Source organism: Carex rostrata, chromosome 27 (assembly GCF_964058835.1).
Source record: "Carex rostrata chromosome 27, lpCarRost1.2, whole genome shotgun sequence".
Classification (NCBI taxonomy): domain Eukaryota; kingdom Viridiplantae; phylum Streptophyta; class Magnoliopsida; order Poales; family Cyperaceae; genus Carex; species Carex rostrata.
In genome coordinates, this window is record NC_135944.1 from 1,514,574 (window position 1) to 1,586,662 (window position 72,089).

At 32.3% G+C, this 72,089-nt stretch overlaps 3 protein-coding genes across 3 annotated transcripts; all 3 read left to right on the plus strand.

Moving 5' to 3' along the window:
• Positions 1 to 23,909: 23,909 nt before the first annotated feature.
• LOC144544808 (senescence-induced receptor-like serine/threonine-protein kinase) lies at positions 23,910 to 26,740 on the plus strand. The gene is made up of 7 exons (XM_078293358.1): positions 23,910 to 23,959; positions 24,732 to 25,183; positions 25,293 to 25,431; positions 25,542 to 25,613; positions 25,879 to 25,950; positions 26,040 to 26,123; positions 26,563 to 26,740. The coding sequence occupies exons 1-7, from the start codon at positions 23,910 to 23,912 to the stop codon at positions 26,738 to 26,740; spliced, it is 1,047 nt and encodes a 348-aa protein (XP_078149484.1).
• Positions 26,741 to 27,205: 465 nt separating this feature from the next.
• LOC144545311 (putative LRR receptor-like serine/threonine-protein kinase At1g51880) lies at positions 27,206 to 29,253 on the plus strand. The gene is made up of 5 exons (XM_078293902.1): positions 27,206 to 27,470; positions 27,637 to 27,763; positions 27,850 to 27,912; positions 28,260 to 28,449; positions 28,714 to 29,253. The coding sequence occupies exons 1-5, from the start codon at positions 27,423 to 27,425 to the stop codon at positions 29,150 to 29,152; spliced, it is 867 nt and encodes a 288-aa protein (XP_078150028.1). The 5' UTR covers positions 27,206 to 27,422; the 3' UTR covers positions 29,153 to 29,253.
• Positions 29,254 to 54,708: 25,455 nt separating this feature from the next.
• LOC144544809 (uncharacterized) lies at positions 54,709 to 59,094 on the plus strand. The gene is made up of 3 exons (XM_078293359.1): positions 54,709 to 55,071; positions 57,478 to 58,558; positions 58,880 to 59,094. The coding sequence occupies exons 1-3, from the start codon at positions 54,709 to 54,711 to the stop codon at positions 59,092 to 59,094; spliced, it is 1,659 nt and encodes a 552-aa protein (XP_078149485.1).
• Positions 59,095 to 72,089: the final 12,995 nt, after the last annotated feature.

Below are 72,089 nucleotides of genomic sequence, written 5' to 3' on the forward strand. Positions count from 1 at the left end.
TTGAAACTGTTAGAAGTTTTCCAACTGGAAATCGAAACTGCTACACGTTTAGATCCTTGACAGTAGGCTCTAAGTATATTATAAGGGCAACATTCGTTTATTCAAATTATGATAGCTTAAATAGACCCCCTACTTTTGATATTTATTTGGGAGTCAACTTTTGGGATACAGTAAATGCAAATGCTCCTTTTTATCCTGAGATTATTGTCAATACTACTGCTGATTACTTGGAAGTTTGTTTGGTTCATAAGAATCTTGGCAATCCTTTTATCTCTTCGTTACACTTGAGGCAACTGAATTCAAGGCTTTATCAATTGGCGAATGCAACACACTCTTTGATATGGGTGCAGAGGGCAAATATAGGAGGAGGCAATATTTTTCCATATTTAAGGTCCGTTTACAGAGATCTATTTCTTTCTTGAAACTTTTTTATTTGTACAATTAATATATAACATTTTAACTACAAGAACTTGTCACTATCCACGAGGGTAAAAGTTTTTTTTTGTTGTCAATATCTTGGCAGATACTCTTGTCGGTAATACTGTTATGCTCAGAAATAACACTTTTGTGTCAACATACCCTCGGCAATAGTTTTTATTTACCCTCGCAAATACTGTTTCAATCTTGTCAAAGTCCATTTCTGTCGGTGTATCCTCGGCAATAGTCACTTTTTACCCTTGCGGATACTGGTAATGTACTTGGTCACTTACTAACCATTTGATAAATAGAATGCAAATTCCAATTGGATATATTTTTAAATTAAGAATTTGGAATATATATAATATTGCTACAAATTAAATTATTGCCAGGTAGATCAATGGGATGCATAATATTATTTTGCAGAAACATACATTATTGATCTGATCCCTAATTAGAAGTCAAAAGGGAATAAAACTAGAAATTAAGCTATAAATTTAAATAGTACTATAATTGAGTGATTAATACTATTTATCCTTCACTGTTTGATTTGCACTAAAATAGGTACCCTTCAGATAAGTATGACAGGTTGTGGTTCCCCGAACCCTTGAAGAAAACAATAGAGATCGCAACAAACTCCAGCGTACAAACCGACGACGACTTTGAGATCCCCTCTATTGTGAAGCAGACTGCTGCCACCACTTCAAGTACCAAAGAACCCCTTAACCTCCAACGGACTGTCAATGACAAGTCCTCTACATATTATTGGATTTTTCATTTCTATGAGATCCAGAACACATCGACTGATCTAAGGGAGTTTGATATACTTATCAACGGAGTTAAGGCATTCAATAAAATTATCTTTCAGACTTGGTACTGGACCAGTATTCAGTTGTCAGGTTTTACTAATTATAATCTCTCGTTCGTGGCTACATCAAATTCGACTCTTCCGCCTATACTGAACGGATACGAACTGTATAAAATTGCACCCAAGAGTGTCCCTACTTACGATGCAGATGGTAATTTTCAGGAGCAAATTTAGTCTTATTAAACCTCAAAGATAAGATTTTTTAAGATAGCTGTGCTTTTTTTACTTGCAGTCGCTGCTATTAATAGTATCAAGAAGGATTATCTGATAAAAAACGGGTGGAGTGGCGATCCTTGTCTTCCAAAAGAGGTCATATGGTCTGGTCTCAGCTGCACCTCCAACTCCAACATTACCAGGATCACAAGCTTGTCAGTTCATTTCTCCTTTCTTTCTTTTTTGCCTATTTACATCATACAAGACTTAATTGTGAAGATGTAAGATTTAGTTTAATTACTGAACTATTTCAATCTGTTTTTTTTTCAGAAACTTATCATCTAGTGGATTGGTAGGCCCATTGAGTTATTACTTTGGAAGTCTAAGTGCCCTTGTGTCATTGTAAGTTCTGTCAAACTAAGATTAAGTACTATGTTTTTTGAATAAACACATTTTTATAATAAGAAATAATTAGAAAATATTAGAAGATAATACTAGATGACAATAATGTTCTAACAAAACGTGTTGATAAAATTGTTAGATATTACCATTATTGCAAATATAAGAATATTATTAAAGAACATCTGAACATTTATACTATTTTTCTATTACTTAAAATTATAATGGCCGAAAGAAGAAACTTGAAGATACAAACGATAAGAGCTAATGTTACAAAAGTCATATCTGCCTCATTTTGTGGGTGAAAATCAACTTGGGAATAATACAACTTGGAATGAACTTTAACTAGTGAATAGTCTGTCCTCTGGTCGATTATTGTCTAACATGGCATATCTATTGAGTTGGGCATGGTCCAAGCTTTTCGACCATTCTTTCGTACATTATGAAACTTAATACAAAGTACACATCTGTACTTAATTTATGTTGTATGAAATGTTTATTTTGACAACATTTGACGTACATACTTATCAACATGTCAATTTAACGGTTTTAATGTATCTCTTCACTAACCATTGCATGCTTTTTCAGGGATTTATCAAGCAACAATTTATCTGGATCTCTTCCCAGTTCTCTGGACCAACTTACAGCTCTTACAAACCTGTAAGCAATTCCAAAGTGATCTTAAAATTTATCCGATTTCTGTTATGAGTTATGACTAAAAAGATTTCATAATTATTTTGTTGATTTTTCAGTGATGTAAGAGGAAATAACATGATTTCGACCACCCTTCCTTTTGGGCTTCAGAAAAGACAACAAAATGGGAGTCTAACGTATAGGTAACACATTTATTTATTTATTTCCTTTTTCATATGTTGTTGAATGATTCATTGATGACTGTCTAATTTGTATGTCATTTTGATATATCTATAAACACAAGTTGATATATATTTACATATGCGTACATATTATTAAGTACACAAAATAAATTTAAGGGTTTGTACGTACAACTTGCATGACTTAACACTATTTATTTGACAAGAAATTAAGGAAACGGAAAACATATATATATATAACGAACCAGTTTTTGCGATTTCAAAGTCCGAACAATTGATCCGAACTGTTCAACATGATCTCCATATTAAAATGTGCCTGGAGACCAAATTTTAATTTTTTTAGAATTTTTTTACTATTTTTTTAGATAGGTACAAAAACACTGTTTTGGATGGTCCATAATTATCTGAAAACAGTGATTTTGTACCGATCTACAAAAATAGTAAACATATAAAAAAAAATATATAAAATTTGGTCTCCAAGCACATTTTAATATAGAGATCATGTTGAACAGTTTGGATGATTGTTCGGGCTTTGAAATTGCAAAAACTAGCTCGTTATAATTTAGGTTGAAATTATAACATTATGACATTAGCCGGACTCTCTCTCTCTCTCTTTCTCTCTCCCTATATATATATATATATATATAGATAGATAGGCTAATGTGCTTTCGGTAGTATATGGGCCGAAATACACACGGTCCAAATTTGAAATTTTAAAATTCAAAAAGTCGATCTGAACCGTTCATCTTGTTCTCCATATTAATATGTGCTTGGAGACCAAATTTTACATTTTTCTTAATTTTTTTACTATTTATTAAGCCACTTTGAAAATCACTAATCCAACGGTTTTACTGTTTTGTTAAGCCACCGTTGGATCAGCAATTTTCCAAATGGCTTAATAAATAGTAAAAAAATTCAAAAAAATGTAAAATTTGGTCTCCAAGCACATATTAATATGGAGAACAAGATGAACGGTTCAGATCGACTTTTTGAATTTTGAAATTTCAAATTTGGACCGTGTGTATTTCAACCCATATGCTACCGAAAGCACATTAGCCTATATATATATATATATATATATATATATATATATATATATATATATCCCAAGAATTGAGAAAGTGGAGCCAGTAACTAAGCGTACATGCATTGCTGGTTCAGAGTGAGATGTAAAATGAAGGATTGCACAATTATTCAGCAATTCCATCATTCCAAGTTAGGAGTTCCTACAAGAAAAGAAAGTTTCTTTCATGGCTACAGTAAACATGTTGCTTATAAATTAATGCCTTTTAAACCATGTCGGCATTATAATCAGTAATGTTTTGTGTTTTAGGTTTGGAGATATAATTGTTATTCCATCTCCTTCTCCATCTACTCCTAAGAAGAATATTATAGTATCAGTAGCAGTGGTAGTCCCGTTGTTGGTTATTGCAGTTGTTGTTGCAATTGTCCTTTGGTTGAGGAAACGTAAGTACTGTTTGGCTACATCCTTTTCTCTCTTCTTAATTAACAAACTAAGGGCTCTCACTTTTTTATAATTACTGATGATATGTGAGATTAATCTGCGGTATTAAGCCAGTGATTTAGTACAACCATTTTTATTTTTGATGATGAAAATTTAAAAATTAAATCCTGAAATATGTAATTTTGGTTACCCACCATACCTAGAAGATGAATGGTAAGTCTTCAAAATCAGCAAAGTCCTTATATCTGTGTTACATTGATTTTCTTAAGTTTAATGCATTTCTTCTCACTTTGCTAAAAGACAGATGCAATTATTTACAAATTACCAGGAGTTCAAAACATAATGCTCATTTCTTTATTAGTGTAAAATGGCCTAACTGCTTACATTGAAAAATTGTTTGAAAATACATCCTTTCAAATCAATGAAAATGTGCATCTCCATATTTTATATACAGATAACCAACCAATCACCTTAAAGCAAGCAAACAGTTCTGAATCAAGCACTCTGATGAAAGATCAAGACAGCAAAAATAAAAAACTCTCAGAAGAAGCCAGCATTCCATGTCAACCGAAAGCAGAAGGACCAAATTTTCATATCATTGATAATCGTCAATTCAGTTACAATGATGTCAAGGGAATCACAAATGATTTTAAGAATATTATTGGCAAAGGTGGATTTGGAGACGTTTATTTCGGCCTCCTAGAAAATGGAGATGAAGTTGCAGTTAAGATGCGCTCTCATTCGTCCTCCCAGGGGGTTAAGGAGTTTTTGGCTGAGGTAATCATCACTATGCACACATAACCCACTTAAACACTTGTCAAAGTACCGGTGGTATAGTGGCTATACAGAAAGCTAAGAAGTCGTAATATAAATATATCTATTTATTAATCAAATTTTTATAGGCAAATCACTTGGCCAGAGTTCATCACAAGAACTTGGTCACATTAATAGGCTATTGCATTGATGAAAATTGCATGGCACTTGTGTACGAATACATGCCTGAAGGGAATCTTCAAGAAAAGCTAAAAGGTAAATTGATTACACTTGATCTTGATCTTGCTTCCTTGAAGAATCAATGTTAAGCTAACATTTTTAAATAGCAGATGATGTGAGGCCTCTTACATGGAAGCAGCGAATTAGAATTGCATATCAATCTGCACTAGGTACGGTACAAAGTCACCTACCTTATATGCTACAATAAAATCTAGTAAATTGTTGACGTAGTTTTTCTACATTCGTTTTGAATAAAATATATGAGAGACAAGAGTTCAATATAGTGTGTCAAATAACAATTGAAAAATAAATAGCAGGTGCCTTGATTGTATTGAGGAACAAATAAATTACAAATCCTAGGCACTGAGAACAGTTTTAGTTCATAAAAAGATATTGTACAACAAACTAATATATACATATTTAATATAATTCAATGAAGGATTGGAGTATTTGCATAAAGCTTGTAATCCACCACTTATCCATAGAGACGTCAAGGCAAGCAACATTCTGTTGAATGCAAATCTCGAGGCAAAGATTGCAGATTTTGGTCTCTCGAGGGTTTTTGAAAGTACTGGAATCTCTCATGTTTCAACTAGAATAGTAGGCACTCCTGGTTATCTAGATCCCGAGTAAGATCTTTGTTTTGATGTCGAATTTTATTTTATTTTTCCTTACATTACAACTACAATGCAAAATCATATTATGATCAACCTTATATAAATGTAAAATTTGTGCATAAACATCTCCAGGTACTTTTCGTTTAATCAACTAAGTGCAAAAAGTGATGTGTATAGCTTTGGAGTTGTTTTATTGGAGATCGTCACAGGTCAGTCCCCTACTAATGCGGGCTCAGAAGGAGCTAACTTGGTACAATGGGTGCGTGACAAACTATCTGAAGGAAATATTCAAAGCATAGTGGATGCTAAAATGGAAGAGGAGTATGACATAAACTCAACCTGGAAAGTTACGGATCTAGCATGTAGGTGTACTGAACTCACTTCATCTAAGAGGCCGACGATGGATGCAGTTGTTTCTGAGCTAAAGGAAAGCATGTATTTGGAGTTTTCAACAGAGAGAATTCATAATGAAAACAGTACAGACGTAACTGATGTTAGCCAGGATAGCGCTTCCACAAATAACATGCCAGAGCCAGGCCCCAGAGTCAGATAATTCTTTCCGCAACTGAATTTCATTTGTTAATAGTTTGACTCATCATACATGGCTGCCATTTCTTGGAACTTTGAAATATTTGGCTTTTTGTTAAAAGCATATTGCCTATTAATTTTATGACAATTTAGAATGGAAGCATCTACGTGGGTTGTCTTTCTTTCTTTTTCTTCTCTTTTTTTTAATTTTTTTCTTTCGTGTGGTTATCACGAATTTAGCTGTGCTTGGTTTTTTTTTCATTTGATGATGTACTGCGTGGTATACCTTTTTTTTTTTTTTCTTTTCATTGTGTTTTATTCTACATATTTTATGTTATGTTTTAATCCAAATTACTATTTGAGTTCGTTCGGCTTTATATCTTTTTTTTTTTTTGAAAAATAGTGGTAGTACCACCGATTTAAAAAAAAATCAAGCATACCTGATATGGTACCTAAAATAGGTACCAAAATCAAATATGAAAAGTCATATATCAAGTCACCACCAACAAACATAACAGCATACAAGTAGAGATAGTACCACATCAAAATCTAAAATGGAAACAAAATGATAACTAAGCAAAGTAAAAGTCTCAAAAAAGCGCTCATATCCTAGGAGACTAGTAATCCAATAAATCCTCATCCGACATCTCGTCTCCAGACATATGATTTGGGGGGTTACCGGCTCCAAGAGCTTGGGTGGACTCCTCTTCCTCTCCCAAGATCTGATCTAGAAGGTCCTTAATATCACATGGAAGCATTAGACTTAATTTTAAGTATGAATTGTCAATGCTAGACTTACACCAAAAAGTAGCTAAAGATATTATCTTAAACCCTAATGATTTAGCAGAAATGGGAGTAATATTATCATTAAAAATAACTCTATTTCTTTCTAACCATACATTCCATAAGATAGCTCCCCGTAACAATTCTACAAGGAGTCTATCCTTTAAGGGGATAGAAGCATCAAGTAACCATAAATCATCTAAAGAATTACATGTAAAAGGAAATGAATTATATGTTGCAATCCAATCCCATATTAAGCGTACATATGAACAATGTATAAATAAATGGTCAGTACTCTCATGTTGGTCACAAAATGCACAAGTCAGATGTCCTGGCCAACCCTTTTTTGCTAAGTTAACCTTAGTGAGAATTTTATTACGTCGGACGAGCCAAAGAAAAATTTTGATTTTTAAAGGGATGTGAGATTTCCAAATAGTATCATAGTCCGAATTTGGAATACCACCATATTCTAACCATTTATAAAAAGAATGAACAGTGAAATGATCATCTTGTGACCTGCGCCATATCAATCTATCTTCCAAATGAGAAGACAAAGTAAAATGTTAAAACTTGTGGTGCAAGGTAAGCAATTCATCCTTATAAATACCAGTAATTTGCCTTTGAAAAGACAAACTTAAATGAGAAGTAGAGAATGCCTCAGCTACAAAAATAAACCTATCAGTAACAATAAAGTAAAGGTTTGGAAATTGATAAAGGTATGTTCGCTACGCCATCTATCTAACCAAAAAGATGTTGTTTTACCATTACCTATTTCTTTATTTAGTCATAAATTGATAACTACATGATCTTTAAGGATTGATCGCCAAAATGGTGAACAAGTAGAAAGAGTAGTTCTAGTTCCATATTTACTAAGCAAAATATTTTTCCATCGACCAGAAACAGAATTATCTAGAAACCGATACCACCATTTAGCCAGAAGGGCCTGATTCATAAGCTTAAGGTCTAAAACCCCTAAGCCTCCCTGATCTTTACTTTTACATACAATTTTCCATGAGACTAAAGAATATTTTCTTCTAGTAGAGTTACCACCATGCCATAAGAATTTACGTCTAATTTTATCTATTTTATGTCGAATTTTAACAGGTAATCTATATATGGATAACCAATATAATGGAATAGCAGAAATGACAGAATTTAAAAGAGTTACTCTACCACCTAAAGATAGTAAAGAGCCTTTCCACCCATGCAGTCTTTTTTCAATCTTATCAATTAGCATTTGCCAATCAATATCATTTAGAGATTTGTTATTAATAGGAACACCTAAGTAAGTAAGAGGTAAAGTGGAAATCTTACACCTCAGAATTGAAGCGAGTTCATCAGTTTCGATATCGGATAACTTAAGAGGATACATTTCATTGGGCTTTATATCTTTAATATGTAGACTCTTGTTTTGAGAGAGAACTAAGTCCAATACAATTCACTTTGAGTTGTCTCTTGTTCTAGATCTTTCTTTTCTCAAATCCTAGAAATTCTAACAAATTGATATCAGAGTCATCTCGCCATCGGCAGTTCGTTCGGTGGTTTTAGATTTCAGATCTATTCTGCTGCCGTTAGGGTTTTCAATTTCGCTTCTCCAGTTAGATCCGTTCGTTACGAGTTGCATCAGCCGTTTTTGTTGAAATCGTGAACTCAGCGCAGTTTGGACGACTTCATTTTCTGAGCAGCGACTTCTTTTTCGGTAGACCGCGATTTGTTCTTGGTGAACCGTGTTAGGATTTTGTGCACCGCGCTAGTAGACCAGACCCTTCTCTCCATTTTTCTGTACACCGCGACAACACCAAGTCGATTTGGTTGTTTTGTACACCACGCATAATTGAAGCTGGTCAAACTTTGATTTTCTCCAAAACCAAACTTTATATCAAACTTTGGTATTTTAGTCATTTGGTGGATTTGATAATTCTAATTTCATCCTTTGAATTAGAATTTTTCATTCTCTGGTTTTGTGGTGCATTTGGTGTTGGGAAAATTAGTAAATTTGGGAGATTTGTAAATTGGGGTTTGAAAAATTGAATAGATATGTTGGCGAAATATGATATTGAGAAGTATGATGGGAATACGAGTTTTGCATTATGGCAAGTGCGTATGGTGGCAATTTTGTCGAATCAAGGCGTTAAGGATACCATTTTTTGTCGAGATAATTTAATTGATGCGTTAACGGATAGTAAGTGGAGAAATATGGATGATAAGGCTCTCTCCATTATCCAATTGTGTTTGTGCAATTCGACATTGCAAGAGGTCCTATCAGAGAAAATAGCCAACGGTTTGTGAGAGAAATAGGAGAACATTTACATGAAAAAGGCTCTCACCAATCGATTGCGGTTGAAGTTGCACCTCTACACCCTTCGCATTGTTGAATATATACATCAATTTCCCATCATATTTTGGAGTTTGCATCTATTTTGAATGATTTGGGTAAGATTGATGTTAAGGTGGAGGATGAGGACCAAACGCTTTTGTTATTGTGCTCTTTATTCGCATCATACAAGGCCTTTAGAGACATGTTGATTTATAGTAGAGACAAGATTTCCCTTGAGGATGTTAAGAGCAATTTGCAAGCCAAGTTGTACATTGATAGTGAAATGACCAATAATGAGAAAGGGAATCAAGGTGTTGGTTTAGTTGTTGATCAAGAAAGGTCATGGGACCGAAACTCGAAAGATACAAGGAAGCATTCGAAGTCTAAGCACAAGAATTTGGCATATACCTATTGTAAGAAGAAGGGACACATTAAGGCCGATTGTTTCAAACTTAAAAATAAATAAAAGGCGGATACTAAAGGTACTTCTTCTGAGGAGGCCAATGTGGCCGAGTGTGACACGGTTGATACTCTTTGTGTAGTAGACACCAATGTTGATAACAAGCATTCTTGGGTGATGGATACAGGTGCTTCACAACACATGACGCTGAATAGAGATTGGTTTGAGACTTATGATCCTACGCATGGTAAGATTCTCATGGGGAACAACAATATGTGCAAGGTTACCGGAATTGGTTCGGTGATAATTAAGTTTCATGATGGAAAGGTCCAAAGGTTGGCGGGTGTGAGGCATATACCCGATTTATCAAAAAATTTGATTTCTTTAGAGTCTCTTAAGGAAAAGGGGTGCAAGTTCCAAGGTAAAGGTGGAGTCCTTATATTTTCTAAAGGGGCTCTCACAATCATGAATGCAAAGAGGATTGAAACTCTTTATTTCCTACAAGGTTTCACTATCACGTGCTCGGCCGCCATTGCTCGTTTGGGTACTATTTCGGATGCGGATGCTATAAAGTTGTGGCATATGAGATTGGGACATATGAGCGAGCGAGGAATGACCATTTTGAGCAACAGATGCTTGTTGTGAGGCCAATGCACGAGCAACTTGGGGTTTTGTGAGCATTGTGTATTTGGTAAGCACAAGAGGTTGAACTTCTCCATGGCCATTCATTCGACCAAGGGGACATTGGACTACATCCATTCAGATCTTTGGAGACCTTCTCGTGAGCCTTCTAAAGGTAAAGGTTCTCATTACATGCTTACTTTCATTGATGATTTCTCAAGGAAGGTTTGGGTTATTTCTTGAAAGAGAAAAGCGATGTGTTTCGCACCTTCAAAAAATGGAAATTACTTTTGGAGAACCAAACGGGAAGGAAAGTCAAGATGTTGAGAACCGATAATGGTTTCGGCACAAGACGGTGGTTCACACTCATCAACAAAATGATGTTGCAGAAATGATGAATATGACACTACTTGAGAGGTCTAGAAGCATGCTTTCAAATACGGGTTTGGGTAAGCAATTGAGTTGAAGACACCCGAAGAAGTGTGGTCAGGTAAGCCAGCCGATTATTCGAATTTGAGAGTATTTGGTTGTCTCGCTTATGCACATATGAATGAAATAAAGTTGGAGCCTAGATAAAAGAAGTGTATTTTTGTTGGGTATCCCGAAAATGTGAAGGGGTACAAGTTCCTTATCTCGAGAGATGTCATTTTCAATGAGTCGGCAATGTTAAAGGCAAATGATGTTGCATCCGAGTGGACTATTAAGGAGAATGAGACGATTGAGAAGAAGGTGGAGTTTGAGGAGCTGGTCCAAGAAGATGCTGATGTGATCTCACATAATGATACCAATTTGGAGGAAGGCCAAGAAGAGGCACAACCATATGCATTGGCAAGGTACCAAGCTAGAAGAGAAATCTGATCACCTACAAGGTAAGGATACTCCGACTTTGCTTATTGTTTGGCAATTGGAGAAGATGTGATGTATTGTGAGCCATCTTCCTACAAGTAAGCCATTTCTTCTAAGGATGCGGCCAATTGGGTTGCTGGTATGAATGAAGAGTTACAATCCTTGTAACAAAATGAGACTTGGTTTCTTGTGAAGCTTTCTAGTGGTAAGAGGATTGCGGGTTGCAAGTGGGTGTTTAAAAAGAAGATTGATGGCTCAAATTCTACGGATTTTTGATGCAAGGCAAGACTAGTGGCTAAAGAGTATAGTCAAGTCCAAGGTATGGACTTCAATGATGTATTTTCTCCTGTGGTTAAGCATACCTCCATTCGAGTTTTGCTCTCTTTGGTGGCATTGAAGGATTTGTAGTTGGAACAAATGGATGTGAAAACTGCTTTCTTGCATGGTGATTTGGAAAAACAAATTGGAGGGTTTTGAGGTTGCAAGAAAGGAGGACCGTTTGTGTCATTTGAAGAAGTCCCTTTATGGCCTTAAGCAATCATCGCGACAATGGTATAAGAAGTTTGACTCATTCATGGTTAGTATTAATTTCCATCATTCCAATTATGATAGTTGTATCTATTTCAAGAAATTGGATGGTGGGGATTTCGTTTACTTGTTGCTCTATGTGGATGACATGTTGATTGTATCCTCAAACTTGAAAGAAGTTAGGAGGTTCAAAGAGCAACTAAGTTCGGCATTTAAGATGAAAGATTTGGAGACCGCCAAAAGAATTTTCGGGATGGAGATCACAAGGGATAGTTCCAAAAGAAAGTTGTTTCTTTCACAAATGAGTTTTGCTGAGAAAGTGCTCTGCCGTTTTGGCATGGAGAAAGCAAAGGTTGTTTCAACACCTCTTGCGGCGCATTTCAAGCTTTCGGTCGCTTTAAGCCCAAAATCTGATGTTGAGAAGAAATATATGGAAAATGTTTTATATTCAAGTGCAGTCGGGAGTCTCATGTACTTGATGGTGTCTACTCGATCTGACATTGCTCAAGCCGTTAGTGTGGTAAGTAGATATCTCTCTTGTCCCGGAAAAGGGCATTGGGAAGCAGTGAAGTTGATATTTTGCTATTTGAGAGGTACTATTGATACTCATTTGGAGTTCGGTAATGGCAAGGCACTAATGGGTTTTGTGGATGCGGATTTTGCAGGTGATTTAGACAAGAGGCATTCTTTGACAGGTTATGTTTTTACCCTTGGAGATTGTGCAATTAGTTGGAAATCTACACTTCAAGCAACCATTGCACTCTCAAGTACCGATGCCGAATACATGACAATTACCGAGGCTATTAAGGAGGCTCTTTGGCTCAAGGCATTTGTAAGTGATATGTCTTCTTTAGAGGGTCCTATTACGGCATTTTGTGACAACCAAAGCTCGATACATTTGACCAAGGACCGCATGTATCATGAGAAGATGAAACACATTGACATTCGGTACCATATTGTTCGAGATGTAATTAGGAAGGCAAGGTTGCCATGAAGAAGATTGGTACCGAATCGAATCCGGCCGATATGCTCACAAGGCCTCTTCCAATTGCAAAGTTCAAGCTTTATTCAAGCTTTGTCTCTAGCATGTTGCTAGTGTATCTTTATGTCTACCTTTGTTTAGGTTATGTTTGCTTTATGTTTTAATTTGTTTTAGATGCAATTTGGTTCAAGGTGAAAATTGTTATGTTTTGATCCAAATTTCTATTCGGGCCCGTTAGGCTTTGTATCTTTAATATGTAGACTCTTGTTATGAGAGAAAACTAAGCCTAATACAATTCACTTTGAGTTGTCTCTTTGTCTCTTGCTCTCTTTCTCTTCTCAAACCCTAGAAATCCTAACATTTTAAATTTGAAAAAGTATAAGATTGATCTAATTCTAAAAACTTGTATATTTGAAAAAGAAAGATGTACTGCTGTTTACTTTGTTTCACCACTCTTATGGGGATCAAATTAATCTCAACATATATAGAGAAGTGACTACCTGCAAGAATATGGTATTACGCAACTAATGAACACCCCGTGTCATATTCCGACTTGTCCATTATTGCACATGAACATGTACATTTGGACAAGATTACCAGATAGGATATGTTGTGGCCAAATAAAAATAAGAAAGTAGTGTTCACTACTAAAGCACAACTTATTAGCATTCTTTTATTGAGCTAATAAAGAGAATGGTCATCTAAGATCAATTGCAACATAAATTACATTAAACCTGTCATCTTAATGAGTATATATACTTGAGGGAACCGGGGTGTCCGATGGGCATTACACAAAATGCGGTATGAAGCTTGATCAGAGCCATTCGATCCGTGTCAAGATTGATGTGGATGATTTATTTAAAAAAAAAATCAATCACTTAAATCTAGACAGGATGCTCAAATCTTGATGCAGATCAAACAGTTCTCACCGGCATCAGTCGGCAGCAAACCAACAAGTACCTAACCGCACAAAATCTTTGTGAAATTTTATTTTAATATGGACCGATTAATAAACCCACAAGTATCAAACCTTGTGATCGAAACTGTACGTAATTAACATAAAAATGTCCTTTACAATATCATGCCTAGTCAAATCCTGCTATGTTCTGCCCGATTTCCACAACTTCAAAATAAAGCTGATTCATGAAAGCCCAATAAAATTTAGGGCCCAAAAAAATTGACCTCCGTTCTAACAATTACAAAAAGATGTCCGGCTTCTTCACATCACATGTATTTGATTTCCCATTGTATTGCATAGTTCAAATATATTTCTATATATTAATCATCACCATTAATTTAAGATCATGTAATTTTGGGAATTATTAATTCAAATTCCATTACGATGGCTATATATTTTCCAATGAATTACCTACACTATAATTGGGAATAACTAAGTCGGGAACAGACATCTTAATTAACCATGGTTTGGAAAAATCAGCTGAGTCCGAATTGGCTCGGCCGAGTTGAAACGGTATTGGCCGAAGGCAATCTGATTTTTCCCGAGTTAACTTGGATATTGGTAAAATCGTTGCTAAATCGACACAATCGGCCACATTTTTACTCATTTTCTTGCCTCTAGAGCATAAATATATGTAATGTTTTGCTGATTCAATTGAGTCAATTTTGTATTTTTGGGAAGGCAGTCGAAAGAATTTGGGAGAGTCGCCATTCAGAAAGGGTTTGGATCCCCTAAAGTAACTCAACTTTTGGATTTTGAATCGGGACTGTCCAATTCGAATCCGTCGCTTGAGATTGTCTCGGAATTTGCATTTGTTACTCAGAATGTGTCACGGATTCAAATCAAACAGTCACAATCTAAAACCCAAAAGTTGGGTTATTTCACTAGATCTGAATTCTTCAGAACGAGAGTAGTTGCGATTCAGAACGAAAAAGAAAGCTTAAATCATTATGAAATATTGAATAGACTTAGTTTATATATGTTATACAGTTTTATTTTAAAAATGAGTTAGGCTAATATGACACTAGTGTTATATCAAACTAAATAACACCACATCTTAAATCCTTAGATCTGCTTTAAGATTCGTACAAAATGAAGTGCTTGAACAGTAAAAGCGGATAGTACGAATCTTAAAGCAGATTTAAGGGTTTAAGATGTGGTGTTATTTAGTTTGATATAACACTAGTGTCATATTAGCCTAACTCTTTAAAAATATAACATGATTCATTGTGGACTATGTTCAGACATGTTATTAAATATGAAGGAGCGGACCAGCTATCAACCTGGATTTATTAAATAGAGACAGTTTGTTTTATTTATTATTTTTACTTGAGTGAAAATAAAATATTAATTGTTTATAAAATAAAATATTTTCTATGATAATAAATTTACGAATATACAAAATAAAATATGAAAATGTAAAAGTTAAAATTAAATATCTTATTTGTCTTTTGTAAATTTATTCAGTTTTTTATTGTTTTATCAAATAGTACGTATATTTAATTTTAAATTAGATATATATTATTTAGGATCGACTAACAGTCCCCCTACTTCAGTCCCCTATCTGTCCCCTGCACTAAAAGACAAAAAAAATAGTTAAAACGTGCTAACTACCACCAAAGAGTAAGATTAATGTTATTTTGTTAATAGTCAAAACGTATAGTATACATACCTACGAATTTATAGTATTCATACTTATTATCAGAACCATTCGTCATATGTAAACACAAGCTGGAGGGGACCAGTAACGACCAGGGGGACCGCTGACGTCTTGTGATAGCCTGGATTGGAGACCGCAATCGTCTAAAAGCGACATTTGCCAAGATTGGAGACCACTACAGCAAATCTATATATTATTCATATCTAAATAAAGAAGTATTCATATCTAAACAAATGAAGTATTAATACTGACAATTACGAAATATTCATACATGTTTGAAATAATTTATACAATTCAAAATTCAAAGTCAGATTCATCTCTCTCAGCCAACCTCTTAATTCCAAGAAGTATTAATACTGACAATTACGAAGTATTCATACATGTTCGAAATAAATTATACAATTCAAAATTCATTGTCAAATTCATCTCTCTCACCCACCTCTTCCAAGAAGTATTCATATCTAACATAAAATATGCATATCTAACAAATGAAGTATTCATATCTAACTAATGAAGTACTCAATATCTAACAAATGAAATATTTATATATATAACTATTCATATCTAACTAATGAAGTATTCACACATAACACTAACAATATTCACATTTGACACTAATAATATTCACACCTGCCCAGATTGGGACCAAGAAATATTCTCAACAGACTAGTATGCATATCTAAAACAATGAAGTATTCATATCTAACTAAAGAATTATTCATACTGACGATTACGAAGTATTCATACATGTTCGAAATAATTTATACAATTCAAAATTCAAAGTCAGATTCATCTCTCTCATCCCACCTCTTCCAAGAAGTATTCATATGTAACATGAAATATACATATCTAACAACTGAAGTATTCATATCTGACTAATAAAATATTCATATGTTGCACTGTGACAACCTTCGCTGGGCTAGCATGGACCCCCTCCAATGGTGCACCACGCTCTCCCCGCCGAATCTTGACGGTGCACCACGCTCTCCTCGCCGGATCTCGACGGTGCACCATGCTCTCCTCGCCGGATCTCGACGGTACACCACGCTCTCCTCGCCGAATCTCGACGGTGCACCACGCTTGCCTCGCCGGATCTTGACCGCCATCACAACTGTCGGCGTGGGTAGATGGTGGCGAGCAGTAGAGGAGAAGAACAGGATGAGTTTTGAGTTATGTTGAATTTGAGAAGATTGAAAAGGATGGGTTTTGACCACGTGAGAGAACAAAAAAAGAAGGTTGTTAGGGGGACAGATTCAAGGGGGACAACATCTTTACTCTATTATTTATTTAAATAATACGCTACAAATTTGATTGTTATCTGTTCAAATTTAATTATTATGAGTGTTGGAATAGATTATTTGATAAATTTATTACAAAACATGCTTTTGTCAAAAAAATCCGAATTTTTGATCCGTTTCACCCGATTCCGATTTCACAGTCAACTATCCGATTCCAATTCCGATTTTGATTTTCAAAACCATGTTCTTTAACTAATGCTGGTCATATAATTTTCATAGTACAAAACTTGTACTACTCGAACAACAGATAGTACGCCAAATAGTACTCACATAGAGAATTGCTTATGGATATTAGTTTAGTTGGGTGGTTTGACCCAACTTTAGTAAAAAACAAATTTCTCTTCTTTTTTTCCGGCACAGACAAGAACATTAGATGTATATTTAGATATTTTTATGTTCCCCAGCTCACTGTCGGTCCATCTCACTAATACAAAAGGGATAAGATCAACCATTCCCCGTTTAATAATCATAAAACACTTCTTTAATTAATAATAGTTAAACAGTCAATTAGCTACCCAATAATTAACTTAGATTGAGAAGTTCCACGAGATGTTGACGTACAACATCGGTTGTTTGGCCTGTTCAATCAAACCTATTAATAAATTCAACCCCAAATTTCATACTAACACAGTATCAAGATGGTTAGGTTGGATATGAATAATAATAATAGACATACAGGCAATAAATCAACAAAATTGAAAATTTCCACAGATATCTTATTCTGTTTAATAATTGATAAAATATCAAACAACCAAATCAAGAGTCAAACATCGAGTTTCACTTCAATCGTTTTTATTTGTTGGTTATTTTTAACACCAGCTAAAAATTTAGAACTACTAAATCATATTATATCCATATATATATCTGCCTTTTTTATGTTGTCAATGTTTCTTATATTTTTAGGATTAATCTATATATAACGAACTAACAATTATCATTCAGACATAAACTCTCGTTAGTTTGCTACAACTTTTCAATAATTGGGATGAACATCAATTTTGAGTTCATAATAATATTTTTCAAACAATTTGTGGGATCTCCACTCTGTTAGATTGATTTGGATTTGTAAATGACTAGTTTGGGAGAAATAGGCTCAATATTCCTCTAAATATATAATTTTAATAAGAGTGATGCTTCTATGGACATAAGAACCTATTTGTAAAATGAACATATTTTTATTTTCAAAGTTCAAACAGTTGATTCGAACCGTTCATCTTGTTCTCCATATTAATATGTGCTTGGAGACCAAATTTTACATTTTTCTGAATTTTTTTACTATTTATTAAGATGGATACAAAATTCAACGGTTCGGATCGACTGTTTGAAAATAAAAATATGTCCATTTTACAAATAAGTCCTTATGTCAATAGAAACCTTTGCCTTTTAATAAATTAATTGTTGGATGTGCTCGTTGTACTTAACATATCATATACAATTAAAAGTGCTTATATTCTTAGATAACATTAAAGTCAATGACAATATCATGGTGCTTAATTGTGCTGTAAATTGTAAGTTAACTTGATTAATTAATTAAGTGAGTTTAACTTGATTAATTATTTAAGTGCGTTAAGATTCAAGTCAAAACTTAAATTGATTAATTAAGTATTTTTCACTTGCACAATTAAAAGTGCTTAATTGTACAAGTTGGATTTCTTATAGATAACACCATGTGAATGCGCTCCTCAATTCATTGACTTCAAGTCAGAAACCATGTGCGTTCAACGGAGATTGAGTTTCCCAAACATTATTTTAAGCAACCACAGGCCACTTAACTTCTACCTCATGTTCGGTCTCTCTGTTAGTGTACTTCGCGAGTGGCAGCACTATAATTACGTTTAATATTTTACCGTGTGCTCCGGATAACAAACCGATGATGTTGATGGACCTCTTCCTGACCCCCTTCTTTGCCATCGATAAAATTTCACGAACAGTTAGTATTGAGTGTCTCTCCAACATCGGTTTGGCTAAAAGACCGATGACACTGAGGGGTTATTTTTATCATCCCTTGTGTACATGATCCGTTAGTGTCAGATTGATCAAAACTGTCTAGTATTCTTACTGAACCGATGTTGTATTTTATATTGTAGAGATCACATCTAACGGTTTGGATCGACGATTTGAACTTTGAAAATGTAGAAAATGCTTGTTGTAACTTGTTGTAACTCAAAAATTGTTGTAACTTGATCCCTCTATATATATATATAGTAAGGCTACGGTGTTATGAGTTGCATAAAGAGTTACGGTGCTACGGCTCAATATTCGAGTTTTCAAAATCCTAATGGTCGATCCGAACCGTTCATCTTGTTCTCCATATTAATATATGTTTGGAGACCAAATTTTACATTTTTTTGAAAAAAAATTACTCTTTTTTTAGATAGATAGAAAATCACTTGATCTAAAAATTTATGTACCATTCATATATTTGATTTTCTACCTATTTAAAACAATAGTAAATTTTTTTCAAATAATGTAAAATTTGGTCTCCAAGCACATTTTAATATATATTGAATATCTAACATTTTGAATTTGTTGTTTAAACATCAAATACTAAAATTTAACCTCATAAGCACTTAGGTCGAAGTGCTACCAGTAACAATTTAACTCTTTATATATATATATATATATATAGGAAGAGGAGGGTTCAAATGCTTCCATGTTTTTGTGCCTCCATCATGCCTCCATCTCTCTCCATCATTTTCAAAGTTCAAACAGTCAATCCGAACCGCTCAACCTAACCTCCATACTAAAATATGTTTGGAGACCAAATTTTATATTTTTAGGAATTTTTTTACTATTTTTTTAGATAGAAGAAGAAGAAGATATTTTAGGGTCTGAAAAGGTCGTCGTTTTGGTGATATTTTGAAAACTGAAATTAGATTGATTGTATCTTCTAAACTAATTATGAAATCTTTGATAAGAATAAAAGTAATTTGTTGAGGGTATCTTGGGAATTGGTACTTGTAATTTGTAAAAACTTTTGATGCTATAGAAGATTTTTTTTATTTGCATAATTAATAATTGTTTTGATATGTATTGTTTTGATGTTGATTACATATATTAGATAGTGCCAATTATTTGCTAGTTTTGGTTTTGATAGAATTATGATATAAGAAGAAAAACAACTTGGTGTTTTGATAAAATTATTGTTCAGAGATTGTCTTCTCCTCCTTCGAATAGGATGGCAATGGCTTCTTCGAAGAGTTGAAGTTCATGCTGATTTAGGATGGTATGTATAAGTGATTTTAGTGATTCATATTGAAATTAGAAATTTGCATTAATATGAGAAATTAATGGATAGTCACGACTTAGTTGTTATTTTTTTTAACTAGATATGAGAAACAGTAAAGTACATATGTATAGTGAATAGTACAGTAAAGTACATATGAGAATGCAGATGTATCGACATACTTCAATTATAGAAATTAGCAATCATTTAGTTAAATTTTGCAAATTTTTGTGTAGGTAATATGAGCACCTCCATTAGTTGTTCCCATGCATAGAAAGTTTGAATGCAGAAATATCGACTTCTCTTTGCAAGAGATGTCAAAGAAATAAAAAAAAAATCATATACCAATCTTGAATCACATACCAATCTTTGCAAGAGCAGTCCAGTTCCAAGAAGAATCATATACCAATCTTGAATTATACTGTAATATTTGAGCACTACAGTAATAAAAAAAAAATGAACTTGTAACCCTCTTGTACCACTCATGTACCAAACTTTTTTTTTATTATTATTTCACAGCCCGTGGACAATATTACACAAGTATCATTACATCACAGCAAACATCCCAGAGATATTGTAAAATTCCCTAATTGCTACGGGTACACAAACCGGTATCAGATCCATTGATTCCATCTCTTGTATGGAGTTGTTCTAGCATTACATTAATTATCCGTCTATCCAAAACAAAAGAAGAGCAATCCTTGAACCACAAAATTAATCAATTCTCTTTAAAAAAGCTAAATCATATTTTTTTAACCCTAATTAAAACTTCATAAATAAGTCTTGCATCCAATCTCTTTAGGTTATAGTTGTGAATGGGATTGGGATATATGTGAAGTAGCATGTTTTATGATGCTATTACTTGCAGCCTTTCTTCTTGACAATTAATTTGAAATATGTGAAGTAGCCATAAATTGTGTATTGTAAAAGTCCTATTGTTACTGATATCTGTGAAGTAGCATGTTTTATGCCATTTTGATAATAGGTATATTGTAAAATATGTGAAGTAGCCATCAATTATGTATTGTAAAAGTCCTATTTGTTACTAACAAGTATTTATATAAAGCTGAGATTCTTCTTCGCAAACTAAATAATACAACTATAATTAATAGAAGTTTCATATTATTAGCTAGGTGGAAGGATATATTAAAAATACAGAAAAGCTGGATAGCACCTTACATGTAAATGCTGGATATTGACCTCGAAAATTAGGATCTACTGTGTTGTCACTAGTCACCTGAAAGCACAGATATGCAACTCTTAAATGCTGATATAAGACCTGCGGCCATGAACAATATTGCCTCTAAGGTCGGGTCTGTCAGAGTCTAGGGTTTGAAATCGCCTCTAAGGTCGGGGCCGTGAGAGATGAAGAAGGCATCCGATAGAGAGAAAGAGAGGAGGGTCGGGGCTGGGGGTCGGAGCTCTCTGCCGTGTGGTCGAGGCTGGGACCATGAGAGAGGAAGAGAGGGTCGGGCTGGGGGTTCCGTCGCGTGAGGAAGAGAGGAAGAGGGGTTGGGGGCTGCGGAAATAGATTCGAAATATATGAATTGGATGTCTCCAGTTCCGAAAAAATCATTTCCAGCGAAAAAATTAGATCTGATCGGATTGAGTTTGCACGATTTTTGATGGAGATCTAAGGGACCAAAACGCAATGCACAAGAGGGCCTATGCATTGCAATGTATGGTAGCTTATCCCTATATATATATATATCACTAGCTATATAAGTTAGCTAGCTTATTAATTACTAGAGAATATTCATGAATGTTTAAATTAAACAGATGCAAGGTCGACGAAGTTAAACCAATGAAGTTCATAATAATTAAGTTTTTGTAACTAATTAGAGTAACAGAACTATACATGCAAGAAAGTTAAATTAAATATATGCATATATTAACTACAAAACATCCAAATTAATTAAACATCAAAAATAATAGATTTCAATTCAACATATGCATATATTACAAAACAATCAAATTAATTAAACATCAGAAATAATAGATCCCAATTCAACATATGCATATATTACAAAACATCAAAATTAATTATACATGCATCCATACACAAAATATGTTGTTCATCCATACATCCATCCAAGTTAATTTAGAAAATAAACAATAAATCACAACACACTAATCAGGGTATATGTGATCAACTGGACATGATGTATTTACTACCAAAAGATAATTAAACCTATCCAAATGTTCATAAGCCACACACACTGGGGGTTGAGGTATATCAATCACTAATAACGAAAAACATCCTCCTCCTTCACAAGTACAACTCAATCGACTTCATAATAAAACAATCATCTGGGCAATAATGGTCAAACATCACGCTTGAAAATAGCCATTCTGTTTAGCTATAATTCGAATCCCCCGCTGTTTTAAAATGTAGACGACATGCGACACAATTGTTCTCACGAAGTATTCTACGAGTGATAACTAAAGCATAGTGCCTAAAGTTTCTCAATTCCCTTTTACCCAACATGAGACACTGAATCGTTCGTCTCACCATGGTATCAAATCTCCAAAACTTAACCTCAACCGTCTGGAGATCTCTTCTGTCAGATGCTTTAACCATCAGCACTGGAACTATAGTTTTTTCCCATTCTTCATAATCATTATCACACAACTGCAACAAATAGTTGATCAATTGATATATAACTAGCTAGCTAGATAATGAATTCACAAACAATGAAGCGATCAAATTCGAAGAAATAAATTACCCACATTCCATTTACAATTTTTTTTTTCAAATTATCCCATCAAATATAACTAATGCGAATTATCATGATTTCATTTATTCAGTAATGACATTTTTACAGTCAGAATTGGTTGGTAGTTTTTAATAATGTGGAGCAAGTTGTCAATTGGTGGGTAGGTTGTCATTAAATTAATAATGTTAGTCAGTCAGGATTGGTTTGTATTATTTAAATTAAATTAGATAAACAAATAATGATATGTTAACAGCCAGGCTGGACCAAGCTGGATTTAATTGTTTTTATTTTAATTTTTGTAGTCAAAGTCAAATTCTTATTTTATAATGCATCTCTGACAAGTCAATTTGTCTTAAATTAATCAGGTTTAGATAATATATAGTTGCGTTATAAAAGCAATCTTTCAGCTCTCACCAAATTTCAAGGGGAGAAGAATGGTTCCGTGGCACTTAATTCTTCTGCTAATATCCTCATTTACAATTGGAGTTTATAGCCAGCTTGATTCTAACGGTAATTATTTCCTGTTATGCAAGTGCTTTGTTGTAATCTACTCTCTCTCTCTCTTCTATATATATATATATATATATATAGATATATAAGTTAGTGTGCATGTTTTGTTGCTTAGGATATGTTCAGGGTAATTAAGCTGAGCATATATATACATGGCTATTTAAAACAAAACAAGTAATCATTTTGAACCAAAATATTATCATTTTAGTAGAGCACGGAAACTAGTTTATGGTACTTAGCTATGATTAAACTTGGGTGTAATTAAATTCAGTTAAAATAACAAGTTTTTCTGTCTTTATTCCTTCTTACAGGTTTTCTGAGCATTGACTGCGGGATTTCCTCAAACTCTAGCTATGTTGACCCCGGGACAAATTTAACTTATGTATCCGATGAGCAATTTATCGACACTGGAGTGAACTTTCAAATCACAACTAGTTTACCTAAAGTATTCCAAACTGTTAGAAGTTTTCCTACTGGAATTCGAAACTGCTACACCATAAGATCCTTGACAACAGACTTTGAGTATCTTGTACGAGCAACATTCGTTTATTCAAATTATGATAGCTTAAATAGACCCCCTATTTTTGATATTTATTTGGGGGTCAACTTTTGGAATACCGTAGATGCAGCTTCTTCTTCCTATCCTGAGATTATTGTCCAGACTACCACAGATTACTTGCAAGTTTGTTTGGTTAATAAAGATCTCGGAAATCCGTTTATCTCTACGTTACATCTGAGACAACTCCATTCAAAACTTTATCAAGAGACAAATGCAAGTCAATCTTTGATTATGGTGCGTAGGGCAGATTTAGGAGGAAGCACATCTCTTGCAGTTTTAAGGTGCATGCACAAAAATTTATTTCTTGAATCTTTTCTATTTCAACAATTAAAATTGTTTTGTCAAAATACTTGTTCTATTTGCTAATCATTCGATCGCTAGAATGCAAATTCCATAAGATATATTTTTGAATTAAAATTTTGTTACATTATGTTATGGTATCACATCTTAACACCATATTTTTATAAGTCCTTTTTACGATTACAAAATCCAAATAGTCGATCTGAACCATTCAATGTGATGTCCATATTAAAATGTACTTGGGGACCAAATTTTACATTTTTTGGAAATTTATTACTATTTATTAAGATTTTTTAAAATTGTTGCTTTTCAATGGTCTAAAATTGCTTGAAAACAACAATTTTGTACACATCTTATTAAATACTAAAAAAATTTCAAAAAATGTAAAATTTGGTCTTCGAGCACAGTTTAATATGGAGATCATGTTGAATGGTTCGGATCATCTGTTTGAATTTTAAAATTGTAAAAATAACTTGTAAAAATATGGTGTCAAGATGTGTCACCATAAAATAGTGTAATTGGATCCCTCCTCATGTTATATTGCTAAAATTAAATTATTGACACCATCTGAAAGACCAATAAGGCATGCATTGAGATATTTTGTACAACTTATACTATTGCAATATTGTGCATAAATTAAATATCAAAAGAGAAGAAAAAACTGAAATTTAGCTAGTTAACTAAAATTGTACTATGATAGAGACATCAATAATCTTTGTTGTTCCTCCATTCCTTAACTTGGACAAATAATAGGTACCCTCAAGATAAGTATGACCGGTGGTGGACCAAAGAGACCTTGAACGGTACAATAGAGATTTCATCAAACTCCACCATAGAAGCTGACCCAGACGAGACACCCGCTATTGTGATGCAAACTGCTGCAACCACTTCAAGTACCCAACAACCACTAAACCTCTATTGGAATGTCGATGACAAGTCCTCCACATATTATTGGATATTTCACTTTTATGAGATCCAGGCATCGCCGACTGGTCAAAGGGAGTTTGATTTACTTATTAACGGAGCTATGGGATCGAAAAAAATTATCTTTCAGACATGGTACAGGATTACTCTCCAGCGGTCAGGTTTTATTAATTATAATGTCTCACTGGTGGCTACTTCAAATTCAACTCTTCCACCTTTGTTGAATGGATATGAACTGTATAAAATTGCTCCTGTGGGGGTCCCTACTTACAGTGAAGATGGTAATTTTTGGGATCAAATCTTCAAAATCTTTTCATAAAATGTAGTCGATCTTATTAAACCTTAAGGATTAAATTGTTTTAAGGTAGTTTAGTTTTTTTTTACTTGCAGTTGCTGCTATTAATACTATCAAGAAGGATCATCAAATAAAAAAAGGGTGGAGTGGTGATCCTTGTCTTCCAAAAGAGTTCATATGGTCGGGTGTCAGCTGCACCTCGAACTCCTCCAACATTTCCTGGATCATAGGCTTGTCAGTCCATTTCTCTATTCTTTTTTTATGCCTATTTTTTTTGGGAATTATGAGTGGATGCAAGAATTAGTCCCAAACTTCTGAACTATTTCTATCTTTTGTTTTTTCAGAAACTTATCATATAGTGGATTGATTGGTCCATTGAGTTATAACTTCGGAAATCTAACTGCCCTTGTGTCTTTGTAAGTTCCTTCAATTTAAGATGAAGTACTACTATGTTTTTTATATAAGTATTAATTTAGGAATGTAAGTTCATCAGGGCAGGAAGTAATGTACATTGGCTGAGCTTCTGAACCATTTTTCATTCGGTATGAAATGACATATATAAAGCAACTCCTATTTAATTTGTATTTTTGGAAAATTTTATTTCCACAACATGTGTTCTACAAGTTAATTTAATGATTTTATCACATCTATTCACTAACCATTGCTTGCGTACTTTTTCAGGGATTTATCTGGCAATGATTTGTCTGGATCTCTTCCAAGCTCTCTAGACCAACTAACAGCTCTTAAGTACCTGTATGCATTTTATCAGTAACCTTGAAATATATCCGGATTTCTGTTCTGTATAAAGGGATTCATTCATAATTTTAATTTTAATTTTTCAGTGATATCAGAGGAAATAACAAGATGTCGACCAACCTTCCTTTTGGGCTTCAGAAAAGACAAAAAAATGGAAGCCTAACATATAGGTCACACTTTATTTTAGTTATTTCATATATGCTGTAGAAAGCATGAGTGCAACTTTAATTCATTGATTGACTTATTATTTATTATTTCATTTTCATATACAAATGAACAAAAAATATATATATTTGCGTACATATAATTAAGTAAACTTAAATAATATTAGGGACTATATAACTGGCTTGATTAAACACTAATATATATTTGAGGAGAAAGAAACGAAAAACATATCCCAACAATTGATAGAGAAGAGCCAGTGACTAGGTACTCATTGCTGAAGGGATTGCAGTTTTTTCTAAAATCACAATTATTCAGCACTTTGATCTTTCAATGTTAGCATTCATATAAAGAAAGAAAGTTTCATTGATTTCTAAAGTAAACAACTTTCTTATTAATCTCTTGGAACCATGTTGGCATTTTAATCTTCATTGTCTTGTGTGTTAGGTTTGGAGATCTTCCGATTCCATCTCCTTCTCCGTCTCCTTCTTCTAAGAAGAATATTATAATTACTGCAGTGGTAGTCCCATTGTTGTTTATTGCAGTCGTTGTTGCGACTATTTATTGGTTGAGGCAGAAACGTAAGTTCTGTTTTTTCGCAAACTTTTTTCCCTTCTTGGATTAACAAATCTGTCCTCGCACTTTTTTATAATTACAGATGAATTGTGCACACTATTAAGCCACTATACACTCCAAACATTTCTTAATTTTACATGAGGAAAATATCAAAAGCAAAGCCAAATGTGTAGTTTTGGTTACCCACGAAACCAAAAATGATACATAGTAAGGCATAATTACCAGCAAATGTCAATATCTGTCCTGTATTGATATTCTCATGCTTAAATGAATTTTTTCTTACATTTTTGGGTTTTTATTTGAGTACTGAAAAACAAAGACAATTATTTAGAAATTACCAATAGTGACAGATCTACAATTAAAGTTCAAAACATAATTAGTGTAAAAGTGCCTTGCTGCTTACATCAAAATGCCGTTTCTAGATACATCTTTTAATAATAAATGTAAATTTATATCTCTATATTTAATATACAGATAATCAATCAAATGTCTTAAAGCAAGATAAAAGTTCTGAATCAAGCCTTCTGACAAATGATCCTGCTAGAAATCATGCCACAATTTCATTTCAACCGAAAGCAGAGGCACAAGATTATCAGATCAGTGATAATCGTCAATTCAGTTACAATGATCTCAAGAAAATCACAAATGATTTTCAAAGTATTATTGGCACTGGAGGATTTGGAAGTGTCTATTTGGGCCTTCTAGAAAATGGATTTGAGGTTGCAGTTAAGATGCGTGCTAATTCGTCCTCCCAAGGGGTCAAGGAGTTCTTGGCTGAGGTAATCTCCACTACACACACATAACCCACTTAAAACAATTGACAAATTATTGGTGGCATAGTTGCTATACAAAAAAAAAATACCAAATTACAATATGGTTATTAACATCTAAAAGATCTTTTATGATAGTAAGTTCAAGATATATTTAATCATAATTTTTGTATAGGCAAAACACTTGGCCAGAGTTCATCACAAGAACTTGGTTACATTAATAGGCTACTGCATTGATGAAAATTGCATGGCACTTGTCTATGAGTACATGCAGGAAGGAAATCTTCATGAAAAGCTGAAAGGTAATTGATTATACTTGATCCTAATTTGGCGTCTAAATTTTATGTCTTTGATGAATCTATCATAAGCTAACATTCTAAAATATCAGATATATATGGGAAGCCTCTTACTTGGAAGCAGCGACTTAAAATTGCATATCAATCTGCACTAGGTACGGTAAATTAAGCTACAATAAAAATTATAAACTAGTAAATTGTTGCTGTAATTTCGTCTCTTTGTTTGGAATATTTTTTTTTAACAAAAAAGAGTTCAAAAATATATTCTGAATTGGATTAAATCAGGGTGCCATGCTCTTTACTTTCACTTTTGCATTGCATTATTCAATGTTTTTTATTATTTTTTTGCTCTCTCATGTCCTGAAATTAAAAGTTACAAGCAGGCACTAATTGTATTCAGCGACAAATAAATTAGATATTCTAAGTATTGAGAACATATTAAGTTTATTGAAATATTTTACAAGAAAATAATATATTTGATCTTTAAACAAATGCAATGAAGGATTGGAGTATTTGCATAAGGCTTGTAATCCACCACTTATCCATAGAGATGTTAAGGCCAGCAACATTCTACTAAATGGAAATTTCGAGGCGAAGATTGCAGATTTTGGGCTCTCAAGGGCTTTTGAAAGTGATGGAATCAGTTCTGTTTCCACGAAAGTGATAGGCACTCCTGGTTATCTAGATCCCGAGTAAGATCTCTGTTTTGCTATTACATTTTGTTATTCCTAAGTATACAACTACAATGCAAAATAATATTATTACTAAACTTACTTATATAACTTAATTCTAATAACAATAACATATTTGTTTATTGGAAGCGTGGAGATTTGAGTACATGTTTTTTTCAATTTTATTGTCTATAATTAGTTAAATATTTTTCATTTCTCTGTTTTTTGAGAGAAAAATATATTTTTTTCTTTAAAGAGTAGTTAAATTATTGCATGCATCTACAGGTACTATTCGTCAAATCAGCTAAGTGGAAAAAGCGATGTTTATAGTTTTGGAGTTGTTCTATTGGAGATTGTCACAGGTCAGTCCCCTATTAATGCAGGATTAGAAGGGGTTAACTTGGTACAATGGGTGCGTCAGAAACTATCCGGAGGAAATATTCAAAGCATAGTGGACCCTAGAATGCAAGAAGAGTATGACATAAATTCAATATGGAAGGTTACGGATTTAGCATGCAGGTGCACTGAAGCCACCTCATCTAAGAGGCCTAAAATGGATGCAGTTGTTTCTGAGCTCAAGGAGAGCATGTATTTGGAATTCCCAACAGAGAAAATGCATAATGAAAAAAGTACAGATAACTTAGTAACCGATGTTAGTGAGGATAGCGCTTTTGAGATTGTTTCAATAGGTGACATGCCAGACCCAGGTCCCACTGTCAGATAATTCTAGGAATATAGAAATAGTTGGCTTGTTGTTATATAGACAGCCACTTCTAGGAATATAGAAATAGTTGGCTTGTTGTTAAAAGAAGCTTGCCTATTAATATTTTTTTTTAAGAGAAATGTAGAGGTCTAGCCCCCAATCATTACATAGATTTTGACGTCCATTAACAGTCCATAAACAACCATTTTATAAACAACCATTAACCGTGTATGTACTTGAAGATTCATAAACGAGATTTTGACATCCTTTTTCTTTTTATTTAACCGTATTTTCTGTGCATATTTGTTTTGGCTTTTAATATGCCATTTAGATTGGCTAGCAGCCATATTTTTGCTAGCTACAGAAAATGAGGACATGTTCATTAATTGGCCACATAACATATTCACAAAACTTTTGCAATCACACAGCTAGAAGGTAATTACTAAATATCTATATATAATATTGTCAGCACAACAAAAATTACCAACTGTTTCATTTTCTAAGTGAGACTGTTTAGTAATTAGCCCATGCGCATAACATATTCACATCACACTTACAATGACATACTGTTTCATTTTCTAAGTGACATACCTGGCTCGATATAATACTGAAATTTCAAGAAAAAAAAATGTTAGCAATGGCCTTCTTTTTCAATAACAATACTAATTTAGTAATATTAAAAGACCAAGGGACGTACTAAAATAGAATCTAAAATTGCAAGCTTTTAGTAAAGTTCGCAAACAATATTTGCGAAACCCTTGTTTGGTGTTTGCAGACAATATTTGCGAAACCCTTCTTTGGTGCTGTAGCACCACGTAAATTTAAAATTAAAGTACAACTTAGACCTTAATCCAATTAATTCTCTGCAGTCCATATTTTCTAATTTACCTTCAGCCCAATCTAATTAATTAATTTTCTAAAGCCTATATTAAAATTCAGCCCATAACTATCTCCCTGCCAAACCACGCAAGTGCATGCAACTCTTTGATTTGCACCCTTTCCTTTCCTGTTCACTTCTTATCCTCTCTACGCAACCCCTAGAGAAATTGGTATTCTTTAAAACTGTCCATCGTCCTCTTTCCTCTGTCACATCTTTCTCACTAAAATAGACCGCTGCCACATATCTTTCAATTTTCTTTCCTGCATAATTGTCAAAAGGAAATGGTTGTCTCCTTTTTTGTGTTGAATTCTACATTTAAGGTAATCTAAAAAGTTTGATATATTGTTTATAATAGTAGATCGTATTGCTGAATTAATTTTCATCATGTATCTTGATTTAACTTTCAGTTATTCAAATAATTTCAAAAAATGTGATGACCAATATTATAACCATTCTATTACGAAATATCTAATGTCTAATAAATGATGTCTTCTAGAATATTATTTTCCTGAAATATACTCAAAGCATCATACTAACTTAATTATATTTATTATATATATTATCTCTAGCATCTGAAATTATAGTCGTTTATATTATTCTTATTAAATTTCATGACTGAATTTCATTTATTAAGATATGATAAAAATATTAGTTATTTAGATACTTTAATTAAAGTTTGAATTAAATAAATTAGGTTCGAGTCTAGTGATTGAGGAACGTGATGAACGTGAAGAGTATGCTCGAGGAACCTACGAAATTCAAGGTGCGGTGTATTTCCTGGATAGTTGTTAAATTACTTTACCGTTTGGTTATATATTTATTTTATAGTTATGTGATGAATGGTGAATTTGGAATCTAAGGAAAGATGCCATGATTGTTATTGAAATGGATTTTTGAAACGAACATGCTATATATGAATAGAAAAGGCTAGGATACGATCAGTGAACAGGGGCCGATATGTTTTACATATCAGGATGTATACATTGGGTTCGGTGTTAGACTAGACCCCTCGTTAACGTGACTGTAGGCGAAAGCGGTCCTGTCACGGGTCAAAATTTAGCGGAAAGCTGGATGCACCGTCTAATGAGACAGTCAAGACCTAGCGGAAAGCCGGATGCACCGCCTAGTGAGACAACCAAGACTTAGCGGAAAGCCGGATGCACCGCTTAGTCAGGCAAAAGAAATGTGAATTAAAAAGGGAAAATAGATGTTTTTGATTAAATAACTAAATTAGTGCATCATTGGATAGATTTCATTAATTGAATTTGAATGAGAAATTTATATTTGATATCTAAAGTTAATTTCACAAAGATCCGGGCTGGAACTAAAAATCCGCACGGAGAGTTTTTGTTTGAGCTCTCACCCGTACCACTTTATTTATGTGGGTTCCAGGTGACGAAAACAACGTGACTAGGCGAGGTGAGGAGTAAAATGAGAAGGCAAAGCGAGGATAATTATTATATTGCCACTTAGTTTGTTTATTTTATTTGTTTGAATACATATAATGAACATGGTTATGAGACATTTATATAATAACCATGTCCATTTATGTCCTTTGTATCAAAATACTTGTGTGATTTATATGTAGATTTGTGGCAATATATATATTTTATTAAAATTTTATTGATGATGTGTGTAACATGCTCACGCCTTACGTATAAATACGTGGCGGGTTGTCATGGGGTGTGACAGGTGCATAGACATATAGTGGTATATTATGTAAAAGGAGGTTCACAGACAATTTGGAGCTACCATATAATAAAATTGTCTTTATACCCTGATCTTGATATTCAATTTGAAAGAATCACAAAGCATGACAAATTTTCTAATGACACAGAATAACTGACATAATCAATTTTTACTACATTAAAAAACAGAACCACATCATTATACAAAGGAACTTACATCAAACGTTTATGTCCTTGAAAAATCTAAATTCAGACAAACATAATTGAAAGATAAATGCCCATTTACTAATGCTGGGATAACATAGATGGGAAAACAATTTAAACCTTGTCCTTCAAGCCAGCAGTTTTTCCTCCTTCTCAGACTCGCTCAATGATTGTCCATCCATCTGGAAGCCAATCCTGTCGTTTGGACTCAGATGAAGTGGATGTTGAACACTTGTCTGTTTTTGGCTTCCTGGCTTTTTTCGACTCAGTCGAGATAGAGGGTGATTCCTCATTCAGTTTGGATCTTTTGCTCTTCTTGTTAAATTTATTTGCGTTGTTTGGAAATTCTCCAATCGGTTCAGATGGAGTTTGATTAGGTGGCGCAAAGGACATTGGCACCGGGTCCAATACGACTTCTGGTTGGGTGGTATCTGTGATTGACCTGTATTAATTTGCATGTAGACTTCAAAACATTAAAACCATTTTTCATTATATTTTTCACTCTAATTTTTATCCATCTTTGTGTTGAACCAAAAAAGGGAACTCGGGGTTATTGAAAACCAAAACAAAAGAAAATACCAAATAACACTGGCATTCCGATTAAGATTAGTACAAATTTGATGTGTAAAACACTCAAATAAAGATTTTTCACAAAATTTGAGTTTTATAAATAAGCTGCAACCTACAGAATATAATCTACGTTGCAACCTACATAATATTTGCATCAATTTCCGTCTATATATATCACGTACAAATTATAAACCAGCAACTCCCATAAAAAGGATCAGAAAAAACCAGAAAAAAACTGGTATTTATTAAACAAGCAAACATATATAATATTAGATCAATCCCAACTTTGGTCTATAAAAGTGAACACAGGAGCTTAATTAACGACCTCAAATAAGAGAAAACTAACAATACAACAACTTCAGTTTAACAAAAAATTTCTATTTTTTTCTTCAGTAATCCTCTCTAGAATCTTCCCTACAAAATATAAATAAAAAAGCCATAAGAGAGCAAAAGAGAGATATACCTTAAAAGCTAAGCTCTTTGAGAGAGAGAAAGAGGGGGAAAGGAGGAATAGAGAAGGAGATGAGAGCGAGAGAGAGAGAGAAAGAGAGACCAACACGCAGTGAAAAGTTTCTTCTAAAGAAGATGAAAGGGCAATTTTATAATTTCTGAGTGAAAACCTTTCTTCCTCTCTCCACAATTAATTGTTTAGTAACGCTTTAATTTAATTTTGATACAGTGAAAAATATTAAAAAAATAAAGATACAGTGACAATGCCACATGGTAATTATTAGTGGGTCGAATTCAATTAAATTATGTATTACCTTTCAATTTAATATACATTTAACACATGTCAATAGAAATAGAAAAAAAATATAGTGAACAATGCCACACTGCAAGCATAAGTAGGTCAAATCTAATTAAATTATGCAGAACACTTTAATTTGATAAACTGAACAAAATATGACAATAAAACAACAAAGATACAGTAAACAATGCCACTTCATAACTATTAGTGGGCCTGATACCATTAAATGTGTATAACACGTCACAAATATCTGATACCATTAAAAATATGATGAACAATGTCACGTGGCAACCATAAGTGAGTCAGATCCAATTGAATTATGTACATTAATCCTTCAATTTGATACATAAAACAAATATCAATAGAAAAAAAATGAAAGATACACTGAATAATACCACGTTGCGAATATTATTAGGTCAGATTCAGTTAAATTAGCACAACCATTAAATTTTATACAGTGAACAAATTTCAATTAAAAATAAATAAAAGATACAGTGAACAATATCACGTAGCATCCATTAGCGGATTAAATTAAATTTATTTTGTACTAACCTTGAATTTTGTACAATGAACAAATATCAATAGAAAAAAGGATAATATAAACAATGCCACATGACAATCATTAGTGAAATCTAACTAAATTTCTATAACCTTTCAATTTGAGACATTGAATAATGCCACATAGCAATTATTAGTGGGTCGGATCCGATTATATTCAATAATCATACCCCAGGATGATCATGGGTGAGGATCCTTTGCGGTGCCCTACCATGCAGAATAACTCCCAGCTGAGCAAAAATTATGTTGGTATGTATTTAGAAAGATAGGGGATCTGCTTTGAGATTCGGATCAGGTTAAAATAATAGTACAAATCTTATTTTACACAGTAGAGTACTGCCAAGTCCATACTAGATCTGAACCCCTGTTTACTGATCCTTCAAACTTGATATAGTGAACAATGACACGTTTCAACCATTAGTGGACTGCATCCAATTAAATAATGTACCCGTATCCAATGATGATCTAGGACTTCATTGATCCATTTTGTTTTTCGACTTTTTTCCTTCATTTATAAATTGGGTACAGTAAAAGCTTTGAATACGAAATACATCATCTTTTCTTTTGGATAAGTTAATCTATTGTTTTTAATGTTTCATAATGTCCTATGTAATATATTTTTACTTTGTATATTTAAATCGCTTAATTTCTTAATAGAAATGTATTAAACTGTAATATCACAATAACAATAACATGTCAAATTTCAGAAATTAAGATCACATCATTATTTTTCAAACAATTTTTAACTGAAGTACTATTACAAAGAAAATTTATTTTATTATAAATTTTGTTGTTATTTTTTTATTTTGTAAAGTTGCTGATATTTTTTAGGAGAATCTATAGTGTTGCCATATAAACTTCTAAATTAGTCAATACCGATCATTAATATTTAAAATCTTCATAAAAACTTAATATTATTTCTTTTATCCTTCTTATTTATCTAATTTTTTATCTAGTTATTTCGATGTTTGAATTAACAACTATATTTTTTTGAGTTATTAAAGTTCGTCTTTTCCTCTTTTAATCTCTCTCGCTCAAAAACCTATTTCCAATCAAAATTAAACCACTGTATTGAAACGTAACCTTTAACAATAATTTTTAGATGTTTCCTCAATTTTACTTTACTTCACACAGACGAGCAATCCGTATTTATTTTGTTCTTACCTAAACGTAACCTTTTCAATTCCACCAACGTTGGCAAAAAACAACAACAAGAAAAAACAAAAGATAATATTTACTCCCTCCCGCCAAAGTCCAAACAAAACTAAGAGCTGCAAACAGTGCTGAAGCCACTGAATTAGCGGTTAATAACGGGAAGAAATAAATTCCAATCAGTACTAAAAATGTCAAGGAAATTTAAAATAGAAATTGTTGATGTATTGTAGAAAATAAAAATATATAAGAATTAGATAAATATGAAATATAATTCTTTCAAAACAAATTTGATCCCAATAATGTAATACAATTTTAGTAAATTGCAGGAAACACATGTGTGTTTGTGTGTGTGAGTGTGTGTATATATATATAGTAACATTATGAAAAATGTTTATAAAATAAATAAATAAGTAATTTCTAATAAATAAATATAAATTTATGTGTAGATTAATAAGATAGTCAGGTTAATAGAAAAATATTTAAAACAAGTATAATACTGACTGAATAATTTTAAATATTGAAAATAAAAATATATGCTACAATTGTTCATAAAAGAGTTGGATAATCGGAAACTCATATGATATAAGATACATTAGAATATTTTAATAAATCCAAATATTTATTTCTTTCAAATTATTTTTTTGGGCTGATTTACAAAGCTGAAAAGTTAAAGGTGCCAATGTAAATGTAAACTTCAAAATTAGAAGAACCAGATTAGGAAAGGACCAATGTGGCATGAAGGCCACGCGTCCCATCGTGAGTGAAACACCGCACCCCCATTAACCCCTTAAAAATTGGATTTCTTCCATTCTTTGCGGAGGAGACAAAAAGGGAAAATAAGAAGGGAAATGAAACCAAATAGAAGAGGCAAAAAAGAAAAGGAAACAGGGTGAAAAAAAAGGGGGATGAAAATAGAGAGAAAAATATTTGAAGGGATTCAACGTAAAAAGAGCCTGAAGATCTTTCCACCTACAGATTAGCAGTGTTTACATAGCACAGATAAAAGAAGATCTTTCCAAGAACAGATTAGCAGGACTTAGTTGTTCTCTAGGTGCTATGTAAACACTGAGAAATTGAGGTCTCAGTTGCCATAAGTCCGTTGGTTCATTCATAGGCATAGTTAGCCAGTCGCTTGGCACCTCCATGTCCTTGTTTTTCCTGAGAATACTGCACCGTTCTGTAGGTTATTAGGCTTGAGATTAGAGGAAGAGAGATGAGGAGCTGAGTTTTGGAATGGCTTGGTCTGAGAAGCATGTATGGGCTTCTTATAGATATTTGGGTTTCTTCTTGTGACCTTTGGATATCTTGAAGGACAATCTCGGATTATGTGACCAGGGTTATTGCAGTAAAGGCATCTTCTCATATTCTTACAAACGGCCTGGATATGACCTTTCAAGTGGCATTTGAAACATTTCTGTTTCTGCCTAAGCATAGTTGCATGGATACTTTTGTCCATTGATAATTCGCCTGTTGTGCAATTTATGGTCACATATCTTGATTATTGTACAATTTTAATCAAAAACGACATGCAAAAGACTTGTTACTACACAACACTATAAGTAAAGACTTGGCACTACACAACACAACAAGGTATGATATAACATAATATTTGAGTTTACATCCGAATCTGTTTATGAAAACTGAGAAACCTTTCAATGTGTAAATCGATTTCTTTATATCCCTTGAGAGGAGAGAAGTATTTAGAATTTCATATTAAATTTTTTTTAATCAATGTTGTCTGTGAAGCATTGGAGGATCAATGCCTTTTGCGAGTTATATATAGCTGACATACGGTGGAATCAAGAAAACTCAATGCTACAATATAATATCAATTGTGTAGTGTATCTTCAAATTAAATGGCTTCAACAACATTCAAAGAATGATTGCACTGAGTTCAAATAAACAGAATCATTGAACCTGTAAGACCTAAAAATAATTTTATATATAGTGGATGAAAATTAAAAAAAAAAAATTCTTTAGAGGACTTTATCAAACATATAGTACTGTTCACTAATAGAAGAAATTTCGGGACTCATCACAATTTAATTTGGATAGTTGGATTTATTTTGTTCGCAAACGTAAAAATTTCCTTGGTCACTCCTAACAGGTTGAACTACGTTTCTGTTTGGATAAGATATCCTTTTGACTAAAATATTTTTGAGCGAAAAACATATTGGAGCAGAAAACTTTTCATCATCCTATAATTTATTCAAAGTACGGTCTAAGTTCTATGCATCAACATAAAATGAACATAATTTTCCGGATGTGACCAACATAATTCTCACAAACTTAAATGTACTCGATGCGGAAGATGCAGCCATTTTGTAAACACTGTGAAATTATACTTCAACTTAATGTATAAACAGTTTCTCTCCCGTAATCCTCTTCCTCATATTGTTACAAAACCTTTTGAATGAAATGTTATTTCTGCAACTATAAATGGGCAGCAACATCACCTATTTATACACATTTATCTTTAATCCAGTGCGTCCATCAAATATCAAAAGAACGGACTACACTTAGTTTGCTGTTAATAATGGAAAACCAAAAGAATTGAAACTAAGAATTTCAAAACTTTATTTTGGTGAAACTAAGAGAGAAAAAAATATCAAACATTTATATCCATTATGTAGGCCAGTTAGTTGAATTTTAATCAAAATACGGCTCTTGAGTTTTTAAGAGTTCATATTACTAATTAAAATAATAGCTGCGTATAGATCAGTGATTAATAATGATTTTGTGAGCTGTGCATTCACCAAGGAAATAGAAAAAATTATGCTTTCTCTGTACAACGAGCTCCATATTCTCATAATGGGCACAAAGAGAGATAATGAAAGAATCGGGAAAACCTAAAATTTTCTTCTTGAAACAAAAAGAGGACCGAGCCAAGTCAGTATGAATCAAGTTGAGTCGAGCTTTAATTAACTCAATCATGACGAGTCAAATCAGAATCAAACAAGTTAATTATAAACTTGTTTCGAGTCAATCTCGAGTGAGATAGACACGAAGTAGAAAGACAGGAAGTGTTAGCTAGTTGTCTAAATTGCAATATATTAAAAGAGGTTGAAGGTAGAGACGTCCTGGAGTCCAATCTCAGAAAGAGGGGGCAGATCAGTGGGCGATATGTGAACTTGCAAAGAGAGATTGAGAAAATTGTGTATGATTTCTTTCTTTTTAATATTCCATTTATAATTGACTAACATGCATATTTACTAGTCATTAAATATACAAGATTACGTATCCATAATTCAAGAAAATTTAAAACATACAACTAACAATATTCAATAATCAACATTTTAACACATAAAATATCATTCAATATTCAACATACATTTACATCCATAATTCAACAAATGATTTATCTGTAGATGAGTATTGGTGACCTATTTTGTTGGAACTATACACCTATACAACATACATATACAAATATTCAGCATAGATATTTCTACTCTTATTATTTTTTATTTTCTAAATATCTTTTCAAGAACACTCTAGACCACTTCTCCTAGATATTTCTCCAACAAGACAGACTCAACTACCTGCCTCACGAAAGTGCTGAAGCAGTCATGGCAGCAACCTGGCACTAAATTGGACATATCCTTGTTGTGGTTGCAAAGGGGCCGAGAGAACGATCAAGCAAGTACTCGATGGTGCATATGGACCAAAAGTCCATATGCGCAGCCAAGATGGTGTGCGTTGAAACCCTGGCGACTTCTTTGTACCCATGGGAATCAATTTTCACATCTCCATATTTATAGTGCTCTCGACGTGAAGCTGTCACTAGTTTTACTGTAGTTATATATGTAGAATTTCCATAAGAAAAGATAGACATTTTAAAGTATCAGCAAGCATTACCACAAAAGAACTGTAATCAATTCCTACTTCCTAGTTAATTGTTATCTTTTTTTTAATTCTCGGAATTTAACTTATGAAATGAATTTCATAATAATCCATCCCAAATTTAACTTTTGATGATCTTGGGGGCATAGAAATATTAATCATTCAATATATCTGTGTCCTCCGGTTTAGTTCATTTTTATTACAAATACATATTGTTTATCACTTGTTTAAATATAAGCTGAAATAATTACTTGAAAAAAATATCCAGGATAATAATTTAAAGGATGAAAGTAGACTTACCTAGAAGTTGTGCCCAGAAAAAACGTCCATATTTCCTAAACCGCTCATGCTAAAGTAAAATGTAAAATTTCTGCATAAAATTTTCATTAAAACAAATTCACGTTAGAATATCACTGCCAATAATAGAGTCATGTAAATAATAAAATGAAGGATGCTATCAATTCTAAAATAAATTGAATAATTTTATTGGATAATATTAAACAAGTTAACATCCTCAAATATTTTTTTAAAATATTGGAACTCAATGGAAGTGCTGAATATGTCAAGAAATTCACATTTCCAATATTAGAAATGATACACAAGAGATCTATAAATTCATTTTTTTTCTTTAGCAATGCTCATTTTCTCAAAAAGATGCAGGTTACGTAGTTCTGAATATATGGTGTTCAGCTGTGTATTGCTTTCATAGGAAAATATAGCAGCAAAAATTCACTCATGCTTGAAAATCGGCAAAGACACAACTATATTTGATTTACACTAGTTAATAATAGTTAATAAATAGCTCCATATACATTTGGATTTGTTGTCTTGTCAAAAAATAACATTCACATTTCTTGAATTTTATTACATTACTTTATCCAAGTAAAATTGTTGAAATTCATGTAAACTAATTCAATCCAAGATTGAAGGAGTCGCAGACAAGGATTGCGGGATATACAGATTGCAAACGGCAAGCAAAACAATGGAAATGATTTCAGAAAAGTTCAAATCTATACTCGATTGACTATATATATTTATGAAGATAATAAACCTTGTTTTCCTTTACTTTCATGCACTATTTTAGAAGGTTGTACAAACTAAAGAAAAATAATAATTGAACATATAAAACAACAGGGGCAATTAGGAAGAAAAATAAGATTGATTGCTTTAAAGGCAATGGAAATTAGATAGAATTTTTTTTTAAAATAGATAAGTTTATGATAAATTGGGCACCTTTCAATTTCTAAGTCGATTGCTTTACATCCCTTAAGAAGAGAGAAGAATTTGTAATTTTATTTATAAAATTTTATTCCTCAATTTTGTCTGTGTAGCATTGGGGGATATTATTACTAATAAAGGAGAGCACTGCCTTTTGTCAGTTATATATAGGTGACATAAGGTGCAATTCAATGCGACAATATAAAATCAATTATATAGTGCATCTTCAGAATTAAAGGGTTTGATTAACAATCAAAGAATGATTGCACTTAATTGCATATTATATATATTATTTGCATTTATAGTAGGATTTGGCTAATATGCTATGGGTAGCTAAGAGGCCTCCCGTACTATATTTTGTACCTGCCTAAATAATTAGTAGAAGAAATTCTAAATATTGTAAAATTATATATTTGGGTACATTTTAATATGGATGTCATGTTGAACGGTTCAAATCATTGGTTATGACACAAAAACAAGATATTCAGTAAGATTTTTTACGAATGTAGCGATTTTCATTAACAATGGTTATGACACAAAAACAATGTGACATTTTAACCCTAAAATTTCTTTTTTTTAAATAGATATTCAGTAAGATTTTTTACGAATGTAGCGATTTTCATTAAATTTGTTATTGCAAAAGGACAGAACCTGATGAAACTCGGGAATCATGATGAAGCGTTCCACCGGGAATGAACCCGGCACAACAGGCCGGCATTGGTTGCAGAGAGCCCATGCCATGATGCTCAAGAAGCAGAAATGATGTCTCCAGTCGTCGGTTGGGCAACAGATGGATTGAACAGATTCAAAGAGACAGATCTCACTTCTCTCTTGAATATCTCTTGAATCTCTGGAATTAGAACCCGTTGCCTTTGCAATCTCCATCTCTCTCTCGACAGAGAGATAGAGATAGAGAAATGAAAGAAGTTATAAAGGAGGCGGAGTATTTCTCGAGGTTATCGACTGATTTATATAAAGGGGGCCAGGTTTTCTCACGGACAAATTGATTGTAGATTTAGCATATAGTCCCCCCATAAAATGCACTTATATATTATCTTGCTCTATGGTTCGTTCTTTTTGTTTTTTCAGAAAAACTTATTTTTTTCATCACTTATTCAAACGGATTCCTAGAAAATGAGAAAAATGAATATCTAGCAACATATGATTTAAATGATGTAATATATTGAATTTTTATGTTCTTTCGAAGGTCCTAAGATTATTGTTGATTTCCTATCCAACGCTATTTTATGTGAATTAGTATTCTTTTTTGATAAATATGGCAAAAAAAATTCAAACATAAATTACTGTTTTATGGATATAAAACACATAGGGCTTATTCACTGATTTTTTTATTTATATCCAAAAAAATATATAAATTTAAAAAACTAACCCAACTGCCTGTTAATTTCCAAATCTACTCAAACCGGAAAAAAAATTTCCAGTTTCAATACCAATTTCCGGAAATTGGATCCTAAATCCGGAATAATTTTTTCCGGATTTAGGATTTCTTTTTTTTTTCCTAAATCCGGAATTATTTTTTCCGGAATTTGGATTTTTTTTTTTTTTTTAGGAAATTTTTTTTTCCGAATTTTTTTTTTATTTTTCAGTTTTTATTTATAATTTATTTATTTATTGTATTGAAGTATTACAAATATTTAATATTTTTTTTTAAAAATAGATGGAATACTATTTGATTTATTCGAACGACTGCTACAAATAATCCGGATTAACATTTTTCATGCTGAATTTTTTACAGCCGTAAGAAAAAATAATATAATATAATATATGTATATGTATATGTATATGTATATGTATATGTATATGTATATGTATATGTATATATAATATAATATATGTATATATATGTATGTATAATATAAGAGGAGAGTTCCAATTCCAATGCCTCATTTTTTTCATACCTCATCATACCTCATATTTTATATTTTCTTTTTCAAAGTCCAAATTGTCGATCCGAACCGTTCAATAAAATATTTATACTAAAATATGCACATTTTAAAATATACATATAATATAATATATGTATATGTATATATAATATATTTTTTAAGATGGGTAGAAAATCACTGTTTTATGAACGGTTCAAAAACAGTGATTTTGTACATATCTTACAAAATAGCAAAAAAAATCCAAAAAATATAAAATTTCATCTCCATTCATATTTTAGTATAAATATTTTATTGAACGGTTCGGATCGACAATTTGGACTTTGAAAACGAAAATATAAAATATGAGGTATGAAAAAAATGAGGCATTGGAACCCTCCTCTTATGTTATATATACATATATATAAATATATTATATTATATATACATATATTATATTATATATACATATACATCTACATATACATATACATATATTATATTATATTATTTTTTCTTACGGCCGTAAAAAATCCACATGAAAAATCACTACTACAAAAATGGTCATTGTACACTGCACATTGTACACGGATTTGATAATTTTATCTAAAAACCGTGGATAAATTGTAATTTTTTGGAAGCCCGAAATATCTGTGGGATCTCTACACGGATGTTTATTAAAGAATCAGTGTAGAAAGCCTTGAGAGAGCTACACGGACGTTTATTACGAACTGTACACAGATTATTATTTAAATAACAGTGTAGAAAGCCTTGAGAGAGCTACACAGATATTTTTTAAAGAACCGTGTAGAAAGGTAAGAATTGTACACGGATGTTTGTTTAAATAGCAGTGTAGAAAGCTTGAGAGAGCAACACGGACGTTTAATAAAGAGCCGTGTAGAAAGGTGAAAATTGTACACGGTTTTTTGTTTAAATAACAGTACAGAAAGCCTTGAGAGAGCTACACGGATTTTTTACTTAAAAATCCGTGTAGAAAGGTTATTTTAGGGTTTTGGTTATATAAAAGACCTTCTCCTTCCAGCAGCGCCATTTTGATCAATTAATACTCTCTCTCTCTCTCCCCTTCCAGCAGTGTCATTTTGATTTCTGTGCACAAGGAGCTAGGATCTGAGATCTTTGAAGTTAATTTGTATTTCTCCTCTCTATCTTGCTAATCTTAGTCATGTATATATATATATATATATATATATATATATATATATATATTTCTCTTTTCTGTTACTAGCTTATTTTTTGTTAAGATAATGTAAATAATTAGTGTAATGTGGACCATTTTTTGAAAGTGAGAAGTAAAGAAAACGCCTAAGGTCTCCATCATTAGATCTGAGGAAAACCGTTGAAGATCAGTACTAACGCTTCCGCCTAAAGATGTCTGCACTTCAGAACTGTAAGATTTAAATTACTTTGCTATTTTATTTTGAATTTACGGATTCTGGATTGCTTGTGTTTTTTTAATTGCAAAACACGTCATGAATTATTAAGACTATCATTTGGTATCAGAGCCATTGTAAATTCATATAAGATGTAATAAAAAAAATTTTACGAAATTGATTTTCAATGGTTCGTATAAAAGCTAGACAGATTCAACTAATTTTATATATAAATATTTTCTTATAATTTTGGATGAAAATTTTAAAGGAGAATTTTTATTCCCTATTATGTATGCACATATATGTTAATCAATGGATTCTTATTGGAGATGCAATATGTTGGAGACCTTTAACCAAGAGGCATCATGTCATGGATCACATGGGAGCTCCTTTTTTGGTATGTTGGATCTAATACGCCTTAGTTTGTATGAAATTTCGGTCCAAACTAGATCATAACCAATCATTTTGGCACAAAGCTTGATCATGTGGTTACTAAGTGGTAAGGATATAACTTTTATACAAACATTGTATTGGATCCTAAGGAGTATATGTTATGTTTTATCACATGAGATTGCATGTACAAAAAGCTTTGTATATATATATGTTGCATGAATTGTAATCTTCTACCTTTTCTTGTTACTAACTAATACCAAATTATAATTGTAGTATGGACCAAAGTAAAAGTGTTACACCAAGGAGCAGATCGACGATGTCAGGTGTATGTGGACAAGACGGTTTCAATTTAAATTTTGTAATGCTCAATATGGATTTGTATAATTTTGTATATTTTAGTGTACATAAATTATTTATACTGTTGTATAGTTTTGGGATTATGAGTTTAAAAGACCTCTGTTTAATGTTTCTCTGTTTTGGAATTCTAATTTTAAATGGCTAACAAAATTGGAAGCTAGCCACCAAAAAAAAAAAAAAGGAAAAAAAGGACAATTCTACACAGACATTTAACTAAAGTCCGTGTAGAAAGGTATTTAAACATTAAAAAAAATTGGAAAAAAAAAACAATTCTACACGGACATTTAACTAAAGTCCGTGTAGAAAGGTATTTAAACATAAAAAAAAATAAGAGAGCTACACGGACATTTAGCTAAATATCCGTGTAGAAAGAGTAATCATACACGGCTGTTTATGTAATAATCCGTGTAGCTCGGTTATTTTGAGAGCGATGCTGGCAAGCGTTTGTACACGGTTGTTTATGTAATAATCCGTGTAGCTCTCGATAATCACACACGGGTAAATATCCGTGTGTAAATATTCAAGGATTTCTACACCCTTACAGTCCACACGGCAGGAAATCCGTGTAGCTCTCCTGTTTATGTCCGTGTACAATTACTTATTCTGTAGTAGTGAATGTTGATCCGGATTATTTGTAGCAGTCGTTCGAATAAATCAAATTATATAGTATTCCATCTATTTTTTTTTTAAATATATTAAATATTTGTAATACTTCAATACAATAAATAAATAAATTATAAATAAAAACTGAAAAATAAAAAAAATAAAAAATAAAATCCTAATTCCAGAAAAAATTATTCCGGATTTAGGAAAAAAAAAAGAAAAAAGAATCCTAAATCCGGAAAAAATTATTCCGGATTTAGGATCCAATTTCCAGAAATTGGTATTGAAACCGGAAAATTTTTTTCCGTTTTGGGTAAATTTGGAAATTAACAGACAGTTTGGTTAGTTTTTTAAATTTATATATTTTTTTGGATATAAATAAAAAAATCGGGCTTATTCAATTGCTACTAAATTTTACAGAATGAGATTTTACAGACATAGGAACTTAGAAAATGAATTTATAAAAACTCGTACCCATGGTACCCACTAGAATGGTTATTAAAATTAAAATATTATGTACTTATTTCTAAAATGCTTGGTGTCGACAAAAAATTTCTTATTAATAATTATATATAATTAAATTAAAGTGAATCATATAATAGCATCAGAATATTTATTAATCATTATTTCATTAATTATGAATTTTTTTCTTGAAACCTTTTTATCTAATCACTCAAAAAGATCAAATAAAAATTAAATATGCAAATTAATTATCCCGATTATAAATGAAATGTTGAATAAAGACAATAAATAAAAGAATAAATTAACAAAATTTTGTATTTTCCACAATTGTTTGAAAAACATTTTTTCTCCGGGAGCTGCTATTTTGAGCACTCAATTTGCAATGTTGAGGGCAAGAACCATTTTCTCTTTTTTATACCGATTATGTCCATACTTAAAGTACCTTTCGTTTTTGCTTTAAACTAATTTATACTTAAATGAACAATACACTTCGGGAAATATTTAATGCATAAAGATAACAGCATGGTTTACTTTTAGGAAATTCTAATTTAAGAATGCAATTTTACAATAGCATGTGGTGTACAAATACTAACATATAGATACAATAGCATATGGTGTACAAATACTAACATATAGATCAAACTTTGCAAATGAATAATTATTTCGCATGTCATTTTCTTCTAATGAATTTCATCATTATAAATTTCTTACTAGTTAAATACCATTGTACTTCTAATTTTAAAAATATAATAGAAATCATAACACAGCAAAAAAATGACAAAATTAAATATTAATTGTTACATAATGTTATGTATATTGTTGGAAGTGCATAAAAATTTTCAATTATTGCTGTGCTCAAAAGACATGCGAAAAAATAATTTAAAATCAAGAATAATAAGAAATAGCAAAATATGAGAAACTTGTAATAATATGTGATCTCATGATAAGTTATAGTTAACACCAAAAGAATGTGACCATAGAAAATCAAATTTGGAAGAAAACACATTTACTTATTTCCATAAAAAAAGGAGGTCTGAATAGCAGTGCAGCTATTCCTTCGATTCTATTAGATGATTTTCTTTGGAAAGAATTAATTAAGTCTAGAACAAGAAAATTATAGGATCATGATAATTGTCCCCGCATCTCTATCCCTCTATTTATTCCCGCACTTAATTTCTATAATTACTTTAGAGACTATAAAAATTTCAGCACTGATTTTTTTTAAAAGTATTAATCTCCATACATAAAAGTATTTATACCTAAGAATGGAAGTATTTATACCTATAAGGTGAATAATTTTTACATAAATAATTCTCTCCAATCAAATCTCAAATTACATGAGGGGATCATACATGTTTTTAGAGGTGAGTTTTTTTTTTATTCATTCAATAACATTCACATTTATGACGATCTATGAGGATTTTACGAATCTTAAACCACGAACATTTTCTACATAATTTTCTCTTTCAAATTAGATCTATAATGACATATTTTCATACTTGTTGTCACACAAGTATTTATATCTATACTTGAAAATATTTTTTTACATATGACACTGAATGACATATGAAAGTATTAATATCAAGTATTACAAGTATTTATATCTATACACTAGAGTATTTATACCTATATAAAAAAATACTTGAATAATCACCATCAGTCACACCTTAAAAGCAAAGCTCCGTGAGGGAGAGAGAAATTAGAGGGGGCAGAGGAGAAGAGAAGCAGAGGAGAGAGATAGATAAAGAGAGACCAACGGACAGTGAAGGGTTGTTTCTGAAAGGAGATGACAGGACAATTTTATAATTTCTGAACGAAGAAAGGTCTTGATACAGTGAACAAATATTAAAAAATAAAGATACATAAACAATTTGAACGAACTAAATTAAATTATGTGCAACTCTTCAATTTAATATACAGTGAATAAATATGTCAATAGAATAACGAAGATACAGTAAACAATGCCACCTCGCAATTATTAGTGGGTCAGATACAATTAAATTATCTACAAATCTTCAATTTGATATAGTGAATAATTATCCATAAGAAAAAGAGGGATACATGATGTCACATTGCTATTAGTGGACTGGATCCTATTAAATTATGCGCAATCCTAGAAAAAATGAAAAATACATTGAATAATGCCACATCACAACTATCAGTGGTTCAATTCAATTAAATTAGTATGACCCTTCAATTTAATACAATGAACAAATGTCAATTGAAAAATGTATATTATGACAACTTTGCCTCTCTAGCACAATCTCAACCACAGCTTTGCCTCTTCCAAGATGTTTTCCTAGAGGTGCAAACGGGTAAAATGTTATCTACCGCATCAAAATCCGTATTAGAAAATTAAATACGGATACGGATATAGTTTTAAATTTTAATTATCCGCATCTAAATAGTAGATATATACTATATAGTTTAATATATATTATGACAAAATTTATGTTATCCACTATTATAAAAAGCAGATATCAGTATTTGTATTCGTTTAATATCCGATCCGTATCAGTATCCATATCTGAAAAATAAAAATAGATACAGATATCATTTTATCACTATCTGATACTTATCCGATTCGTTTGCACCCCTATGTTTTCCTCCACTGTCTTAAGCGGTACCTCTTGCCCTTCAAAAATCTTTTTATTCCGTTGCTTCTAGATGGACCAACAGGTTGAGACGAAGTCTGCCACTGCTTCAGCCCATAGTTGTCATACGTATATATTTTACAGTAGTGTTGAGTAACAAATTTGTCAATCCACAAACATAACATAATAAAAGTTCATATTTATTTATTTAGGAGCAAGTTCAAATTTTACTGCTTACTGGTGGAATCAAGATTCAAGAGTTTTTCTCCCTTTACAACCAACAAACAATGAAAATAAAAAAAATAACAAAACATGATAGAAAATTAGAAGGCAAGAACACGCAATCACATTTTCTCCAACAAGACAGACTTGACGATCTGCCTCACGAAAGCACTGAAGCAGTCACGGCAGCAGCCTGGCACTAAATTGGACATATCCTTGTTGTGGTTGCAAAGGGGCCTAGAGAATGATCGAGCGAGTGCTCGATGGTGCTCAAGTCCATATGCAGCCAAGATGGTGTGGGTTGAAACCCTGGCGACTTGCTTGTATCCATTTGAGCCTAAGTAATGTTTAAGCCATATTGCATAAATAAATATGAACAGGATTGTCTAGATAGCATATTTGTGTTCAGACAAATTAGTGCTGCCATCTTGATTACCATTATGTGTCACTACCATACTATTAATCCTATACCATAAGCTACTATACCTAGTAGGAGAGTCATTGCAAGAACATACTAGCCAATATATCAAATATATTCTCTAGACATGCTACAGTTTTGGGTTGCAAAACTATGATAATTCTAACAAAATAGGTAAGAACATGAACATATAAAAAATGAAAAAAATATGTACCTAATTTCTTTTTATCTTTGTGCATAGCAGATAGATTGTGCTTGACCAGAGATTTAATCTCAGCCTTAGCATCCTCACTTCTCGCAAGCTCTCTCTTTGCAGTCATTGAAGAGGATCCTCTTCGTAGTAATCCCAGACCCACATGAGGAGCTTGACTACTCAGACCTATAGGAGCACTGTGCATGATTGTTGTATGTCGAACCGGCTGATAACTAGATCCACCTGTAGCATTGTTATTGTTCGAATGAGAGGCACTCGCACCTTCACCATCAGTTCTCGGTTTTTTCAGTGGTGCATGAATGTGCCCTGTTGTCTTTGATTTTCCCATTGTTGATAAAGACGGTGAGATTTGTTGCCTATTCTCTTGGGGCACATGTTTTGCCAAATATAATCTGGCTTTCTCAATCATTTCCCAAGACTTGCCAATATTGCGGGATCCGTTATGATTAGGCTGCATTTTTTAGTGCTTTCCACACAAAAAGGATGGTAAACCTGCAGTATGTTAATTAGAAGAATCAAATACTAACATATATGTTTTAGACAATTTTAAATATAAGGCTGCAAAACATCATCAGAATTGCATGCACGTTAGTCACTTCCCCCTTTCCCCACAAAAAGAACCAACCCACCAAATTAGAGAAAAGAGGAATTAAAGCAATAGAAAGAACTAGAAAAAAGGAATAAAGTAATGTTGTTGTCCGTGCTACTATTTTGTTGAAACTTGCCCTATACAAGTATATATTGCTCATGTCTGTGTTCAATGAAAGGGCATTCACAATGCATGTTAAGATTAAATTGTGCACTTACACATCTCACAGTCACAGTTTCACTATGTTATGGTCTGAGATTCTGCATAGGTAGACCATTAGGCTAATTATTCATATGAAATTCTATGCTTTATTTCAAAATTTCTAATTGGCAAAGTGATCATTACAAAACATTAATTTCACAATTTCAATCAATTGTGTGTAATAAGCAATCTCCATGAAAAAAATTTATAGCCACTTCCAGTTATGTCTAATTTAAGTCATTCAAGATTAGTGAAAGAAAAGTTATTCTCAGCCAAATTACCTTTTTTGTAACTTTGGAGAATAGATCTGAAATTTTGAGCTAGAAATCTAGGTCAAAATACTTCGAATCTGTGACCTCCTACCCAAAGATGTAATCTCCGTCCATCTAAAACTTCTAACTTCCCGATACCTTGAACTTGTGGTCGGCGGCAGCAGCAGGGGGTGGGGGGGAGAAGGCTATAGAATTGAAGTGTATATGAAGAATTAGGTTTTTGAAACGGCGGCGGACCAATGGATAGAAATATTAATACTGTTTGAGTTCAGTTTTATTTCACTTAGAATTTTTTTGGTTGGATTTGGTTTATAAGTAAATACTCAATAATGTGTGTTTCACGTGTTTACAAGTTATGAATGTCTGATAATTCACTAAGATCACTAGCATACTGTTTTAATATTCCCCTATTGTGTGATGATTGGTTGAGGATTAAACCGTGGAATAAGGGGTTTAGCCTCAATTATGCTAACTAATGAGGCCAGCCTGACTAGGTGCAAGTCACTTAAACCACCTCGAAAGTTGGACTAAATTCATACTTCCCCTAGTGCTATTTTTTATTTTCTGTCAATATATTTTTGCACTCCACACTCCCTTTAGTATGCAAACATCATTTTTTGTAAATCAATTTTAGATATTATGAATTGACTTTGGAAATTAATTTATTGCTATTTTTTATTCACTATGACTGTGAATTAAATTCTAAATTATGCATTGATACCTTCAAATTTTTAATTAAAATGTCATTCATTTTTCAAATTATTTATTGTTATATTTAATTTGGTTATCATATATATATATATATCCCATGGAACATGGAATTGTTAAATACCGAACAGGTCCATATTGTCTTTTTAATTAAGAACTGGCAGAGAGAATATATTGCTTTTGTGATTCATTGTTTATTTTCTTATATGAGAGAGTGACATTTCGGTATGACCCATGCATTTCTATAACTTATCAAAAACTAATCCATAATACAATGTCCTTATCTCAAGCGCAAACCCAAAAGAACAAACAGTTGGTGGTCCCATGGTCCATTTAGCATTTTTCACACTGCACGTCAATAATATGCATTCATCGTTACATAATACTTAGATTATAATTTTTAGAAACTATACTATGCTGGCACGACTTACTCCTTATCAATAAGTGTAATGTTGCCACAAGAAAGAAATACAGAAATCCTACTTTAAATCTTGAAAATAACATATTATGTAATGTTATATTTAATATGGTTATCATATTTCATATTTCATTCTAATCAGTATTACATATAATGGAGAGAGCAAAATCAATTTAAGACTAAAATCACAAATTAAACCAAACAAAGAATAGCTTAAGTTATGACCTTGCTTTAGAAAGTGATTTTGGAACAGAGATTTTAGATCGGGTCAGAATGCTATTGCATGTAAACAATTGTAGGCTATATAATACAGGATATCTTTATCCGGTAAAAATGGTTCCTACAGCCATAAATGGATCGGACTGCATCGAAAAGTCAGATCCCGCATCTCTCTTCTATCACTGTGTGGGAATTCAGATCTTTCTCTGCCTCTCAGATCTCCTTTCCCCTGGAATAGGAAACCGTTCCTGAAGTGGTAATCAATGATAGGATGGATCTATAGTGATTGGCTTACATTACCATAGCTTCTCGTCTCATTCACTCGTTGATTTTGATCAATTTGTTTCTTTTCTTTTACCAGCTAGAGCATACAAAAAACATCAACAGCCGATTAAAGGGTGATGTAGGATCAGAGAGGTGATGGCAGAAGGGATGGAACTGCAACAAGGAGAGGAAGAAGAAAGAGAATGTTTACAAAAAGCAAACTAACCCAAGACTTGAATGATGAAAGATGATTATGGATGAAACAATGAACTCAGAGGTGATGTAAAGAGTTTGACTATCACAAGGAGAAAGAGATTTGAAAATGTTGGACGATGTTCAGCTTATATGTTGATAATTATGAAATATTAAAGTTGGCGTGATTAAAAGTGATTTGTTATCAAAAAAATTGGAACTTTATTAAAGTACAAATGGGCCTTAATTTTGGATGTACATAGATCCAAGGAAATATGATTTTCGAACTCAACATAAATTTAGCACCTTCTTTAGGACTGTCTAAATGCATGTATTAAGGTAAATTTCTGAATGCATTATGATGTCCACACAGAATCTTACCTTGTAGCCATGCATTCAGGCAGCCATGAAAGTATGTACTGAAATACTTAGACTGTCTAAATACATTCATGTATTTTGGAATTTAGAAAAATGCCCTAAATGCAATAATTAGAAACCAATATAATATCAAGACTATGGCTAAATAATAGTGCTGTTGTCTCTCATAATGGAGACTCAAGGTCAAATCTTAGCAGAAACAACTTGAACCAGAAAAAAAGTTTACAAAAACATATCCAAGATAATAATTTAAATGATGAAATTTGACATACCAGCAAGCTGAAGCGTGTAACAAATGGTCCACATTTCCTAAACCACTCATGCCAAAGTAAAATGCATATTTCTGCATAAATTTCATTACAACAAATTCGTGTTAGAATTAATATTGCTGCAAATTATACATTCACATTAATAATTAAAAGATGTTTTGAATATAGTTTGACATTCATAAAGATAAAAACAAATGCACATCCGCAAATGTTTTGTAGAAATCAGAAACAAATGGAGGTCTTGAATATATCAATCAAAAGTTGGTAGTGAAACAACTAAATGATTTAAACAAGTTAATAATAGCTGCATATGCATTTGGGTTTATTTATAAAAAGAAGTTTACATTGTTTGAATTGTTTACATTATATCATCTATGAAAACCGGTTGATGTGCATGTAAACTAATTCAATCCAAGAGTAAATGAATCAAAGACATGGATTGCGGGATATGCAGATTGCAAATAGCAAGAAAAATTATGGAAACGATTAATGCAACAATATTCAGCCCTGAGGTAATATTGTGAAGATAATAAACTTTTTTATATATTTTAATGAGTACAACTATTTCACTAATTGACCATTTTGTACCATTATTTTACAAGGTTGAACAACTACAGAAAAATATTATTTGAACATATTTAGCTTGAAGGCAATGGAAAAGATATACAGCAAAATAATTTAAAATAGAGAAGTTTATGAAAATGGAGACATCTTCTAAGTCGATTGCTTTAGATCCCTTAAGAGTAGATACGAATTTAGAATTTTATTTACAAATTTTTCTTCCTGAATTTCATCTGCAATGCATTGGGAGATATAATCACTCGTAAAGAGGCGCAATGCTTTCTGTCAGTTATACATAGGTGATATACAGTGGAACTCCAAGACAATTCAATGCTACAATACAATATCATCACGTAGAGTATCTACAGAATTAAATGGCTCAACAACAACCAATGAATAATTGCACTGAATCAAGGACGTGCATTATTTGCATTTATAGTATATCTATAAAAATAAATGGATTCATTGGACCGGTAAGACCTAAAATAAAGTGTATATTGAATGACAATTTTCAAAAAAATTGTAGATAGGATATTATCAAACATATAGACAATGTTCAGGAAATTGAGAATTATAATTGGATGGTTGGATTTATATTGTTTGAATGCTCTTTATAAAATTGTTTGAATGGTCTTCATGAAATCCAACCGAGAAAATCCGATATAAACTGCATGATCTAAATCGGCCAGTCCAAAACTCCCTGACAATTCTATTTTGGAAAATTCAGTACAAAGTTCCTTTTGGGTAAACTAGATTGGTGTTAGTACTTAGTAAGGAACTTTCATGTATGTATTGATCAGTTCTTAAAATTGTTATTGCAAAATGAGATTTGGATCGACTGTCAAAAAAATTATCTTTTAGTGGAAATTAATTAAGGATAAATATATACAGTATAGTATGCACCTGATCACACTTGGGAATAATGATGAGGCAGGAATTTAGATCTTTCTCCACCTGTCTGATCTCCTTGCCCCTAGTATAAGAACCTGATCCGTAGGGATTGAATTCTACTACGGTAGCCTTTCCAATCTCCATCACTTATTGATTTTCATAGAAGTGAGAAAGGAGGCGGAGCAAGTCTTGTGGTTATCGCCTGATTTATATCAAGTGGGCAAGGTTTTCTTGTCCGACAAATTAATTAATGTACATTTACCATGTTAGTCCCTTCAAAATGTATATTCTTCAACAATTACTAAAAATAAATGTGCTAGAAAATGAGAATATATAAATCTAGCAACAAAGGTCCAAGAATTGGAGTTGATTTCTTACGCAATATTATTTTTATGTCAATTAATTCTCAATTCTCAATTATTGGTTACAAATATAAAACAGTTAAGGTATATTCGATTGCCATAGAATTATATATATGGAATGAGATTTCATGGACATGGGAATCGAGAAAATTCATTTACGGAAACTCAAACTCATGGGTTTACATTAGAATGGTTATGGAAATATACAGCTGATATAAAACTTCGATTGTAGTGTGGAAACTATTGTGAAAAATTTTATTTTTCTATTTAAAATACTAGATATTAACACAATTTTTCTCATTAATAATTATTAACATCACAATATTTTTTAATAATATTTCATTAGGAAACATTTTCTTGCAAAAAAATTATCACTGAAAAAAATCAAAATCAAGACAAAATTTGGATTAGCAAATTAATTATTCTTGTTATTAATAAAATGTTGAATAAAGAAATAGAAACAAGACAAAATTAACAAAAAATTAAAAATCCATTTTAGTCAATTTTGGAATAACAATTATTTTGTCCAGCAACTGTATTGTATGCATTTTTTTCCTCATTTTCAAATTATTGTTTTATAAAGTGATGAACAATATGCATTTCCATATTCTAATAAAAAAAATAACTGAACCGAACAGAAGAGAGAATATATTTGCAATTTAGGGGGACTAATATGGTAATTATACAATTAATTTGTCGTAGGAAAACCTGGCCCACTTCTCACATCTCACTCTCGCACAGTGACAAACTCCTCTCTAATCTCTCTCTCTCTCTTTTATATCTCGAAAGATCGAACAGTTTCTTTCCGCACAATACTAATCCTTGTCACCGCACATTAATCAAAATTAACGAGCGATGGAGATCGTAAAGGCAACGGTAGTAGAATCCAATCCCTCCAGATCTAACCTCCCTTCAAGTTCCTCATCAGGATCGGCTTCTTTTTCCAGGGGCAAGGAGATCGTAGAGGCAGTGAAAGATCTGAATTCCCATACAGAGACTGAAGAGAGATGTGGGATCTGTCTCTTGAATTCCATCCGATCCATCTGTGGCCAGATCGACGGCTGCAGACACCATTTCTGCTTCATGTGCATCATGGAATGGGCGAAAACCGAGTCCCGTTGCCCTCTCTGCAAGCAACGCTTCCGATCCATCTGCCGGCCTGCTGTGCCGGGTTTGTTCCCCGCTGAACAACTCGTCATGATTCCCGAGCGTGATCAGGTGCATGCCTACTATACTGTATATATATGTATTCTTAATTAGTTTCTGGTAGTAGCAGTAATAGTATAAGCCAGTGGCCATATATCTATCTGTATAGTCAGCAATGCATGCATTTCTGATATTACACTTTTCTATGAATAAACTTCACCCTCAAGTTCCAAATTTTATATGTAGTATATACTGATTAAGGATTAGGCTTGATATTTCCTTAAGTATACCTGATTTATTCTTTAAGGAAGATTTGTTATAGTTAGATTGTAGAAAGTAATAGTAACCTGTATCAGAGAACCCGCCTTTGTCTAGTGGCAAAGAGCGACGCTTTATTGAAGGCTCGAACTCCATCTTTCTCTCAAAAAAAATATATAATAAGTCCTATCAAGATCAAACTCACTGAAAGCTTGAGAAACCTAATCAAATTGAATGGTGATGTTGATTTTTATCTAAAAATAAATATATTAAGAATGCATGGTTGTCTTCTAGTTAGTATTTGATGAAAACGAAATGCCTATGCGTCTCGAAATAAATACTTCATTGCTAAGTGCACATACTCATTGAATTCTTCTGGATGAATGGACTTGTCGGCACATCTGCATTGTCTTGGTGTGCAAGGAAGATTCATTAAGGGCAAAATTGTCCATATATTATCTACAATTCTATTGGCTCCTTGGCGACTTGTCAGAAAGCATCCTCTTCTTGTATTGGACGCGCGATGCCACTGTATATACCTAAAAAAGCCGGTGGCAGATACTCTGAAGTTTGTGATGGATTGATTAGGATTAGCATTTAGTAGCTTGAGGCTGCAACTGAAGTGGGATAAGGATTTACTGCCTTATATAGCTTATGTATGTTAACATGAAATAGTATTCTCCAACCTAAAATATCTATTCCAAAATGAAATAAAATGAATGTTTATCATATCATGATATTCTTCACTGATATTTAGCTCTAGCTGGTAACAGGAAAAAAAAATTCACTGATATTCTTCACTATGTCCGGTTATAACATATCATGAAAGAAAATAATATTTGTAAAAAGAGCTAAATATTTTAATTTGATGGTATATTTGTGCTCACAAGGCAAAAATTGTTGTTTTGTCCGTGCTACAATTAATTTGGGCCGGATAATTAACATATTTTGTAAATAAAGAATATGCCTAGATATAGTAAAATTAGTTACTGGTTCATGTCTGAAGCACTATAAATTAGGTGATGTGAAAAATGATAGACTGGCCATAAGTATTTTGGCAAGCATTCCAAATGATCTCTTCTAATAGGAGCTTTCTATCTTTTCTTTCCTTTTTATACATAAATTTGATGCAATCTTGAGAGGAAATTAGAAGTTGGCAAATAAGGTCGAGCAATTTTTCGGATTTTGTAGATATTATCCGAGGCCCGAAATAGGCAAATTAATTATCCAGGGTAGGTAAATAAGTTCAGGGATAAGCCCAGTTTGAAGATAAGACCCTGTCCAATCCAAGCCCAAGGTCCTATATTCTAAAATCCAGAGATAGGCAGTTACTAACCCTTGTTACACTTGGGTCCCCCTTGCTTCCGGCCTTAGTACACCGTCAGACGTGAATAAACTTGTAAAACACATGTAAAACACACATAATCTAGTATTTACTAATAAACTATATCTAATCAAATAAATTATGTGTGGAATGAAACCTAAACCCTAACACTAATACTACTTCGATCCATTGCTCCGCCGCCTCCAAAAACTAACCCTCTATAAACACATCACAATTCAATTGACCCGCCTCCGACTAAGATATTACATCTTGGAGTCGTGGGATTGATATCTAAAGATCCTCTTACCACAACTCAACCCTCTCGGCCACTTCAGATACCAGATCCTTTTCTTCAGAGAATTATACCAAGCACCGTTGGCTAAGATATTACATTTCCTAGTAGGAAGTTGTATATTTGAAATCGGGTGCATGCCTACCATTGCAGATTTCAAATTGGGTGCGGAAAATTTCAGATTTACAAAATAGCTAAGTTTGTTGAATTGGATATGGCAGCAAATGAATTGACAAATATATCCTTATAATTGCACTTATACTCGATTCACTGTGGGGACCTAAATAATTTATTATTTTGTAATGATATCTCCAATTGAAAAATTTAATCAGAACATTTTGAATTCGCCCTTCGTTATGGACAGTTATGAGCATATGATTGTTCTGCCTTAGTTTCAAAAAAATTAATAATATGGACAACAAAGTGACTTTCTTCCTTTTGATTCCATCTTATTTTTATTGCTTTGATTATTTTTTTATCTTTTTGGGAGGGGGAAGTAACAAACTTTTAATTGTTCCCACAAATTATGATTGTATATGGTTATAGTTTATATTGTGATGATGATTTACAGCCTTGTATTTATTATAATTGCCCATATAAACAGCCGCTAGCAGTTGATTCTTTTAATAACATACTGCAGGTTTACCATCCTCTCGGTGTGGAGAGCACGGCAATCAACGAAAAACACCTTCATTCACATTGCACCCTCTGCCACTCCGCATCAAATGAAGCCTATCTAGTAAGCTGTGCACTGTGTGATTCGACATTTCACACCCATTGTGTTGGTCTTGGCTGGGACATTCCAGAAGCTGAATTTTACTGCCCTGATTGCCATACTTGTAGAATTGAGTACTCGAAAATGCATCCTAATCACGATGTTGATGAAGAAACAATGGAGAAAATAAGGATGATTCGAAGAGGTGGCAATTCCATTTCCATGCATGATCTTGTAGTGGATATCCGAGGACAAGAAACGGTAAACCGGCCTTCAATTAGTCAGTCAACTGGAGGAGGTGATGTATCATTGACTTCTAGGGCACGGATGGAACAAGGCATTCAGGCCCTCCGTGACAATTGGGGCCGTGTGCAGTCAGGCTCACTAAACATCTCCGATATAATGAGACCTTATCATAGAGAGGGCACAAGCCAGAACAACCCAGTTGCCACAATATCTGGTGCAGCAAGAGAAAATAGCAATAATGAATCCCGTGATATTGATAAATCTTGGGAAATGATGGAGAAGGCCAGATTAGATCTAGCAAAAATAAAAACCCAAGAGAATAGGCAACAAATCACTCATTCATCAACAACAGCGGGAAAATCAAAGGCAGCACAGCACATACATCCACCAGCGAAAAAGCCAAGACCTTATGGTGAAGATGTGAGTTCCTATAATTCCAAACATGAGATGTCTTATCCTGACAGAGGTTTTGCACAGTTTTGGAAAAATGGCCATGCTCCAGGTGGATCAAATTATCACCCGGTTCAACAGGCAGCACGCATGCCCAGTAATCCTTTCAATGCAAGTACTCGAGTTGCTCAGGTCGGTCTGGGTTTGCTAGGGAATGGAGCCGCATCAACAATTGAAAAAAGAGAGATAGTGAGAAGTGAGGATATGAAGGCTGAGATTCAATCCCTAGTGAAGCATAGTTTGTCTGCAATCCACAAAGATAAAAAGAAACTAGGTACGTATAATTCTTTTCATTTTTTGTTCATTTTTTGTTCATTTTTTTATTTTGTTCATGTCGTACCATATATAGTTGGAATTACCATAGTTTTCAATCCTAAGTTTGAGCATATCCAGAAAAATATTTGATATATATTCCATCTTTTACATTAATTAAGAAATGACCAGCCAGGATGTTCTTGCATTTAACTCTCCTATATTTTTAAGCCTTCAATTTTTAATGATATTTTTTTCTTCTGCTAATCAAGATGGAATACTTTATTTTTCTGAATCTAAACAATCATCTTCATATTCACTGATCAAGATGTCTCAACTTTAGGATCAATTGGTTACAAGGAAGTTGCTAGGGTTTCGACCCACACTATCTTGGCTGCATATGGACATGCACACAATGAGGCACTCGCTCAATCATTCTCTAGGCCCTTTTGCAACCACAACAAAGATTTGTCCAATTTGGTGCCAGTTTCGTGCCGTGATTGCTTCAACACTTTTGTCAGGCAAGTCGTTGAGGCTGTCTTAATGGAGAAAATGTGATGTTGTGCTATGGTTTTTTAATTATTTTTCATAATTGTTTTTTCTTGTTTTTTTTTTACTTTTATGTTTGTTGATTGTAAAATGAGAGTGGACCTCTTGAATCTTGACTGCTCTAATAAATAGTACAATTTAAAATTGGTCCAAATGATCAAAATTAAGGAACTTATATAATGTTCTGTTTATGGCTTGATAAATTAGTTACAAAACACATACAATAATATGATACTTGACAACATCCAATGTTTTGTTATTATATAATATGCATATTTGTTATATATGAGGAAAATAACAATTTGTCCAGAGTCAGACTAAGAGAATGTATGATAATCAGTGAAAGGATGAGACAAACATTACTGATTTCTTCCATATTAACTTATCAAAGGTAATATGTGCATTAATACCCTCAAAATGTACTGCTTTAAATATGAATTTATTTATATTTTTAAAGGGGAGAGTTCAAATGCACCATGATATTGTGCTTCAATATGCTCCATGTCCTTTATCTCCGTTTTCAAGAGCAGTCAACTTGGACTACTTCAGATTTTGAAAATGGAGATACACGATGTAGAGCATATTGGAGCACAAAATCATGGTGCATTTGAACCCTCCTCTTTTTTAAATAGCTCTAATCCAGGTAGGTAGGCAGGCATGTGTATATGGGTTATTTCTAGTATAGTTGGCGCACGTGCATACATAAATAAATATATATCATTGACAACTGATGAGACGGAGAACTTGGTGTTAGACCAGGTTACCAAACTTAATTAGTAGGCTGTTGATTTTCTGAGTTTTAGACAGAGAGATGAATGAGAAAATTGTATATTTCATACTTAATCTAATTTGTACAGTGGGTTTCTTATATAGTTGGAGGAAAATAAATATAACGGTAATATGCCTATCCTATACAGTAAGCTACAGTACTAACGATAACTTTTTATCACTAGTAGTTCTATTTAATTCTAAACGGGTCTAAAGCTTAACGGGTCAGACTTATCATTCATTCTCAACACTCCCCCTCAAGTTAGGCATGTAGATATCGATCAACCCTAACTTGCTTAGATTTCCTTTAAATTGTTTCGGATCTAAACCCTTTGTGAATATGTCCGCCAATTGTTCTTCACTTCTCACGAATGGAGTTTCAATTTCTTTTGCTTGAATTTTTTCTCTAATGAAGTGACAATCCACTTCGATATGTTTTGTTCTTTCATGAAACACCGGATTGGTTGCTATGTGTCGTGCCGCTTGGTTATCACAAAACATTTTTATTGGTTCTTGAATTTTAATTCCAACATCCGCAAGAAGTTGTTTGATCCAAGTTAGCTCGCTTGCGGTGGATGCCATGGCTCGATATTCCGCCTCGGCGCTTGATCTTGCCACGACACTTTGTTTCTTGCTTTTCCATGTGACTAAATTTCCGCCTACATATGTGCAAAAGCCGGTTGTCAATTTTCTATCAAAACTTCCGGCCCAATCTGCATCGGAATAGCCACACACATTATTAGAATTATTATTTTTCATAAAAATCCCTTTTCCGGGTGTTCCTTTTAAATATTTTAAAATTCTATTTATTGACTCCAAATGGGGTGTTCTTGGAGCATGCATAAATTGACTAATTTGACTTACGGAAAATGATATATCCGGTCGAGTTACGGTTAGGTATATTAATTTTCCCACAAGTCTTTGAAATTGATTTATATCATCTAATGGTTCACCTTCTTCACTATTCAATTTATGCCTACCGTCTATTGGTGTGGATGCCGGTTTACAACCTAATTTTCCGGTTTTCTTTAACAAATCTAGGATATATTTTCTTTGAGAAATAAAGAGACCATTTTTGGAATGTGCTATTTCTATTCCTAGAAAATATTTTAAATAACCAAGGTCTTTGATGTCAAATTTTTCCTTCAAGTGAACTTTTATTTTATTGATTTCTTCTTGGTTATTTTCGGTGATTATAATGTCATCAACGTATACCAATATGATGGTGGTACTAATTCCTTCAATTTTTATAAATAATGAATGATCAGCATTACTAATCTTAAAATTGCAAAATTTTAAATAAGAGCTTAGTTTGCCATACCATGCCCTTGGAGATTGCTTCAATCCATAGATTGCTTTCTTCAATTTGCAAACTAATTCATTGTTTCTTTCTTTTTCATGACCGAGTGGTAAAGTCATATATACCTCTTCTTCAAGTGTTCCTTGAAGAAAGGCATTTTTGACATCCATTTGGTATAATTTCCAATTTTGGTTAACCGCAATAGAAAATAATATTCTCACCGTATTCATTTTGGCCACGGGTGCAAAGGTTTCATGGTAGTCTATACCATAAGTTTGAGTGTACCCTTTCGCAACTAAGCGAGCCTTGTACCGTTCTACGGTACCATCCGAATTATACTTAATTTTATATACCCATTTACAACCTACGGGTTTTTTATCTTTTGGTAATTGCACAATAATCCAAGTTTCATTTTTTTCAAGAGTCTTTAATTCTTCTCTCATGGCTTTGGTCCATGTAGAATTTTTTATGGCTTCTTCATAATTTTTTGGTTCTTGTTCATTTGCAATTGAGGTCAAAAATGTTTTATAATTGGGAGAGATATTACCATATGTAATAAAATTTTGAATAGGGTATTGTACCTTGTAGGTTATAAAATCCCTTAGTCTTGTTGAAGGTTGTCTTCCTCGAACCGACCTTCTCAATGATGTTTCTTCCATGTTTTGATCTCCATCATTTGAGAATATTTCTTCTATTTCCTCTCATGGCTAAAGTAAAATGTAAAATTTCTGCATAAAATTTTCATTAAAACAAATTCACGTTAGAATATCACTGCCAATAATAGAGTCATGTAAATAATAAAATGAAGGATGCTATCAATTCTAAAATAAATTGAATAATTTTATTGGATAATATTAAACAAGTTAACATCCTCAAATATTTTTTTAAAATATTGGAACTCAATGGAAGTGCTGAATATGTCAAGAAATTCACATTTCCAATATTAGAAATGATACACAAGAGATCTATAAATTCATTTTTTTTCTTTAGCAATGCTCATTTTCTCAAAAAGATGCAGGTTACGTAGTTCTGAATATATGGTGTTCAGCTGTGTATTGCTTTCATAGGAAAATATAGCAGCAAAAATTCACTCATGCTTGAAAATCGGCAAAGACACAACTATATTTGATTTACACTAGTTAATAATAGTTAATAAATAGCTCCATATACATTTGGATTTGTTGTCTTGTCAAAAAATAACATTCACATTTCTTGAATTTTATTACATTACTTTATCCAAGTAAAATTGTTGAAATTCATGTAAACTAATTCAATCCAAGATTGAAGGAGTCGCAGACAAGGATTGCGGGATATACAGATTGCAAACGGCAAGCAAAACAATGGAAATGATTTCAGAAAAGTTCAAATCTATACTCGATTGACTATATATATTTATGAAGATAATAAACCTTGTTTTCCTTTACTTTCATGCACTATTTTAGAAGGTTGTACAAACTAAAGAAAAATAATAATTGAACATATAAAACAACAGGGGCAATTAGGAAGAAAAATAAGATTGATTGCTTTAAAGGCAATGGAAATTAGATAGAATTTTTTTTTAAAATAGATAAGTTTATGATAAATTGGGCACCTTTCAATTTCTAAGTCGATTGCTTTACATCCCTTAAGAAGAGAGAAGAATTTGTAATTTTATTTATAAAATTTTATTCCTCAATTTTGTCTGTGTAGCATTGGGGGATATTATTACTAATAAAGGAGAGCACTGCCTTTTGTCAGTTATATATAGGTGACATAAGGTGCAATTCAATGCGACAATATAAAATCAATTATATAGTGCATCTTCAGAATTAAAGGGTTTGATTAACAATCAAAGAATGATTGCACTTAATTGCATATTATATATATTATTTGCATTTATAGTAGGATTTGGCTAATATGCTATGGGTAGCTAAGAGGCCTCCCGTACTATATTTTGTACCTGCCTAAATAATTAGTAGAAGAAATTCTAAATATTGTAAAATTATATATTTGGGTACATTTTAATATGGATGTCATGTTGAACGGTTCAAATCATTGGTTATGACACAAAAACAAGATATTCAGTAAGATTTTTTACGAATGTAGCGATTTTCATTAACAATGGTTATGACACAAAAACAATGTGACATTTTAACCCTAAAATTTCTTTTTTTTAAATAGATATTCAGTAAGATTTTTTACGAATGTAGCGATTTTCATTAAATTTGTTATTGCAAAAGGACAGAACCTGATGAAACTCGGGAATCATGATGAAGCGTTCCACCGGGAATGAACCCGGCACAACAGGCCGGCATTGGTTGCAGAGAGCCCATGCCATGATGCTCAAGAAGCAGAAATGATGTCTCCAGTCGTCGGTTGGGCAACAGATGGATTGAACAGATTCAAAGAGACAGATCTCACTTCTCTCTTGAATATCTCTTGAATCTCTGGAATTAGAACCCGTTGCCTTTGCAATCTCCATCTCTCTCTCGACAGAGAGATAGAGATAGAGAAATGAAAGAAGTTATAAAGGAGGCGGAGTATTTCTCGAGGTTATCGACTGATTTATATAAAGGGGGCCAGGTTTTCTCACGGACAAATTGATTGTAGATTTAGCATATAGTCCCCCCATAAAATGCACTTATATATTATCTTGCTCTATGGTTCGTTCTTTTTGTTTTTTCAGAAAAACTTATTTTTTTCATCACTTATTCAAACGGATTCCTAGAAAATGAGAAAAATGAATATCTAGCAACATATGATTTAAATGATGTAATATATTGAATTTTTATGTTCTTTCGAAGGTCCTAAGATTATTGTTGATTTCCTATCCAACGCTATTTTATGTGAATTAGTATTCTTTTTTGATAAATATGGCAAAAAAAATTCAAACATAAATTACTGTTTTATGGATATAAAACACATAGGGCTTATTCACTGATTTTTTTATTTATATCCAAAAAAATATATAAATTTAAAAAACTAACCCAACTGCCTGTTAATTTCCAAATCTACTCAAACCGGAAAAAAAATTTCCAGTTTCAATACCAATTTCCGGAAATTGGATCCTAAATCCGGAATAATTTTTTCCGGATTTAGGATTTCTTTTTTTTTTCCTAAATCCGGAATTATTTTTTCCGGAATTTGGATTTTTTTTTTTTTTTTAGGAAATTTTTTTTTCCGAATTTTTTTTTTATTTTTCAGTTTTTATTTATAATTTATTTATTTATTGTATTGAAGTATTACAAATATTTAATATTTTTTTTTTAAAATAGATGGAATACTATTTGATTTATTCGAACGACTGCTACAAATAATCCGGATTAACATTTTTCATGCTGAATTTTTTACAGCCGTAAGAAAAAATAATATAATATAATATATGTATATGTATATGTATATGTATATGTATATGTATATGTATATGTATATGTATATATAATATAATATATGTATATATATGTATGTATAATATAAGAGGAGAGTTCCAATTCCAATGCCTCATTTTTTTCATACCTCATCATACCTCATATTTTATATTTTCTTTTTCAAAGTCCAAATTGTCGATCCGAACCGTTCAATAAAATATTTATACTAAAATATGCACATTTTAAAATATACATATAATATAATATATGTATATGTATATATAATATATTTTTTAAGATGGGTAGAAAATCACTGTTTTATGAACGGTTCAAAAACAGTGATTTTGTACATATCTTACAAAATAGCAAAAAAAATCCAAAAAATATAAAATTTCATCTCCATTCATATTTTAGTATAAATATTTTATTGAACGGTTCGGATCGACAATTTGGACTTTGAAAACGAAAATATAAAATATGAGGTATGAAAAAAATGAGGCATTGGAACCCTCCTCTTATGTTATATATACATATATATAAATATATTATATTATATATACATATATTATATTATATATACATATACATCTACATATACATATACATATATTATATTATATTATTTTTTCTTACGGCCGTAAAAAATCCACATGAAAAATCACTACTACAAAAATGGTCATTGTACACTGCACATTGTACACGGATTTGATAATTTTATCTAAAAACCGTGGATAAATTGTAATTTTTTGGAAGCCCGAAATATCTGTGGGATCTCTACACGGATGTTTATTAAAGAATCAGTGTAGAAAGCCTTGAGAGAGCTACACGGACGTTTATTACGAACTGTACACAGATTATTATTTAAATAACAGTGTAGAAAGCCTTGAGAGAGCTACACAGATATTTTTTAAAGAACCGTGTAGAAAGGTAAGAATTGTACACGGATGTTTGTTTAAATAGCAGTGTAGAAAGCTTGAGAGAGCAACACGGACGTTTAATAAAGAGCCGTGTAGAAAGGTGAAAATTGTACACGGTTTTTTGTTTAAATAACAGTACAGAAAGCCTTGAGAGAGCTACACGGATTTTTTACTTAAAAATCCGTGTAGAAAGGTTATTTTAGGGTTTTGGTTATATAAAAGACCTTCTCCTTCCAGCAGCGCCATTTTGATCAATTAATACTCTCTCTCTCTCTCCCCTTCCAGCAGTGTCATTTTGATTTCTGTGCACAAGGAGCTAGGATCTGAGATCTTTGAAGTTAATTTGTATTTCTCCTCTCTATCTTGCTAATCTTAGTCATGTATATATATATATATATATATATATATATATATATATATATTTCTCTTTTCTGTTACTAGCTTATTTTTTGTTAAGATAATGTAAATAATTAGTGTAATGTGGACCATTTTTTGAAAGTGAGAAGTAAAGAAAACGCCTAAGGTCTCCATCATTAGATCTGAGGAAAACCGTTGAAGATCAGTACTAACGCTTCCGCCTAAAGATGTCTGCACTTCAGAACTGTAAGATTTAAATTACTTTGCTATTTTATTTTGAATTTACGGATTCTGGATTGCTTGTGTTTTTTTAATTGCAAAACACGTCATGAATTATTAAGACTATCATTTGGTATCAGAGCCATTGTAAATTCATATAAGATGTAATAAAAAAAATTTTACGAAATTGATTTTCAATGGTTCGTATAAAAGCTAGACAGATTCAACTAATTTTATATATAAATATTTTCTTATAATTTTGGATGAAAATTTTAAAGGAGAATTTTTATTCCCTATTATGTATGCACATATATGTTAATCAATGGATTCTTATTGGAGATGCAATATGTTGGAGACCTTTAACCAAGAGGCATCATGTCATGGATCACATGGGAGCTCCTTTTTTGGTATGTTGGATCTAATACGCCTTAGTTTGTATGAAATTTCGGTCCAAACTAGATCATAACCAATCATTTTGGCACAAAGCTTGATCATGTGGTTACTAAGTGGTAAGGATATAACTTTTATACAAACATTGTATTGGATCCTAAGGAGTATATGTTATGTTTTATCACATGAGATTGCATGTACAAAAAGCTTTGTATATATATATGTTGCATGAATTGTAATCTTCTACCTTTTCTTGTTACTAACTAATACCAAATTATAATTGTAGTATGGACCAAAGTAAAAGTGTTACACCAAGGAGCAGATCGACGATGTCAGGTGTATGTGGACAAGACGGTTTCAATTTAAATTTTGTAATGCTCAATATGGATTTGTATAATTTTGTATATTTTAGTGTACATAAATTATTTATACTGTTGTATAGTTTTGGGATTATGAGTTTAAAAGACCTCTGTTTAATGTTTCTCTGTTTTGGAATTCTAATTTTAAATGGCTAACAAAATTGGAAGCTAGCCACCAAAAAAAAAAAAAAGGAAAAAAAGGACAATTCTACACAGACATTTAACTAAAGTCCGTGTAGAAAGGTATTTAAACATTAAAAAAAATTGGAAAAAAAAAACAATTCTACACGGACATTTAACTAAAGTCCGTGTAGAAAGGTATTTAAACATAAAAAAAAATAAGAGAGCTACACGGACATTTAGCTAAATATCCGTGTAGAAAGAGTAATCATACACGGCTGTTTATGTAATAATCCGTGTAGCTCGGTTATTTTGAGAGCGATGCTGGCAAGCGTTTGTACACGGTTGTTTATGTAATAATCCGTGTAGCTCTCGATAATCACACACGGGTAAATATCCGTGTGTAAATATTCAAGGATTTCTACACCCTTACAGTCCACACGGCAGGAAATCCGTGTAGCTCTCCTGTTTATGTCCGTGTACAATTACTTATTCTGTAGTAGTGAATGTTGATCCGGATTATTTGTAGCAGTCGTTCGAATAAATCAAATTATATAGTATTCCATCTATTTTTTTTTTAAATATATTAAATATTTGTAATACTTCAATACAATAAATAAATAAATTATAAATAAAAACTGAAAAATAAAAAAAATAAAAAATAAAATCCTAATTCCAGAAAAAATTATTCCGGATTTAGGAAAAAAAAAAGAAAAAAGAATCCTAAATCCGGAAAAAATTATTCCGGATTTAGGATCCAATTTCCAGAAATTGGTATTGAAACCGGAAAATTTTTTTCCGTTTTGGGTAAATTTGGAAATTAACAGACAGTTTGGTTAGTTTTTTAAATTTATATATTTTTTTGGATATAAATAAAAAAATCGGGCTTATTCAATTGCTACTAAATTTTACAGAATGAGATTTTACAGACATAGGAACTTAGAAAATGAATTTATAAAAACTCGTACCCATGGTACCCACTAGAATGGTTATTAAAATTAAAATATTATGTACTTATTTCTAAAATGCTTGGTGTCGACAAAAAATTTCTTATTAATAATTATATATAATTAAATTAAAGTGAATCATATAATAGCATCAGAATATTTATTAATCATTATTTCATTAATTATGAATTTTTTTCTTGAAACCTTTTTATCTAATCACTCAAAAAGATCAAATAAAAATTAAATATGCAAATTAATTATCCCGATTATAAATGAAATGTTGAATAAAGACAATAAATAAAAGAATAAATTAACAAAATTTTGTATTTTCCACAATTGTTTGAAAAACATTTTTTCTCCGGGAGCTGCTATTTTGAGCACTCAATTTGCAATGTTGAGGGCAAGAACCATTTTCTCTTTTTTATACCGATTATGTCCATACTTAAAGTACCTTTCGTTTTTGCTTTAAACTAATTTATACTTAAATGAACAATACACTTCGGGAAATATTTAATGCATAAAGATAACAGCATGGTTTACTTTTAGGAAATTCTAATTTAAGAATGCAATTTTACAATAGCATGTGGTGTACAAATACTAACATATAGATACAATAGCATATGGTGTACAAATACTAACATATAGATCAAACTTTGCAAATGAATAATTATTTCGCATGTCATTTTCTTCTAATGAATTTCATCATTATAAATTTCTTACTAGTTAAATACCATTGTACTTCTAATTTTAAAAATATAATAGAAATCATAACACAGCAAAAAAATGACAAAATTAAATATTAATTGTTACATAATGTTATGTATATTGTTGGAAGTGCATAAAAATTTTCAATTATTGCTGTGCTCAAAAGACATGCGAAAAAATAATTTAAAATCAAGAATAATAAGAAATAGCAAAATATGAGAAACTTGTAATAATATGTGATCTCATGATAAGTTATAGTTAACACCAAAAGAATGTGACCATAGAAAATCAAATTTGGAAGAAAACACATTTACTTATTTCCATAAAAAAAGGAGGTCTGAATAGCAGTGCAGCTATTCCTTCGATTCTATTAGATGATTTTCTTTGGAAAGAATTAATTAAGTCTAGAACAAGAAAATTATAGGATCATGATAATTGTCCCCGCATCTCTATCCCTCTATTTATTCCCGCACTTAATTTCTATAATTACTTTAGAGACTATAAAAATTTCAGCACTGATTTTTTTTAAAAGTATTAATCTCCATACATAAAAGTATTTATACCTAAGAATGGAAGTATTTATACCTATAAGGTGAATAATTTTTACATAAATAATTCTCTCCAATCAAATCTCAAATTACATGAGGGGATCATACATGTTTTTAGAGGTGAGTTTTTTTTTTATTCATTCAATAACATTCACATTTATGACGATCTATGAGGATTTTACGAATCTTAAACCACGAACATTTTCTACATAATTTTCTCTTTCAAATTAGATCTATAATGACATATTTTCATACTTGTTGTCACACAAGTATTTATATCTATACTTGAAAATATTTTTTTACATATGACACTGAATGACATATGAAAGTATTAATATCAAGTATTACAAGTATTTATATCTATACACTAGAGTATTTATACCTATATAAAAAAATACTTGAATAATCACCATCAGTCACACCTTAAAAGCAAAGCTCCGTGAGGGAGAGAGAAATTAGAGGGGGCAGAGGAGAAGAGAAGCAGAGGAGAGAGATAGATAAAGAGAGACCAACGGACAGTGAAGGGTTGTTTCTGAAAGGAGATGACAGGACAATTTTATAATTTCTGAACGAAGAAAGGTCTTGATACAGTGAACAAATATTAAAAAATAAAGATACATAAACAATTTGAACGAACTAAATTAAATTATGTGCAACTCTTCAATTTAATATACAGTGAATAAATATGTCAATAGAATAACGAAGATACAGTAAACAATGCCACCTCGCAATTATTAGTGGGTCAGATACAATTAAATTATCTACAAATCTTCAATTTGATATAGTGAATAATTATCCATAAGAAAAAGAGGGATACATGATGTCACATTGCTATTAGTGGACTGGATCCTATTAAATTATGCGCAATCCTAGAAAAAATGAAAAATACATTGAATAATGCCACATCACAACTATCAGTGGTTCAATTCAATTAAATTAGTATGACCCTTCAATTTAATACAATGAACAAATGTCAATTGAAAAATGTATATTATGACAACTTTGCCTCTCTAGCACAATCTCAACCACAGCTTTGCCTCTTCCAAGATGTTTTCCTAGAGGTGCAAACGGGTAAAATGTTATCTACCGCATCAAAATCCGTATTAGAAAATTAAATACGGATACGGATATAGTTTTAAATTTTAATTATCCGCATCTAAATAGTAGATATATACTATATAGTTTAATATATATTATGACAAAATTTATGTTATCCACTATTATAAAAAGCAGATATCAGTATTTGTATTCGTTTAATATCCGATCCGTATCAGTATCCATATCTGAAAAATAAAAATAGATACAGATATCATTTTATCACTATCTGATACTTATCCGATTCGTTTGCACCCCTATGTTTTCCTCCACTGTCTTAAGCGGTACCTCTTGCCCTTCAAAAATCTTTTTATTCCGTTGCTTCTAGATGGACCAACAGGTTGAGACGAAGTCTGCCACTGCTTCAGCCCATAGTTGTCATACGTATATATTTTACAGTAGTGTTGAGTAACAAATTTGTCAATCCACAAACATAACATAATAAAAGTTCATATTTATTTATTTAGGAGCAAGTTCAAATTTTACTGCTTACTGGTGGAATCAAGATTCAAGAGTTTTTCTCCCTTTACAACCAACAAACAATGAAAATAAAAAAAATAACAAAACATGATAGAAAATTAGAAGGCAAGAACACGCAATCACATTTTCTCCAACAAGACAGACTTGACGATCTGCCTCACGAAAGCACTGAAGCAGTCACGGCAGCAGCCTGGCACTAAATTGGACATATCCTTGTTGTGGTTGCAAAGGGGCCTAGAGAATGATCGAGCGAGTGCTCGATGGTGCTCAAGTCCATATGCAGCCAAGATGGTGTGGGTTGAAACCCTGGCGACTTGCTTGTATCCATTTGAGCCTAAGTAATGTTTAAGCCATATTGCATAAATAAATATGAACAGGATTGTCTAGATAGCATATTTGTGTTCAGACAAATTAGTGCTGCCATCTTGATTACCATTATGTGTCACTACCATACTATTAATCCTATACCATAAGCTACTATACCTAGTAGGAGAGTCATTGCAAGAACATACTAGCCAATATATCAAATATATTCTCTAGACATGCTACAGTTTTGGGTTGCAAAACTATGATAATTCTAACAAAATAGGTAAGAACATGAACATATAAAAAATGAAAAAAATATGTACCTAATTTCTTTTTATCTTTGTGCATAGCAGATAGATTGTGCTTGACCAGAGATTTAATCTCAGCCTTAGCATCCTCACTTCTCGCAAGCTCTCTCTTTGCAGTCATTGAAGAGGATCCTCTTCGTAGTAATCCCAGACCCACATGAGGAGCTTGACTACTCAGACCTATAGGAGCACTGTGCATGATTGTTGTATGTCGAACCGGCTGATAACTAGATCCACCTGTAGCATTGTTATTGTTCGAATGAGAGGCACTCGCACCTTCACCATCAGTTCTCGGTTTTTTCAGTGGTGCATGAATGTGCCCTGTTGTCTTTGATTTTCCCATTGTTGATAAAGACGGTGAGATTTGTTGCCTATTCTCTTGGGGCACATGTTTTGCCAAATATAATCTGGCTTTCTCAATCATTTCCCAAGACTTGCCAATATTGCGGGATCCGTTATGATTAGGCTGCATTTTTTAGTGCTTTCCACACAAAAAGGATGGTAAACCTGCAGTATGTTAATTAGAAGAATCAAATACTAACATATATGTTTTAGACAATTTTAAATATAAGGCTGCAAAACATCATCAGAATTGCATGCACGTTAGTCACTTCCCCCTTTCCCCACAAAAAGAACCAACCCACCAAATTAGAGAAAAGAGGAATTAAAGCAATAGAAAGAACTAGAAAAAAGGAATAAAGTAATGTTGTTGTCCGTGCTACTATTTTGTTGAAACTTGCCCTATACAAGTATATATTGCTCATGTCTGTGTTCAATGAAAGGGCATTCACAATGCATGTTAAGATTAAATTGTGCACTTACACATCTCACAGTCACA

What these genes read in the sequence shown, in the direction of transcription:
- LOC144544808 (XM_078293358.1), top strand. Translation starts at nt 23,910, where the DNA reads ATGGTGCGTAGGGCAGATTTAGGAGGAAGCACATCTCTTGCAGTTTTA. An exon ending in ACATCTCTTGCAGTTTTAAG is followed by an intron (nt 23,960 to 24,731) that starts GTGCATGCACAA and finishes GACAAATAATAG; the next exon opens with GTACCCTCAAGATAAGTATG. An exon ending in CCCTACTTACAGTGAAGATG is followed by an intron (nt 25,184 to 25,292) that starts GTAATTTTTGGG and finishes TTTTACTTGCAG; the next exon opens with TTGCTGCTATTAATACTATC.
- LOC144545311 (XM_078293902.1), top strand. Translation starts at nt 27,423, where the DNA reads ATGCGTGCTAATTCGTCCTCCCAAGGGGTCAAGGAGTTCTTGGCTGAG. An exon ending in TCTTCATGAAAAGCTGAAAG is followed by an intron (nt 27,764 to 27,849) that starts GTAATTGATTAT and finishes CTAAAATATCAG; the next exon opens with ATATATATGGGAAGCCTCTT. An exon ending in CCTGGTTATCTAGATCCCGA is followed by an intron (nt 28,450 to 28,713) that starts GTAAGATCTCTG and finishes ATGCATCTACAG; the next exon opens with GTACTATTCGTCAAATCAGC.
- LOC144544809 (XM_078293359.1), top strand. Translation starts at nt 54,709, where the DNA reads ATGGAGATCGTAAAGGCAACGGTAGTAGAATCCAATCCCTCCAGATCT. An exon ending in TGATTCCCGAGCGTGATCAG is followed by an intron (nt 55,072 to 57,477) that starts GTGCATGCCTAC and finishes CCATATAAACAG; the next exon opens with CCGCTAGCAGTTGATTCTTT. An exon ending in CAAAGATAAAAAGAAACTAG is followed by an intron (nt 58,559 to 58,879) that starts GTACGTATAATT and finishes TCTCAACTTTAG; the next exon opens with GATCAATTGGTTACAAGGAA.